The sequence below is a fragment of the Cucumis melo genome, chromosome 4 (genome assembly GCF_025177605.1).
Source record: "Cucumis melo cultivar AY chromosome 4, USDA_Cmelo_AY_1.0, whole genome shotgun sequence".
NCBI lineage: Eukaryota > Viridiplantae > Streptophyta > Magnoliopsida > Cucurbitales > Cucurbitaceae > Cucumis > Cucumis melo.
The window spans coordinates 22,559,898-22,631,986 of NC_066860.1; the positions used below are offsets into that span (position 1 = coordinate 22,559,898).

Here is a 72,089-nt window from a genome sequence, read left to right on the forward strand (position 1 = left end):
AATTATTCAATAAAATATATACAATGAGTATAGAAACAGACGTCTTTGTAGCAATAAATCGTGATAGATATAGATAGATCGAAATGAATATAGATCCAGACCTCTTTGTATGCGAGATAGAACGTGGTAGATATATATAGGTGATGAGGATAGATCAAAATGAATATAGATTCAAACCTCTTTGTATGCGAGACAGATCGTGATAGATCGAGACAATTCTGTTGAAGTAGTTGCGAGGATATAAACGATTGATGAGAAAGATGATGGACAAAAAAGTAGTGAAGAAGATAAAAGATTTTAAAGAAGATAAAAAGTCTGAGCAAGTTCTTTCACCTTTTTATAGCCCCTTGATTTTGATGGTATTTTTGTAATTTTGAGTTATTGAAGCTAGTTTCTCTAAATGATCGTTTATACTTACATATAGGATCGTTGAAGCTACTCTACGTGATCGTCTATATCTAAACTTTTTCGCCATATTTTTTTGTTTACTACTTTATTGTTTATATATGGGGTTATCTACAAGATCGTGTATGATGATCGTTTTCGATCGTTTATACTTTCATACTTGATCAGAAGCACATATGAGATAATCGTTAAAGATAATCTACACGATCGTTTATATCTAAAGTCTTTCGTTATTCTTTAGCATTTATTTTTTGATCGTTTATATATTTGTTAATTTATAAGATCGTGTATCAATTATAGATTATTTTACACGATGGTGTCTAATAATCATTTACTAACATTAATCGGGCGCACACGGACGAAATCACACGTTTATTAGGATATTTTTGGTATTTTGCATTGTAGGCCTGTGGGCTTTTTCGATTTCTGAAATTGTTCTATAGAGTGTAAATAATTTGTCGCTTTGTTCTATAGAGTGAAAATGACCCATTAATAATTAAAAAACCATAGATTTGAGTTAGGAAATTTTAAAAGATTGGATAATGTTGGAAATTTAAGATTTGAAAATGGGTAAAGAAGTCTAAAAATGATTTTTCAGCAAAATATTTACACAGTATAGAAAATACACGATGGTATAGGAAATGATGCACAATCCCGTACCAAGATCTAAACGATCATGTACTACATCTAAACGATCGTGTACCAAGATTTAAACGATTTTTGTTCAAGATCGTGTACCAAATATAAAAGATCTTGGTACACGATCCTGAACCAAGATCGTTTAGATCTTGGTACATAATTGTTTAGATCTAGAAGAGGAAATATATGAGAGGTGACGAAGATCGTCTAAATGGAAATTTGAAGAAGTGAAAAAAGAAAGAAAAAAAAATGACAAAGAAGGAAGAAATTCTAGAAGAGGAAATGAAGAAATTCTAGAATAGGAAATGAAGAAATCATGAACAAGAACAAGTGAAAATATGAAGAAGAAGAAGTAATGATATGAAAAAATTAATAATGAAGAGGAGATGAATATCACAAGGAAGAAGAAGAAAAAGAAAAAGAAGTGAAAAATCGTCTGCAATATTCAAGGGCAAACCTAGAATTTATGAAAATATCATGGGCTTTTCGATTTTGTTACACAGACAGTAAATATTTTAGTGTTTTGTTATATTTATGAAAATTAACTAAAAAGAAACGAATATATTATAATATCATTTTTTTTTACATGTCATCTTACCAGGTAAGCATCTATACTTTTTTTTTTTCTATTGAATTTAAATTTTTTGTTGAGAGAAGGGTCCTTTAAACCTATTTTTTAGAACTCAAACACCAAATAACACAATTTAAAACATCAAAAACTAAGTACACTTATTCTCATGATAAGGAAATAAGTGGCAGCTAACCAATGAAAAAGATAACAAGGTTCTACAAGATGATGAAATTGAGATTCAACAACCTCAAACCAACTCAAATGAAGTTTATAGGGAAATTGCCAAAAATAGGTTAAAAAAAGAGATTTAAATGAATTTTGGGACAAGTTTTCAAAAGAAAGACTTTTAGGACAATTTGGGTGTGAATAGACAAAAATGCCCTTCCTTTCCTTTCCCTCTTCCACGTTGCTTTCCCTTCTCTCCACCATCGATTCCTTCTCTTTCGCGTATAGTTCCCTTTCCCTTCTCTTTTCTTTCGTGTAGAACACCTGAACCTACTCCGGCCATCGTCACTTGCCCATCGTCACTTGCCCATCGTCGCTTGCCCATCGTCGTTTGCCCTTCGTCGCTTGCCCTTCGTCGCTTGCCCTTCGTCGCTTGCCCTTCGTCGGTCGTTGTCCAGTGCATTTCGTCGCTCCTATTCGGACCATTCAATCAACTTCGAGCGTCTTATTTAGGTGAGTTTCATGTCTAACCGATTTTCAATTTATCTGCTGTAAGTAAATGTTTGTTGGGGTATTTGGTGCTATTTTCATCCGTAATTGTCTGGTTTTTGGAATTGGACTTATTTGCCGTAAATTAGTTTAGTCAAATTTTGGTTTTAGGTTCTTAGAAAGTTCAATGGGTAGTGAAAAATGAATTGAACTAGAGGATGAGGATTTAGTTGGATCAAATAGAGGAGGAGTAAGCAATAGGAATAGAAGGAATGAAGGTTTTTTTTTATCTCGCACGTATTTTTTTTTATCTCGCACCTATCTCGCACGTATCTCGCACGTTCCAAACTTTCACTATTTATTTCAAAATCAACTTGGTACACCTCCTAATCCATTTAGAGCTATTCTTTGCATGTTTAGTAACTCTCTTAGGCCCTCATGCTTTACCTCGCACGTATCTCGCACACATCTCGCATGTATCTCGCACGTTCCGAACTTTCACTATTTATTTCAAAATCAACTTGGTACACCTCCTAATCCATTTAGAGCTATTCTTTGCATGTTTAGTAACTCTCTTAGGCCCTCATGCTTTATCTCGCACATATCTCGCACACATCTCGCACACATCTCGCACACATCTCGCACGTTCCAAACTTCCACTATTTATTTCAAAATCAAATTGGTACACCTCCTAATCCATTTCTTTACATCTTGCACGCATTTTGTAGGTTCTTAAGTTCAAATCAATTTTTGAAGATACAAAACTACTTAAGGTAGTTTAAGGATGGCACATGTTCGGATTTTAGTGCGTCACGGTGGTGAATGGGATGAGGGACGAAGAAAATATGAAGGAGGAGTGTTAAAAGGCATTGTTGTCCCTAAAGAAATAACACACAAAGATTTACAGTCTGAACTATATGACCTTGCAGAAGTTGACCCTACAAAGTTCGACATAAAGATAAGATGTATATATGAGATCAAAGGGGAAAAGGAAGCTCCTCCATTTGAGTTAAGCAATGACCGTGATTTGAAGTTTTATATTCTTAGTGAAAATCCATTGGAGGTCCCCCTATACCTATCTTTTGAGCCTACAAGCAATCGAAGCATGAAAGTGTTAAACAAAGATTACAATTCAGTATCTGGGAGCAACCAAGTTCAAAATTTAAACCCTCATCCTCCTCCAATTGGAATGGATACATTAGATGAGAATGAAGTTGATATTGGTGAAGTTGAGGGTGGCTTGTGTGATAACATGATAGGGACCAATTCGGCTATATGGGAATCATATGAGTCATATCATTCAATAGATGATACTTTTACATGGGAGTCAGTTGAGATGTACAATGAATTGTTTGACATCCCAGAACAAAGAGATGCTCCTACAAAAGATTGCAAAGGAAAAGGTAAAGTTGACTACAGGTCCTCTAGTCGGAAGTTGAAGACAAAAGGAAGTGGCTGGTCGGAAGAAAGCTCTACAAGTGAAGAGTTGGATGTAGGACAAATATTTTTTTGCAAGAGAGATTTGTCAATGAGATTAAGTGTGTTGGCAATGAAAAAAAAATTTCAGTTTGTAGTAAAAAAGTCTACAAAAGAGGTTCTTTTCGTTAGATGCATCGACAACAAGTGTGGTTGGAGATTGCGAGCGGTTAGACTGAAGGATTCAAATATATTCAAGATTAAAAAGTATGTGAAAGTTCATTCATGTTCTCTTGAGTTTTTGAATCGTGACCATAGGCAAGCAAAATCTTGGGTTGTTAGAGAATTAATAAAGTCCAAATTCAAGGGACCCGGTCGCATATACAAACCACGTGATATCATAGAAGACATGAGGCAAGACTATGGCATAAATATGAGTTATGAGAAAGCATGGCGTGCCAGAGAAAATGCATATGAACGAGTGCGAGGGTCTCCTGAAGAGTCATATAATCTTTTGCGTAGATATGGTGAAGCACTCAAATTTACAAATTCAGGTACAATATTTCACATGGAACTCGAAGATGATCGTTTCTTTAAATATCTTTTTATGGCTGTTGGTGCATGTGTTAGAGGATTCTTAAATTGCATTAGACCGGTCATAGTCATGGACGGAACATTTCTTAAGAACAAATATCGGGGTCAGTTGATAGTGGTCGTTTGTTTAGCTGGTAACAATCAGATCTATCCTCTAGCCTTTGGAGTAGTTGATAGAGAAACAGATGACTCAATACAGTGGTTCTTAGAAAAATTGAAAGGTGCAATAGGGGAGGTGCCTAATCTAGGCTTTGTGACAGATCGGAAAACATGCTTCGCCAAGGGTATTTCATCAGTTTTCCCCTCTGCATTCCACGGCCTTTGTGTCCAACATTTGAGTCAAAATTTGCATGATAAATATAAGAATGACACGGTTGCTACTTTGTTTTATAATGCATCGAGAACATATTGTGAATCAACGTTTGTAGAAGCGTGGAGACATCTTCTTGCATTTCCTAATGGTTCAGGAAAATATTTAAATGATGTTGGAATAGCACGATGGTCTCGTGTTCACTGCCCAGGAAGACGGTATAACATGATGACAACAAATATAGCGGAGTCCATGAATTCTATACTGAAAGAACCTAGAGATTTGCCTATTGCTTCATTCCTTGAAAATGTTCGAGCTTTGCTACAACGTTGGTTTTGGGAGCGTCGAGAAGAAGGCATTAAAGTGACGTCTACATTGACCAAATGGGCAGAGTTAGTTATTCAAAAGAAACAAGAAGGACCTTTGACAATGAAGGTCAACCCAATTGACTGTTACCAATTTCATGTCAAAGATTTAAATAAGGAGGAGGTCGTAAACCTTCAGACTAAAGAATGCACTTGCAAGGAGTTTCAAGCTGAGCAACTACCATGCTCACATGCCATTGCTGCAGCACGGGATCGTAATATAAATGTTTATAGTTTATGTGCTAATTATTACACTAATGAATGTTTGTTGGCTGCATATGCGGAGGCCATCTACCCAGTTGGGAATCAGTCAGATTGGAAGACAAGCGAAGACTACGTACATATGACTGTTTTACCTCCAAAAGTAGTCAAAAGAGTTGGTCGACCGAAGAAAAAGAGGATTCCAAGTGTTGGTGAAGCTCCGAAATTGCATAAGTGTGGTCGGTGTAAACAAATAGGTCACAACAGATTAACGTGTACCAATCCAATTTCATATACCGACAAGTCGAGCATACAAGATTAGAAATTTCCCTACCAATGTACTAAGTATTACACTAATTAATGAATGTTTGTTAATGATGTGTTTTCTTAATGATTTGTCCCAACATTCTTACTTTCTGTGCTTCCAAATGGATGAAGAAGACGAAAATAACGATTGACTTATTCATTTAAGAACACAAACACTGGTTTTATGATCATTTAAAAAAAACTAAATGTTCGTTTAAAAATATCTAAACGATCGTTTAAAAATAACTAAAAAATCGGTTAACAACAACCAAATGATCGTTTGAAAACAACTAAACGATAGGTTAAACAAAACTAAACGATCGATTGGTCGAACAAAACTAAACGATCGTTTAAAACAACCAATCGATCTTTTGAAAAAAACTAAACGATCAGTCAAACAAAACTAAACGATTGGTCAAACAAAACTAAACGATCGTTTAAAACAACCAATCAATACTTTGAAATTAACTAAACGATCAGTTAAACAAAACTAAACGATTGGTCGAACAAAACTAAACGATCGTTTAAAACAACCAATCGATCGTTTGAAATTAACTAAACGATCGATTATAAAAACCTAAACGATCGTTTACAGAAACTAAACGATCTTTTGAAACAACGAAAGACACCCGCGAATTGTTTACAACCGCGATTCAACATTTCAAAAAAAGTATGCGAATTTACAATATTGCCCCTTTGGTAAAAACGACCGATATATATATACGTTCCGCCTTCTGACTGTTCGTTTTTCGTCACTACGCAATACACAACCGCACTGATCACACCTTCGTTTTCTCTCAGTCCATTGTTCTCTCAGACCATTTTTGTCTCAGTCCATATTTTTCGTCAACGTTAAAAGGTATTTTCCCGAACTTTTCCTACTATAATGTTACACTTTTCCTTTCTTTATATTTCAAACGTTTCAACTTCTGTCTTCAAAAACTATCATTGTGTTCTTAAATTATTATTGTGAAGCGTTTAGGGTTTCGGATTCGACTTCTGTCTTCAATATATTATATTCATTTCAGGATGGCTGTACCTAGCGACAAGTATTTCTCTGCCACTGTGTCATGCCAAGTGCACAAGATTGGCAGTCTTATTAAGGATAAACTGACCAAGGACCAGCTGCAAATGTTCGAAAAAATAATTTTTGGTCCATTGCTGAATGTGAACATGGTCTTCAACGGCCAGTTGATCCATCATTTCTTGCTGAGGCAGATACCTGAAGACGGTAACGCAGATGGAATCTGTTTCTCAGTTTTAGGGAAGAACGTCCGTTTTACCCAAAAGGAATTCAACATCATAACTGGATTGTGGCCAACAAACAATCCATTGGAGAAAGATTGCGATAGCAAGCGACTACAAAGTCTTCTATTCGGATCAGAAAATAAGAAAGTAATAACATGCTTGGAAATTGAGGAAATTTTCAAGAATTTTGAGTTTACAAATGATGACGATGCTGTGAAGGTCGCCTTGGCCGTCTTTATAGAAACTGTGATGGTCGGGAAGAATAAGAAAACACAGTTTGACATGGATATTTTGGGAAGAGTTGATGATGAAGAAGCATTTAAAAGCTTCGATTGGTCAACTTTCTTCTACACTCGTCTGCTCAACAGTTTAAAGACAAGTCTCCAAGGCAAAAAAGAAGCATACGAGCTGAAGAAGACACGAAGTTCCAAAGCAGTGCCATACTACAACATCAAAGGCTACGTGCTTTCTTTTCAGGTGATTTTTATTTGTTCATACACTTTAAGTAAATGCCAATTGAACATCAAAGTTTAACATATTTGTTTAAATGTTGTAGGTGTGGGCTTATGAAGTACTCTCAACTGCAAATGAGCACCTGGCCACAAGAAACAGTAAGCGATTAATCCCTAGGATATTGAGATGGAATTGTACACAAGCTCCATCTTACAAAATGCTGCAGAATAACATATTCGACAACAAAAATGTAAGTAAAACCTGTCAGTCATCGTTTAATATAATTACACAATCCAATAATACAATTACATTGCAGACTGTTGTTCAACCTAAACTCAAGATGTCAACCCAAGAGAAGGCTTTCATGGAGAGTCGAATTCGAGGGGATGATAACATGCAAATGGAGGACGATGAATCCATTGGAGCAATGAACAACAAATCATTGGAGCAATCAGACTCATCTCCACAAAGAGAACAACTGTCACCCCAAAGGGAACAAAGTCAAACAGTGGCTGAGGAGTCTGAAATGCATCCAATCACCAAGAAGAAACATTTCAGATCAAAGAAGTCCAATGACAAAGAAGAACAAAGTCATTCAAAATCCTACAAGAAACTGAAGAAGGAAATAAAAGAAGTTCGTAAGGATTTATCCACACTGACTTCTATAGTCTGTAGGATGGATGACACAATCACAAAGCAGTCATTGGAGCTGTATGAAATGAAGCAGATGCTGGAGAGATTGGTCCAGGTAAAATTTGTTTTCATAATACATTAGTTACACGATCGTATAACTTTGATAGACGATCGTTTATCAAAGTTACTCGATCGTTTAACTTTGATAGACGATCGTTTATCAAAGTTACGCGATCGTTTACTTTTATATACACGATGGTTTAACAATACATTATTTTTTTAATTTTATGTTCGTTTTTATTTGTTTGTTAGAATCAAACTGAAAATAAAGGGAATGATCATACTGATCAGAATGACAATGAGTATGTTGTTCAAGAACAACATACTCAACAACAACCTACTGAAGAACAACATACTGAACATCAAGAGGAAACCCAAAGGTTAACATTTCATTCATTGTTTACTAGTTTATAAATACCTAACAATTGTATTTTTTTTTCTTATTCTCATGTTTTTTCTCATTTTGTTTAGGGAACATCAAGAGGAATGTGGTAGTGATATAAGCATAGACGGTAGGGATGCAGACTTGCTAATGACTATAAGAGATATATCAGATAGTCTAAGTCATCAAATTCAGAAAGAAACAGACCTGCCACAAATGATTACTACCCTTCCATTTGTGAGCCAACCTCTTGCACTTTGTGAATTGGCTCCATTGGATCAAACTGTACAAATTGTAAATGAAGAATCTCAACTGGTATGTATACACAACAAATTTGTAGTCGTTTGAATGAATAGTTTGTTACTTGTTTAATACGATTACATTGCAGGAAACAACAAAAAAACAGGTTGAGATTAAAAAAAATGATGAAGCAGTTACTTTGGTTGAAAAAGAACCAGTAACTGTGCCTGATAAATATGAACAAGAAAAACCAATAAAGAGAAGAAAGCTATGTAAAATAGCAAATAAAGAGGTGCAAGATGAAGATGAACAAGGTAATCCACCCACAACATCTGCTCAGATCATATCAGTATCTACAACACCTGTCCCAGATGTGAAAATCAGAGAAGTAGATCCATATAATCCGATGTGGAAAGTGGATCCAAAATTATGGAAGGAATACTTACAATGGAAAAGATCAAGAAAAACAACCCATGAACAAAGGAAAGTAGTCTCCACAACCAGAAAGAAAGACTTTTTCAGACAGCTTGAAGAAAACACATGGGTACATGGAGACGTAAGTACTCTTCCCAAACGATCGCTTATATTAACTAAACGATCGCTTCTATTAACTAAACGATCGCTTCTATTAACTAAACGATCGTTAAGTTAATATTACACGATCGCTTACTAAGTAAACGATCACATGTACATTTCTTAAGCGATCGCTTATCCTCTCCTGTCATTCACTAAACGATCGTTTATTTTTTTCTTTGTAGACATTGGATTTGCTATTATCCCACTTGCAGAATAAAATGTTGCATCTCAAGCACCATTGCAAGCGTTCTTTTAGAATATTACATGACTTTTCTAGTAAGTTGTTATTCTTTAATTTTTTTTTTGTATAGAAGTTAAACTGCATCATTATATTCTGACTAAATTTTTTGACTTGTTCTTGAAGCTTGGAATCAATAAACAAGACTGCATTGTTTGGAACCATATTTTCGATACTCATCTGGTGACACCAGATAATATGAAAGCTGAATGGACAGACCCAACAGCACACCTAAGTATATGGACAGGAAAAGATGTGGAATACTATTTCAACACTGCTGTTGGTGATTACAACAACATACCAGGGTGGGGAGATGTCAACTACGTGATTACCTGCATCAACATAAAAGAACACTGGTTGGCTATTGCAGCTGATATGAGAAAATGCAGGATCTACGTGTTCGACTCAATGCCAAATTATGTTGAGCAGAAACTTGTTGATGAAGCTCTTCAAATGCCTGCACGATGCATCCCCTCACTCGCGATTGCAATTGGAGTCAACCTCCATTCAGATCATTTCACATATGGCCCTTGGCCAATACGCAGATCGAAGGCCACATTACAGAAAGGGCGTTCATTGGATTGTGGAATTTTCTGTGCTAAATTTGTTGAATGCCTTGTAACTGCTAGTGACCTTGGTTGTCTAACTGTGCCAAACATGAAACTGTTTAGACAACAATATGTGCTGGAACTTTGGGCCAATAAATACTTTTGCTAAATAAAAAAATATATATTCGTTCTTGTACTTTTCAGTTAATATTTGTATTCGTTTATATAATTTTTTTATGTAATTTTTATAGAGAGAATAACATATTATAATTTTAAACTTTGTTATAAAATAAATACTTTGTGATATTTTCAATTAAACGCCAAAATTGAGAAAGAATATTTGAGTTAATATTTGTATTCGTTTAGATACATATCACAAAATATTTGTGTAGAGAAATACTCATCACGCACATATGTATAAACGATCTTCTTAATAAACGATGTCTAAACGATCTTCTTAATAAACGTCAAAATATTAAGCGATCGTTTAGTAAAGTCTAAACGATCGTTTGGTAAAGTTTAAACGATCTTCTTAATAAACGATGTCTAAACGATCTTCTTAATAAACGTCAAAATATTAAGCGATCGTTTAGTAAAGTCTAAATGATCGTTTGGTAAAGTCTAAACGATCTTCTTAAAATCATAAAAAAAATTAAGCGATCGTTTAGCTACAAGTAGTTTTGCAACATAGAGAATAATCGATACTACTAATTGAAATGTCAATTGATACTAATTGAAATGCAACATACACAATAATCGAACAACCAATTGATACTTGTGATTTATGTTAATATTTCAATACTTAATTGTGAATACGCCACAATCACTATTATTTCGTTGAAGTGGAATTGAGTCAACAATGACAACTGGCCAAGGTTCCTTGTATGTCGATGATCTACCTCTCCTATCAAAGAAGCCAGTACTATCTAACAACTTTGGCACCAACTGTCGAATGGGCAGTAATATGTTTGTCATCTCTTCGGCAGTTGTAAGTGACGGAAGCGAATCCCATACCTTCACTTGACAACTTACCAAATCCAAGCATAATAGAACCCAATGGTTGCCATGGACATTGAATGGAGAGTAAACGTAATCAACACTTGCCCAAGGATCTTGGAAGTCCTCTTTTGACCCGACAACATAGTCAACCAACCTATACTCTTCGTCCCAGTCAAACGGGCGATTCTCTTTAATACATTCTTTGTATAGGGGCCACTTCGAAACTAAAATGCGCTGCAAAGAAAAACATACAAACGCAAATATCAGACCGAAAGACAAATATCAAACGCAAATACATAAAGATTGTGTCTGCAGTTGTGAAGTTCTGAGAAGAAGGTATCCCGGCTGCCTTAATCTTGAAGCGAATGAAAAGAAAAAGTGCATCCAAATGCTAATAGAAACAAAAGTAAGCAGTAAATGTATAGAACCATAACAATGATAAAATTATAATTGCATAAATGATAAGATAATCTCATACCTCATCCGACAACCACCGGCGACACATAAACAAGTCTCTGAAAAAAGCCTTCGATTTTTTTCCATGAAAGGTTTCACGCAGCTCATCGTCTGTACGCTTGTCTGTAATCCAAGCTCGAAGTCTATCTAAATGGACGTCAAGTATTTTGTGCATAGGATCATAAACAATTGCTTCATACTCAAAGGTGCTGGTGGTTGATGTCAGAGACCGTTTAGGTAGAGTTGTGAATGGGGTTGATAGGTAAACACTTGCACGCTTCCTACGGGCGGGCCGAACGTGTGGTCATTGAGTGAGAAATGGTTCTATCTCTGTGACGTCCTCATCGTCAACGACATCTATTGGCTCCTCTAAACCAATATCAACCTTCTTCTCCAACACATCTTCGTCGCCCTATGGAAGCTCATAATGCATTAGTGTGGATAATGATAGAAATTAAACATCAATATTAGCATGAACATGGAACCAAACCTTCTTTTTAACTTCAATGTGTTCATCCTCCTTTGGCATCCTCAACCAATTAGGGGTACCGCCTGTGTCAACATCTTCGATCTTAGCATTATCCACATCTTTACTTTCTAATGTATGATCTACTAAGCCTTCGGACACCTTGTGGTCCCCTTCGTCACCCTATGGAACCTCAAAATGAATTAGCGAGAACATGCAACTTAACGTATGAGTAATTCCCAAATATGAAACAACTAACGTCAATACACTTAACAGTTTCATTCCTAACCTTTCTTTGAAGTCCAATGTGCTTCAATATGGTTGACATCATGCCCTTCAATTCGTCAATATCGGATTTTATACTATTAAGTTGCCCTTCAACAACCGCTACTCGATCTTGGAGATTTCGAATAGCCTTTTTCATCTTAATCTTGGACTTCTGTTTCTCACTCTTTTTGAAGTCATCTTCATCATTAACAACTTCTCGTACTCTTTTTGAACCACCATTCTTCGACTGAATAATGGTAGATGAGCGGAAGTTTTCAAAAAGTTCACCTGAAGCAATTTTCAACTGCTCCTCTTCAGGTGTCATCTCAATGACCGCCTTAATTATAAACTGCAAATAGAAAAAGGCAAATGTATTTAGGACAAAGAAATAAGCACAAAATCACGCGATCCTTAAGTAAGTTACTATTGCTTGCTACTTACCATTGGCGAGTCAAACACCTGGCTTATAGTTTGGGACTTTGGTGATTGTTGGCACACCCACCTCAGCATTCGTGGTATGGCATGATCGTTTACTTTATCTACACCACATCCAATGATGGTTGGTATAGACTCATATGCCCAAACCTATTCGACATTTGACAAACAAGTTTAGAAAGTGCCACAAGATATATATAGATATATAAACAAGTGGTTATACAATCGTTTGAAAACAACTATACGATCATTTAACATAACTAAACGATCGTTAAAAAACAACTATACGATCGTTTAACATAACTAAACGATCGTTAAAACAACAACTAAACGATCGTTTAAAAGAACTAAACGATCGTTTAAAACAACTAAACGATCGTTTAAAACAACTAAACGATCGTTTAAAACAACTAAACGATCGTTTAAAATAACTAAACGATCGTTTTAAAGTTTTGAAGTAAGAAGTCACATACCTGTAATGCATGCGGAAATCCATTGATAGTATATTTTTTTGTCTGTGTTGATTTCTTCTTTCCCTTGGCATATTGCTTGTCCAAGGCTCTTTTCAAGGCACTTAGCGTGCGTACAAAAACAATCCGACCCCAATCATAATTATTAAATGAATTCCAATCATCAGCAATCTTGAAAAAACCAATGTCCACTTTGGTTCGCCTATCTTTTCCCAACAAAGATATCTCTATAAAGTAGACTAAAGCTAATTTCACAATATCATCGTCATCACCCTCGTATTCCAAAAATATATCCTCTAAGTCGCTAACATAAACACACTCCTTGTCTTTGAAAAACTTCTCCAACAATCGACTATTCCCAACCAACTGAATATAGTCCTCTTTAGGACCCCATAGTCCAGTTATGATGTTAAACTCTCTCCTACCGAAAGTACAAACAACGCCCCCTAGTAAGAAACTTATAGAATCCTTTCCTTCATCTTCCACCTCCCTTAACAGTAAGTAGTGGATGAGTGGCCCATTAAAGACAATATTTAGGTCCAAAAAGTGCCCAAACTTTGTTTTCCTAAATAAGGCTAATTGATCGGGCTTGAGTTTGGCCTTAATATTATGTGTTGTCTTTTCCAAATGAGACAAACAGCTTACTAGGGAATAAAAATGATGGGAAGGATTAATCTTGTACAAGGGTCCGTCGGTCGATGTCGAAGTCGATGTCATGATTCAAGCCTGAAGAAAAAGGAACAAATTCCAGCAAATATATTGAAAATGGGTTACAGATAAAACTCACTGAAATAAGAGAACACGCTCAAAGTTGATTCTTAGGTTCGAAAAGGAGAAGCGACGAAATGCACTGGAGGACCGACGACAAACGAACAGTCGGAGTATCTTCGAAGAGCAGAGCGGGAAATTTCAAAAGCCAACGAAAGGAGATGTTTTTTTTTTACTTCATGTGTTCTATGCGAAAGAGAAGGGAAAGCGAACGTGGGTAGGCAAAAAAATCAATAGAGAGCGATAGAAATTTAATGAAGGGCATTTTTGTCCATTCACACCCAAATTGTCCTAAAAGTCTTTCTTTTGAAAACTTGTCCCAAAATTCATTTAAATCTCTTTTTTTAACCTATCTTTGGCAATTTCCCAAGTTTATATAGAAATTCACTGGACAACCACTTAAAGTCAACTCAATCATGAGGCAATCATTATGCAACAAGGTGGATAAGCGAGAGCTAGAAGCCTTCTTGAAACATTAAATGATTGCTTCTAAATAGACAAGGCAAAGCGGAGATTTGCAACTTCTCATGCATCAAAAGACACCTTTTCATCAATGAATCACGGTGGATATGGAATTTTGTATATTTACATGTATCAAAGTAAGTGAAAGGTGTTACATGAATTTAGACAATATGGATGAAAGGCTTGTATTCTTTCATAATTTCTTTTCATTTAGCGTACATAATGATTTTTCACAATTTGATGTGAAAGAAGAAAATTGAGAAACATAGAATCTTGGTTTTAAAAAAAAAAGTATAAAAAAAACTTGAAAGCTTTTAACCTTTATTTCTTGTGTGTTCTTATGATAGAATGCATGAAAACTTGGAATATTCAAGTGAGAATCAAGTGAAAATTAATATATCTTGCTTGTAGAATACTTTGAAGATCAAGAGTTGACGAGGGTTTCAAAACTTTGTCTCATCCTTGGTTTTATTAAATCATCCAAATAATTTGTTGTCCAATTAAATCATCCAAATAATTTGTTGTCCAATTTACTTAGGGGTTGAGATCAAATTGATTTTGAATTTTTTTCCTAACGATTTTAGTTTTCACAATATTTTCATAATTGCAAAATTTGAAAAAAAATCAATGACACCGTTCCTAATGTCTATATTTAATTTAATTTGTTATCCATTACAATGTTTTAAATTTGCAACAAAAGCAAAATTCAATTGCATCCGAATATATTAACCACCAAGTCTCTAATTGTTATATTAAAAATAATTAAAAAAAATCTTTTAAATATCTAATTATGCTATGTGGTCATAACATAATTTTGTTTGATAAGTTTTGGTGTCTAGACTCAACATCGACATTTTTAGAAACCGCCACTAGCGGCTAATGATTAAGTATAAATATTATCACATAGAGAGAGGAAAAAGGGATGTAGATAGATTAGTAATGAATGCAAAAACATATCCCTCCTATATATAATACAGATGTAAAGTTGCTGATAATTTCAGTCATACAAAACTAGTGTTACAATAACAATCGGCACCTATCAACAATCCTACTCCAACCATTTATACGAAAATTAAGGACCCCTTTAGAAACTATGCAATAATAATTACCAGAATCGAATGTGCGATTTTCTAAACTCGATACCGGACATTATAAATGAGAAACTAGCATTGGAAATGAAAAGCAAAATAAAATGATATGAGAAAAAAGGAATATCATTGTCCCAGTTAAGTCGGTCATCATCCTCCAACTTTGGCAACTTTTCTTTGCTGAATTTGGCCTGTTACTGGACACTGCATTTCTGTCCAACTTATGGGTACCATCTCTGCACCTAATATTACATTCAATCCATAACACACAGTTAAAACCCATATTGAACTTCAACTTCAGAGATCAATTAAACTCGAAAGTTTTATAGAGCTTAAGTGCAAGGTCTAACAGCATCATGAGCTTTTTTCTTTTTTCTTTTTGTAAGACAGTATACATACATATGTAAAGCAAAGAAAGTACAGTTGAAGTAGGATTATGGAATTAAAAATTAGAAGAAAAAAATCCCTAAATGCAAAGACGATTGATAATAATTAATCTTGCTAAATAATGAAAAGGTCCAAGGCCCAAACACTTCACAGCAGGTCCGCACATAATGTATGCCTAAGACCGAGCTAGGCACACGCGTGAAAGCACCTTTCAAAATAATTGTTACAACAAGTCCTCTCAAATGAGTAGCCAAGTACACAAGGCTAGTTCAGAGTCACATAATTCAAAAAGGCAGGAGCAGTAAAAACCAAGTAAACAGTACGTATTCAATGTAAAAAGAAATGGCATTTAGAATAAGGGGCATGCTTATGGAGATCAATATTCATTCATAGTCAAGTGATAACAGAAGATTCAAAGTTCTTAAATACCAGAAAGAATTTGCATGATGCTCTTACAATTTTTTTTTAAAGGAAACAATACTTTTTGATATAATGAAAAGTGGCAGATGCATTTGAGAAACAGAAAATTCGACAATAGCTAAAAACAGCTAAAATGAGAGCAAATACATCCAAATGACAATAATGTCAAATGTCTTTATTATATCAATGAAAAAAAGTATTGTTCAATTATTTCATGATGCTCCTAAAAATTTTAGTGCCAAATGTCTTTATTTCATAAAACTGAAACTTGAATGAATTTGAAGTGAATATTTCTTGTTGAACTTGAACATAGTGTTATATACATCTGTTCAAATAGTTGAACATGAACAATCAATGGCTCAAGCTGAACTCTACTTCAATGATTAATCTGTTGCCCTATTTGTTTGAATTTTCATTAGTAAGATAGGAATAGCAATTACTTAAAATGTCGTGAAAGGAAATAATAACTCTTTAGGCTTCGCAAAAGTGCTGTAGTCTTTACCTGCTGTACTTTCTGCAGAGACGACGCCAAGTTCGTTTTTTGCAGTTGACAGATGATAGGCCCTTGCATCTCCAAGAGAAAGCTTTCGGAGAGAACTTTGGTCAAGGAAATTTGAGATACCAAATAGATGCACTCTCAAATCAATACCTCCAAAGAAAATTTCTTTCTTTAGCATTAAAGACGATGAAATATAAGAATTGAGAGTAACATGAAGACACCTGGTAGCATTTCAGTTGTCAAAATACGTCTTTATTTTGCAATTTTTGGCCCCTCAATGGAATCGTTATTGTAATTTTACAAACAACTGATAGGCGCTGTTGGTTTTTATGATTCTAGATTATGGTGGAAAGAATGAGTTATGGCTTACAATTTTAGTTAAATTACAAGTTTAATCCCTAAACTCGTAGCATTTTAGCGGATAGATTCATGACTTATAAAACGATTAATAAGTCCTTACCTTTCAATTTTATGTCTAATAGTTTTTACTAAACTTTAAGGATGTCTAATATGTAAGGCTCTGATCGCATACCACCAATGCAATGAAGGCCCTGCAATGGGGATAATGTGAGAAGAAACTTCGGTTGGTAAGACACTTCGAAAAAAAGGTGTGTGGAAGTTCTCTCCGCTAGAAAGGTTACGCGGCGAATGGCAGAGCAGTCTAAACTACTTCATCGAGGAATAGTGATGTGACCCTAATGTCAATAGGCTGACGATTGATTGGACCCCACCACTCAATCAAAGTTCAAGATAAGGATTGGACAAAGGCACGTGGCGTTTTGAGGTTGGGCCACTTCCCGCAGTCGATAAGGGTAATCATTCCGTTATGGGAAAATCCACCGGGAATAAATAGCTGAGTTTGTTTAAGAAAGGATTGGGGAACTACTCGAGATTCCAAAGGTGCAGGACAAGCTTATTTCTGCCAAGAATTTCAAGGGGTGCAATGATACTCTTGGTTGTCCTCTAGGAGGAAGAGCAAGTCGATTGCGACAGTGAGTGGTTCTTCTTATAAAATGTTTCCAAAATAAAAAGATTTCTAAAATGTGTTTAAATCTTTAAATCCATTTCTGTCAAGTTCATGGTCCGTATGATTTACTTTATGCTTTCAAATCCTTAAAATGCATATAACTTATAAATAAAGTGGACTTTGTTGAAATGATGTATTCAAAAGAATACATGAAGTTTGATAAGGTTGAAAACGAGATGATCTTTTGTACCCTATGCAATGAGAATGTCTCATACTTGCTGTGTAATCTGGTAAAGGATGCTTTATTCTTATTGTGTGATCTTGAATAGAATGCTCTATTCATCCTGTGTGATCTAGTATGAGATGCCCTTTCGTTGTTGTGTGATCTAGCACTGAAGAAACATTATGCGTAATAAAATTTATGGAGCTTGCTAAACACGTTGAGTTTACTCCGCATAGCTGCAACTTGGCAAAAGAGCGTAGTAAACGCTTGAGTTGAGAAAAGGAGTACAAAGATGTAATTAACTATGTAGAATGATTCTACTTTATGACGAAATGATGAGTTGATCAAATGTGCTTAAGCGATATGAACTTTTATGCCTGATTTTCAAGGGCATGATTTAAAGGAAATGATTTCCATGCGAATTACGAATGTTTGATAATGAGATTTGACTTGTGTTGAATTGCCTAAGGCATTGAAATGATTGGTTCTAAACACATTATTTTACCATTGATACTCATACTATTTGTATCGCATGATTTGGTGAAATGACTTATAACGCATTAATGCGGAATTTGATATATTAAAGGCGTTGATCAAAGACCCCACTCACTAGACGTTTTGTCTAACCTTTCAAATGTTTCGTTTTACCCCCACCCAGGTAGTGAAGGACATCCAGCATTGAACCTGCAGTCTTGATCGCCTATTGTGCCTTGTGATCGTATCATTTTGGTAGTGGCCACTATTGGCTCGCATAGCCTGAAGAAGCTAGGCGAGACGAGTCTAAATGTTGTTAAGGTGTGTTTTGTTCTCTCTAGAGAAACTTTGTATTAAGTACCAAATGTAGTCACTTATTTTGAAAAAATCAATGAAGTCGTCTCATTCCATCCATGTTCGCTTTCGGCATTTAAAATTGTTGGTTGTATTTATTCCCGCTTACTAGATGTTCAACGTTTACCTCATAGAAGCTACGCATTGAGTAGATAGGCAACACACCTCCATTTTGTCACATAAAGTGACATTTGGGGTAGGGTGTGACAGTTGGTATCAGAGCATAAGTTCTTAGCAAATGTTTTGAGTAGAATCATGCATATAGAGTCGAATGATAGTACGAAAGTCTAACATATCGATGCGATATCGGAACTATGGCACCACGAAGAAGGCCAAGGCGAGTCAAGCAAGTGGCAACAGATGTTCCAGCTATGGCGCCAATAGAGTGCAAGCATTTGACGAAATGTATAGTAACCCACACAATTCAGTGCGAAGAAGAGCTGGGGAAGGCGCATTTGATCGCATCCCTCAGAAGTTAGACAAAAGATTTAGCCTAGAGAGGTTAAAGCGCTAGATGTCACGAGCATGCTTGTCTAAGGTGTTGTTTGCCCATGGCCACATGCCCGAACATCCTCAAACCACCTTATCTTTATATTTTGTACTTTAGCCTATTGCTTTCATTTTGTTGTCGCTGACCTAAGAAGTGACGTTTCGGCATTTTCATATACAAATCTGACAAAGCTAAAAATGTTTAATATGTACTATAGAGGAGACATAGTAGTTGAATCCCCAACCAAGCCTTGTTGTACTCTATGCAATTGAATCTTTCTTTGCAATTGACAGTCTTCAATGCTTTCTTTAACAATGTTTTCAATGCTTTTCTTCCTCTCTTATGTTTTATAAAACTATTTTCTCTCAAAACATGAAGGGAGGCTACATCGTACCACTAGTTTGTCCGCGACTTTCAAATTTCATACAAGTGACTTGCTCACCGAGTTAGAACAAGTGCCACACATCGCCCATCCCGTGTTTGAAAAGTTGCGATTGTGACCCTGGAGGCAACGACCTTTGCAGGGACCACTAATCCAACTGAAGCAAAAAAGTGGTTGAGTTTGATAGAAAAATGTTTTGGGGTAATGGACTGCTCCGAAGAGAGAAAAGTGAAATTAGTAATGTTTCTTTCGCACGATAGCATAGAAGACTGGTGGATTCTCCATGCGGTGAGGGTAGGTGGTGAAGACCTTGTTGGGTGGGAATAATTCAGAAAGGCGTTCAAGGACAAATTTTACCCTCGTTCCTTCTGTGACGCAAAGAGAAACAAATTTATGAATTTGGTTCAAGTCGGTATGACTGTCCTAGAATACAAAAAACGATTTACTGAGTTCGCTAAGTCCGTATTAGCCTTTGTGGTTGACGAGACGAACAAGTGCAAGCAGTTTGAAGAAGGCTTGCGAACTTAGATTGGAGCACGAGTCACAGCCAGCATTGATTGGTCCAACTTTTCTAGACTGGTTGAAGTTGCTATGAAGGTTGAAAGATGCATGACAGACAATAAGAAAAACAAAATTTTAAGGAGGGACCACTGCAAAAAAGGCTCTAGCGGCTCAAAGGGTGACGAACGACGTGGCGAAGATAGGCGCCAAGCACCAGACATCCAACAACGAGGAAATTTCAAAACTCGTTCTCTAAATCCCTCCAAGTTCAAGACCAGCTATGGTCGGTTTCAAAGACAGAATATAGGTCAAGAAAGGGGAGGTACCTCGGTATGGATAGAGAATGTGCCCCAACGAAGGCCAGCCAAGGGGCAGAATCCAAATTTTGAAGAAAGAAATGGCTTCCAAAAGAGTTTTTTTAGCTGCGGGCAACCAAGACACTTTTCCAAATACTGTCCAAATGTGGGAACCCAAGGTAGCCTACGAACCATATCACAATCAATCAACTAGCCTTACCGCCAAAACAAAATTGAAGTTGGGCCTTGCAGAGTCAGAGGACTTGGAAGGCCCAAATCGCAAGGAAAGGTTTGTACTATAACTCAGAACGAGTCAGAAATAGCCCTCACGTGATCACAGGTTCATTGATGATTTATAATTCCCCTACTTTTATGCTATTTGACTCTGGAGCTACACATTCTTTTATTTCTATATTGCATGCTAAGACTTTGAAACACAAGATAGAACCTTTAGAAAGTGAGTTGATGATTAGCACACCTTCAGGCAAGGTGTTTTTAGTAGAGCTAGTATGTAGAGATTGCAAAGTAAAGGTTGGGGGTGTCGTAATGAAAGTCGACTTGATTCTGTTTTAGCTCGACGAATTGGATGTGATCTTGGAAATGGATTTTCTTATCAAATACCATGTGGCGTTGGACTACTCCAATAAGGAGATAATATTGAGGAACCCTGGAAAGTTCGAAATCAAACTCGTAGGCAAGGAAGTTGATGAAGAAAGGACATATGCCTACCTGGCACGTACGGTAGTTACTCAGGCCCCACAAACTGAACCAAGTAAAGTGCCTATAATTTGCGAATACTTGGATGTATATCCAGAAGAATTGAGTGGATTGCCGTCAAAGAGAGAAATTAAGTTCACAATTGATGTGGCGCCTGGGACTACACCCATTTCTCAAACCCCCTATCGCATGGCACCGCCAAGCAAACTGAAGGAATCGAAAAACCAATTGGAGGAATTAATAGAGAAAGGGTACATTCGGCCTAGTACTTCACCATGGGGAGCCCATGTCCTATTCGTAAAGAAAAAGGATGGATCAATGAGATTGTGCATCGATTACCAACAATTAAACAAAGTAACAATTAAGAATGTGTATCCCTTGCTGCAAATTATAAACGATCTTTTCTATCAATTAAAAGGAGCCTCAGTATTCTCTAAAATAGAATTGTATTCAGGTTACCACCAATTAAGAATTAAGAAGTCAGACGTGCCTAAAACGACATTTAGAATGCGTTATGAACATTATGAGTTCTTGGTGATGTCTTTTGGATTAACCAACACCCAAGCAACTTTTATGGACCTAATCAATCAAGTGTTTCACCACTATTTAGATCAGTTTGTTATTGTCTTCATCAGCGACATTTTAGTTTACTCTCCAGATGCAAAGAGACACGTATAACATTTGAGAATTGTGTTGCAAACCTTGCGAGAAGAAAGACTATTTGCAAAGTTTAGTAAGTGTGAATTCTGGTTGAACCAAGTGGTGTTCCTCAAGCACATTATATCCTCAGAAGGGTTAAAGGTAAACTTACAAAAGGTAGAGGCGATTGAAACCTAAGAACGTCCCACAACAGTTCCTAAAGTTAGAGCTTTCTTGGCTTGGCAGGTTACTATAGGCGATTCGTGGAAGAACTTTCCAATTTAACCCTTCCTTTGACAACAATTACCAAGAAAGCAACAACGTTTGAATGGTCGTGAAACTACGAAAGGAGTTTTCGAGAATTAAAACACAAACTTACTGTTGCACCGCGTTTCGCATTACCCGCACCCGGAAAGGAATATGAAGTCTTGCGATGCGTCCCACCAAGGCCTAGGATGCGTTTTGATGTATAAAGGGAAAGTAATAGCCTACGCATCCACAAAACTGAAATCACATGAGTGCAATTACACCACACATGACTTAGAATTGGCGGTCATCGTCCATACATTGAAAATTTGGCGACACTACCTGATAGAAGAAAAGTGTAACATCTTCAGGGACCATAAGAACCTAAAATATATATTTGACCAAAAGGAGTTGAATTTAAGATGGAGGCATACGATGGAACTTATTAAAGATTACGACTGCACCATTGCATAACACCCCGGAAAAGCCAACGTAGTAGCCGACGCCTTGAGCAAAAAGAGCCCTAGCTCAACTAATGGAGGGAGAATAACCCTACTAAGAGAATTAAAAGGCTTCTAGACCATTCTAAACGTTGAATTAATTGGGAATTTGAGGGCATGTTTCCAGGTTAAAGCCCATACTTGAAGAGTAAATTCTTAGATTGCAACCTGAAGACCCTGAGTTAAGAAAGTTAGCCAAAGAAGTCAGATGCGAAAGGCAGTCGACTTCGCGTTCAGAAAGGATGACGTATTATTAAAAGACATGAGGCTATGCATCCCGCAAAATAAGGCGTTAAAGGCTAGTATCTTAGAGGAAGCTTATAGTTCAACCTATGCAATGCACACTGGGAGTACCAAGATGTACAGAATCTTGAAAGCTTATCACTGGTGGCCAGACATGCGCCAAATTTGTAGCCAAATGTTTGATTTGTCAACAAGTCAAACCTCTGCGACAAAAGACTAGTGGGTTGCTCTGTCCTTTGCCGAGTCCTGAATGGAAATGGGAACAAATAACTATGGACTTCTTGTTTGGGTTGCCAAGAAATCCAAACAGGTACAATGAAATTTGGGTGGTTGTGGATAGATTCACTAAGACGGCATATTTCATCCCTTTTAAGCAATTATGGACGAATTCACGAAAACGATACGTTTAAGCAAAACTTACCGCTAGACAAATTGGCCAAGTTATATATGGACAAAATTGTAAGCCAATATGGAATCCCCCTGTCCATAGTTTCTGACCGAGACTTGCGGTTCACTTTTAAGTTTTGGCCAAAACTGCAAGCAGCGTTAGGAACAAAGTTGCGTTTCAGTACCGCATTCCACTCACAGACGGATGGTCAATCTGAAAGAATCATTCAAACATTGGAAGATATGTTGAGGGTCTACGTTCTACAATTTAAAGGAAGTTGGGACGAGCGTTTGTCTTTTATTGAATTTGCTTACAACAACAATTACCACTCTAGCATTGAAATTGCCCCATTTGAGGCTTTATACAGAAGGCACTACAAGATGCCGATTTGTTGGGAAGAAGTCAGCGAGAGAAAATTGTATGGACCAGAGTTAATCCAGACAACGACAGAGAACATAAAGGTAATTAAGGAAAATTTGAAGATTGCTCGCGATAGACAAAAGAGTTACGCGAATAATCGTCGCAACGCACTAGAATTTAAGGTGGGATAAATGTTTTCCTGAAACTATCCCATGGAAGGGAGTAATCAGATTTGGGAGAAAAGGAAAACTAAATCCTCAATACATAGAACCTTATGAGGTTCTAGATCGCATAGGACCAGTGGCCTATAAGTTAAAACTATCCACGAAATTATCTAGAATACATAATGTTTTCCATGTCTCCATGTTAAGGAAGTATGTGTCTGACTCCTCACACATCCTCCAAGACCATCCCCTGGAAGTACAAGAAAACTTGACATATAAAGAAAGACCTCTACGAGTCTTAGACCGAAAAGAGCAAGAATTACAAACAAAAATGACTCCCATGGTCAAAATCTTATGGAACAATCATGGTGTTAAGGAAGTCACTTGGGAGAATGAAGAGCATATGAAATTCTAAGTACCCACAATTGTTCGCACTGGCTTACAAAATTTCAGAGACAAAATTCCAATAAGGAGGAAGTAGTTGTAAGGCCCTAAGCGCGTATCACCAACGCGATGAAAAGCCCTGCGATAGAGGTAATGCACGAAGAGACTATCGTCGGTAAGAAGCGCTACGAAAAAAGGAATGTGTGATGAAAGGTCTCTACGTGAAAAGGGTTACGCGGTGAATGGCAGAGCAGTCTGAGCTACTTCACCAAGGAACAATGATGTGACCCTAATGTCAGTAAATCGGCGATTGATTGGATCCCACCGCCCAATCAAAATTCAAGATAAGGGTTGGACAGAGACACGTGGCGTTTTGAGGTTAGGCCACTCGCCATCGGTAAGGGTAATCATTCCGTTATGGGAAAACCCACCGGGGAAGACCTATAAATAGAGAAAATTCAGGTAAATTTGAAGTTGCTTGTTCCCTAAGTTTGTTTAAGAAAGGATTGGGGAACTACTCGAGATTCCAAAGACGCAGGACAAGCTTATTTCCAGCAAGGAATTCAAGGAGTGCAATGAGACTCTTGCCTGAGGAAGCTAGGAGGAAGAGCAAGTCGATTGCAACAGTGAGTGGTTCTTCTTATAAAATGTTTCCGAAATAAAAAGATTTCTAAAATGTGTGTAAATCTTTAAATCCATTTCTGTCAAGTTAATGACGTATGATTTCCCTTTTGCTTTTGAATCCTTAAAATGCATATAACTTATAAATAAAGTGGACTTATGGTTAAAATGATGTATTTGGAAGAATATAAGAAGTTTGATAAAGTTGAAAACAATATGATCTTTTGTACCCTATGCGATGAGAATGTCTTATACTTGCTATGTAATCTGGTAAGGGATGCCTTATCATTGCTATGTGATCTGGGATAAAATGCTCTATTCTTACTATGTGATCTTGAATAGAATGCTCTCTTCATCCTATGCGATCTTGAATAGGATGTCTCATACATACTTGCTATGTGATCTAGCACTGGAAGACGCGTTGTACGTCATCAAATTTATGGGGCTTGCTAAACGCGTTGAGTTTACTCCGCATAGCTACAACTTGGCAAAAGAGTGTGGTAGACGCTTGAACTGAGAAAAGGGGTACAAAGATGTAATTAACTATGCAGAGTGATTCTACTTTATGACGAAATGATGAGCTGATCAAATGTGCTTAAGCGATATGAACTTTTGTGCCTAACTTTCAAGGGCATGATTTAAAGGAAATGATTTTCATGCAAATTACGGATGTTTGATTATGAGATTTGACTTGTGTTGAATTGTCCAAGGCATTGAAATGATTGATTTTAAACTCAATATTTTACCATTGATACTCATACTATTTGTATCGGATGATTTGGCGAAATGATTTATAACACGTTAATGCGGAATTCGACATATTAAAGGCGTTAATCAAAGACCCCACTCACTAGTTGTCTAATCTTTCAAATGTTTTGTTTTACTCCCACCCAGATAACGAAGGACATCCAACATTGAACTTGCAGTCTTGATTGCCTATCGTGCCTTGTGATCGCATCATTTTGGTAGTGGCCACTATCGGCTTGCATAGTCTGAAGAAGCTAGGCGAGACGAGTCTAAATGTTGTCAAGTTGTGTTTTGTTCTCCCCAGAGAAACTTTGTATTAAGTACCAAATGTACTCACTTATTTTGAAAAATCAATGAAGTCGTCTCATTCCATCCATGTTCGCTTTCGGCATTTAAAATTGTTGGTTGTATTTATTCTTGCTTACTAGATGTTCAGCGTTTACCTCATAAGAGCTACGCTTAGAGTGTCTAGGCAACACGCCTCTATTTCGTCGCATAAAGTGACATTTGGGATGGAGCGTGACATTATAAGTTTTTTTAACTTTCAATTCTATATCTACTAGACTCTATCTACTAGACTCACGAAATGGTTGACATTTCTTTAAAAAATTCATGAATAAGCAACAGGAACTGAAAACGCTAACCTTTCAATTTTGTGCTTAATAGGTTGTTGAATTTAAAAAACATCTAATAACTTGGGAATCTATTAAACACAAAATTGAAGGTTCGAAAATGTATAGGACCGTAAAGATCCAAGAGACTTATTAGACAACTAAAGAGAGGCAAAAAACATTTATAATTCTCGGACCTATTACACAATTCTAAAAGTTTAAGGTCGAAGCTTGTAATTTGACCTTACAAGATGATCCTTTGACCGTGTGACAACTAGGGAAGAATTTTGTGCTGACAATCTGCTAAAAAAATCTTTTGCATCCTTTATGAACATGCAGAGGTTATGAACATGCAGAGGAGTTTTAAGAAGAAAGGATACAACAAGAGCTTTGACAATGTCACCAGGACGAAATGACAGATGCATATCTACTTTATCGATCTCTGTTGCTCGAACATCTTGTTGCCTACAGAAGGGATTTTTAAGTGATTTAAGACTTAGCAAGAATGATCTTCAAAGTAATATTACTCAAACAGAATAAATTAAAAAAAATGACAAAAATAAAAGACAGATAATATGAAATTTATTTATACCACCTAATTGAAAAGGCAGTGTAATTTGTAAAGAAGGCTTTTATTGATAAAAATCGAGTAGATAAGCATGAGTCTTCCACTTCATTATAACAAGATGAAAAACAAAAACATTTCTTGTCTGCCACTTCCATCGTTACAAGTTTACGGCCTTATAGATAGATACAAGAATTTTTGGTCATGGACACCCACAAGGACACATCAAACCTAACCTAATAAAGAACCAAATCTCAATCAAAACCTTCCAAACCTTCTAAAAACTCTACTATCTTTTTTCGTTTTTTTTCTTTCTCTTTTCTCTCCAAAGCCCCCATAGAATAGCACCAATGCCGACTTGCCACTAAAACCTTCGTTTATAACGAAAAGAAGGATGGCAACAAGGAGCTCCTTAAAAGTCTCTCTACAGCCTCTATCCCAGCTATATTTATGGCAACCTCCTAAACAAATGACTCCATACAACATAAGCAAAGCACGCCCCAAAGAATATGATCAAGATTCTCCGCTTCTCTACTACAAAGGATACAACATACCGACTCATCAAATTGGGCACCCTTCTCAAAAGAATCTGAAGCTTTTCTTCTTACATGGAGAACATGCCAGACCAAGAATTTAACTTTCTTGGGAACTTTCACGTTCCACAATGAGGCAAAAATATCAAACCACTCGAAGGAGAAGAATTAATTAAACAAAGAAAAAAAGGATATACATGAGGACCCTTTTGAAGGATTAAGGTTTCCATATACAGACATTTCTTCTCCCAAGGCAATGCACAGACCAAAACTCTCCATGTTTCTGAAACAAGGGAATGGTTGTTGACTCTCTTGGCAATACTAGTTATGGATCGATCTTTGGCCCATTTGTCATTTGATGCCACAAAGAGAGGTTCTCCTTTCAAACATAAGGCAATACCTTTCAAATTTTTAGTCGTCTTCCATAACCTTTCTTCACCACAATCAATCCTTCTTTGTCCATGCCTAATACATTCCAACTACTTTACCACCATATTGGAACTCTTCTCAAATCTACCCCAACTCCTTAGTCTTATCCACCTCACCGAACCTTAATTCAATTTTTATAAACTACGTTCTAATACTGCACATTCGATAAAGAATCCACTTACAACGGCCAAACATACATCCTAAAGGAAATTTCAAGATCTCCATCGTAGGTAAAAGCACCTTGGAGAACCACATCTAAAAAACTAGTTATTGGGGTGGGAGAGTCAAGCCAATTAAGTACCATGTTGGTCATCCCATTCTAACCAATGTGGGATAAAGACAGCCCGTACTACCTTGGTTTTGTTGAGTTTTATGTCTACTCATGATTTGTGAATGTTAAAATATTTTATTATTCAATAAAGTTGTTTTTGAAGTATTGTTCAATAAGTTGTTATTGAATAAAGAGATTTGTTTTTGATAAAACTAAAAATCCAACAAACAAGGTTCCTTGACCATAGCTTGAGTACTTGAATTTTAGAGACGTAAACGAGGATCAAGTTCGACTAATAGTCTAAATGGTCTATAGTATAGATATAAGGTAGGCGCCTTATTATGGGGACACTATGGATGCAGCCCACTTTGTAGCTAGTACAAGCGAAGTGATCCCAAAATGCTCATGTATAGACACGTGGGTGGAGGCATCCAATGCAATAAGATTGTATAAGACCAAACCATGAAATAGTCACTTTCACATTATAACACCATTAACTGATTAAAACTGACTATTTCAATTATAAATGACCTAGATAACGCGACCTTAATCCTGAGCTAACTACGAACTTCTGTTTACACAAAATTATCCTTAGATCTACATAGGCAAGATTAGTTTATCAGCACTGGCCCATAGACATCTCATTTCAGGGGTAAAACCAGATGGATAGCTGAGAACATAAGGCGCAAGACGGAATTCACTCCTACCTATTTTTTGGGTTAGTAGATAAATTGTTCCCTTAAGTATTGACTCAAAATCTTGAACAGAAGGACCCTAGCCTCTCATTGGCCCGATGGGATTCGATTTATAGGTTGGACCTTAAACCAACTGTTCATTAGATGATCAACTGAGGCTTAAGGAACAAGATATAATCTCGAAGGTAAAACGGTAAATTGACCCAATCAAGATTATGAACAAACTGTGAATGGTTGACTTGCAAATCATGGTTATATCAAATAGACACAAATATATCTACAGTGAGGAGAACACAGCTACAGGCTATATAGTGGACAGTCTCGATTAGTTAACAAATGTTTATTAACTCGATTAAAAGAGTTTAGCCAATTCGTCTCGAACCATTAGAGCTCATGATTTTTAGGTCCATTAGGTCCCTCTACTAGCTCATAATAAAATTATACTTAGAACATTGTGATTAAGAAATTCAAATTGGTCAAATTATTATTGTGCTTGAACCATTGATATTATGCGAGATAATTAGCGATTCAACGTTAAGAAAAGACTAATATTTTAAATAGGATTTAAAATATCAAAATTTTGAATAGGGATTTGAGTAAGGTCAATAGGATTGATCGAGATGTTCACATAAAATAATAATTTAATATTAGATATTAAACTATATTTAATTAAATAGTAAATTAATTATTATTATTGAGTAGAGACAAAGAACAAATAAAAGTTTTACGAGGAAACCCTAGTTTAGGGAGAAAAATCACAGTGCAAATCTTTCTTATTATTTTCTTATATAATTGATAATACAAGAAGCATTAACTTATAGGTAATAGAAGTCTAGTTAAAATAATAAACGATAATTAGGAAAACATAAAAGACTAAAAAAACCCTTGGGCTTTCAACATACACCAAGCTCGCTAATTCTAACAATTATATTATATAATTATATTTTATAATCATAATTAATAAAAATTAATTATTTATAAAATAAATTAATTATAATATATATATATATATATATATATATATATATATATATATAAATGTTATTTTATTTGAAGTAGGAAAATCCCAAATTTGGTGAGTTTCCACCTTGTTGATGGTGGAATTCGAAGTGTGAACACCTTGATGTAGCGATCCATGCAATAGTTGCATGTGATTTGCTTAGAAATACATAGAAATCAATAAGATTTAGTTCTTAATGTTAATTTGAAACTTTGTTGATAAATTCCACTTCGATATTCTTCTCTCAAGAACTTAGCCAAATTAATCACTATTTAGTTCCCACCTAGAATTGGTTTGAGAATAGTAAAGAAGACTTTGTGGTGGTCCAAAGTAGTGTTCAAGATCAAAATCAACATTAATTTGATGTTATTATTTGAACTACAAAGGTAAAATTCTTATTACCCTTCTGTATGTTAAAACAAATGCATGCTTAATCCTTTGTTTTGCATGCAATTAGAATGTTATTAGATCCTTAATTTCACTGTGCATGTCCTCTTTTCTCCTTCAGATTCCTAACAATACCCTACCCCTAGAAAGCCAATGTCCCGATCGCTACTCTAGTAATACTTCATTTAGCCAACTCTAGTTATACTTCATTTAGCCACAACCGGTCAGAACCCTTTGCCAATTCCGCTCTGAAACATCAACAACCAGAGGTACCTAAGCATCTTGGATAACCATAGTCAAACGCAAGCTATCAGGTAGCAGAGTCAAGCCACTCAAATTCGAACCAATGTGAGACAAAAGCAACCCATACTACCTCAATTCCTAAAGTCCGTGTCTCCTTACTTCAAACTAACAACAGCTGAAAACATACCTAACACCAAATTTCAAGAGTTTTATACTCTCTAGATGTGCCCACTTCACCAATCACAACTTAGATACAAGGACCCATACTTACATCGCATTGTGCATAGAAATAGTCATAGTAGAAGAGATTTTTACAGTAAAGGATAAAATATATGCAAAAAAGAAAAAAAGAAAAAAAAGAACACCGAATAAACAAAAGCTTCACAACAGAACATTTAAAACCTTATAATTCCAGTAAACTTCTCCTTCACAGACTTTGGACCAACACACATGATATCAGCTGATGCCATTTTGGTCATTACTTTTGTGACCTACAATTATGATAAGAATAATAAGAAATGTTGTCCAAGACATCCATAGACTAATAATATAAACATCAATCAAGAAAGATACAAAGAGAGGAAAAAAAACCTACCGAGATGTTTAGAATTCATAGTCGAAAGAAAAATCATAGTGAGTAGATTAAAATCAAGAGCTTATTAAACTATCATTGAAAAGAAATCAACCCACACTAAAAGATAACCTACGTATATCTTTAATTGGACAATACAAAAAAGAATGTTGGTATCGGTGGCGGCAAAAAAAAACAATCCGGAGTCCAAAGACCACAAAAGGTAAGACATTTCTTTCTTGGTTTCTCTCTCCCGGTAATTTTCCCTCTTGTTCTTTTAATTTTCTTTAGTTTATTGGTTAGGTTTTCTCTGTTCTCTTTTGTTTGTTTAATCTGTACTATCATCCTCTTTAAGGAAAATTGTTTTTCTTTCTCCAGTTTTTTATCTATTGCAACGGCTGTAATCTCAAGAATCCTTTTTCCTCTTTTGATAGGTTAATGGATGTAATTTTGGCTATTGCTTTCTGTTGGTGCAAGGATAAACACCCCTTTAATTTTTGCAGTTTGTCTTATTTAGTCTCCAATTGGAAATGTCATTTGTAATTGCCTATTGGCTTTGGGGGTTTCCCCTATTTCATTGATCTTTGAAATATTTCTTATTCATGAAAAGAATATTTTTCACCTCTTTTTGGGCCTCAACCTTTTTTTATTAGTTTTTTCCTTCATGCATTTTCTTTTTCCCAAAGGAATAGGAGTCACAAAAAACCCAACCTAGCAACAATGCCATTTAGCAATTTAAAAATCCTCAAATGTTTTAAGTCGTCTGCAAAGAATTCTATTCGCTATGGAAAGGGCACTACATTATAAGATGCCCCCTGACTATTTTTCTTAATATTCTTCTTATATTGTTGAGAATACTCTGCATTCACTAGAAAAGAATATGTAAGACCTCTAGTTAGGGATATATTAGGATTATTAGTATGGTTATTAGAAGCATATTAGAAAATAACTAGGAAATTTGTTAGGAATTTAGTTATTCTTAAATCACGGATTGGCCCAAAAGCTTAAATTTATAGGTGAAGGTAGATTTAATTATATAATATTTAACACACTCCCTTTCACTTGTAGGCTCGAAATATGAAAAAATTCCAACAAGTGAAAGTGAATACTTAGGAGAGGAAACAACGTTACAAGGACTTGAACACAGAACATCTTGGACCACACTGCTCTCATACAGATTAATCACCCATTGACCCAAAGCTTATGGGTAAAGGTGAATTCGATTATATCTCATCTAACAGTTATAAATAGAGGGGACTGGATTGGACTAAAGGTGGATCATTTTGTACGGTGGAAATTTGGAAGAGAAATATCTCACTCACAGTGTTTTAAAAGGCGCGCTTCGCGCCTAGGCGCAAGGCGCACACCTTGCGCTTATTTGTGGAGAGACGAGGCGCAGATGAAGAGGCACGGCTGAGGCCCGCGCCTTCCTCCAGGCGCAGTAGGCACAAAAGCCCCAAAGGCGCGAGCTTTATTATTTGGGCTAGGCTGTAATTAAAAAAAAAAAACTATTATACCTACTACGTGTTTTACATATGGCTATAAGTCCAACGAAGAAGATACCGATGGCTATAAGTCCAACGAAAGAGTGAATGAAGATGAGGATCAATTTAGTGATGATGAGTTTGATCTTTAGGAATGAACTTTTATTTTGATTGTTGTTGAATTCTGACTAGTTTTCTATTGTGTTTTGTTTTTTGGGTAGAAAACTAATATTATAATATTTTATACATTAGAGTTAATTCTCATTTCCACATTGGTTATTTACTTATATTTTATACATTGTTGTTCCTTTCAATTTTGTATGTATATATATATATATATATATATATATATATATATATATTTTTTTTTTTTTTTTTTTTTTTTTTTTTTTTTATATATAGTGCGCCTCATGAAAAAAAGCATGCGCCTTTTTGTGCGCCTTGCGCCTAGGCCCCAGAGGACCATTGCGCCTTAGTGCACCTTGAGCCTTTAAAAACACTGCCCACTCAAAAGGGTATGTTATATTGTAACTTTTCTTTCATATTACAATATATTTCTATCTTTTAATGTTCTCGATCGTTCTTAGAGTTTTTTTGTTAGGTGGTGAGCTAACACATTTGAGTATGTTAGTTTCGGCCTAAGTAGTAGTTAATCAAGCTTGGAGAATGGAGACTTGGTGTCAAACTGCTCCCAACCCAAATCATTCCACCCAACGGGAGAGGATTGATAGAATCTTTTCTTCCTTCAAACAGTTCAACAGAAAACCTCCTGGTCCTACTCATAGCAACTGAACCTAAGATAGCCTTGTTGGGTGGTACTTTTTTTTCTGTTGTTCTTGGACGATGACAATGAATAAAAAAATAAAAAAATAAAGAAAATTGCCTTTACAACCTACAAGATAGCCACACAGCAATTCCTCAGCCAAGGTATGGGAATAGATAAAACAACCCAGTGGTAAATTCCTTGTCTATGCGAACATTCCTACCATTTTTTTTATATATCCGTAAGTGTCCGAGTCAGCTTACGTGCACCTCGACTAATCTCACAGGACAACCCGCTTAACTTACAACATTGGGTGTCCAAGAAATTTGTAGGAAATTAATTCCTAGCTAGGTGGTCATCATGGATTGAACTCATGACCTCCTAGTTAGTTAAACTTCCTACCACTATTATCACTATTATTATTCTATAACAAAAGAAAATAAAAACAACTTTTTGATGTAGAACTCACTGGATAAAATAAAAATAATAGCTGATGTTCCACATGAAGCATGCTGTAGAGAACTTACCAAAACAAAATTCCAACATTGATATAATGCATGCTAAATCCGCTAATGGAAAATGAGAGCAGTGGCGAACATCATGATTTTTTTATTAGCCTAGTAGGATAACAATACATCCTTCGCAAAAGAAGTTATCTAACAGGCAAGAAAAGAAAAGAATTGTCAAAAAGGCCAAATATTCAATTTGTGGTTCCTCCAATTCCAAAAAAGCATCCCCCTGATCGTAATTACAATTATTATGTAATTGGAAATAGAACTTGGTACATTTCAGTTACCTCAAATATGCTTTGTGTGTAAACACAGCAGGACTAAAGAAATACACAGTTGGGGCTAAAGACAATTAATTATTACAGCAAAGGAAGTTAGGGTCATTGATAACCAGCTAGGTCTAGCTACCTCCGATTAACTTCAATCCAATTAAAATGAGCAATCGTAAGAACTAAGAAGCAGACTGTAAACAATAGAAAAGAATTCGGAAACCAACTACCATAAAATACTCTAGGGTGTCTGGATATAAGGAGGTATGAAGTCTAGAGAGTTATGAACTCTAGGGGCCCATAGTGTAAGGAGATGATAAAGTATAAAATTGATGGTTTTTAGTAGTGGAGCACACCAACTCCTTGAGCCAAACAAGGAGTGAAGTTCACAACTCCAACCTTTCAACACCAACCTCCAAACTCCTTTGGCCAAATAAACCCTTTGTGACTGCTAAAGTACTCATTGTTTGACTAAGAACTTATCACATCAAAGATTCAAAACTACCACTTTGTTCAGAACAAGAAACAACACTTTTTTTATTTTATCCTCTTACTCTTTCATTTTTTTCTCAATAAAAGTCTGGCTATCATCTCTAAAAACAATTATTCCTTTATTTTTTTCTCAAAGTTTGCTTATTCATCTAAAAATGAAACAACACTTCTGAGAGAAAAAATGAAATGAGGTTAATGCTTCAAAGATACAAAATCAATTTTGCCAACGAGTCTACTGATAGCTACCAAGAAGTGCTATCTTATTCTACTTAATTGGGCTCGTTCTATAATTTTACATGTTTCTTCTATACTTTTATAGGTATCGAGCACTTGGAGGATAGAATTGACCAATTGTACTACCCAATAGTATAGTTAGTACCGATCCAGAGTTAATAAATATTATTTGATTGGTCATTTGCAGGCAATAGCAAAAGCCCCTTTCATCTCCCATATCAAAATTAAAAATGGATAAGGAAAGGGAAAAGAGGGTGGAAGCAACTATAGCCGTACATCAACAGGTGACAAAGTTAAAGAATGACGGGAATTTAAATATCATGTAAAAATGGAAGGGCAGTAAGGAACCTACACGAGCAATCACAATAGATCCAGGAGCTGGAACAGCACCATGGGCCTTATGACCAGTCACTTCCACAGTTGATCTCTAACAATGCAAATCAGCCATACCATCAGCATCAGAGGGAATAAAAATTACCGATGATGAAAAATATTGGTGATAAAAATAAAGTAACCATTATAACATGCTTCTATGACGAGTATTAAGTCTAAAGATTAAGCCCTCATCTAAGCATAGGGGAAGAAAACCAAATAATTTGGTTTAAGACACTCCCCTGTTTATTCAGTCCAAGTTATGAAAGAAAACAAGAGGTAAACTGATCCTGTCCCTAACATGATACAATAGTACACCAAGGTAATAGTTTCTTCAAACACCAAAATCTATGAAGCACGAATATAGATATAAGACATAGATACGATACGACATGACACGAACACGACAACATGTCATTTTTAAAAGTTCGTACACAACAAGAACACGTTTATTGCAACGTACATTTTTTAAAATATACATCATTGTTAAATCAAAAGGAAATTCGAAGTCTGTGGGTTTATTTATATTCTTAAAAACTTAGTTTGGTCTATTTTGCTCCCAAACAACGTTTAAGAGGCAAGACGTAAGCCTCAAATAATGAATTAACATTTTACAAAACCTAAATTGGTAAAGCCACATATTGCTAAAGATGATAGTCATATAAAAGTATAAAAGTATAAAAAGAAGCTTCACCCAACCCCTACATTTTCACTTAATAAAAATTTTTGAAAGGACATCTTCATCATCATTACTACTACTATTATGAGCGATAGGCTTGATTTATACTATATGTGTTTGCTTTGAGCATTCTTAAGTTCAAAATAGTTAAAATAGTCCTAGTTTTAATTGTCATAACTCAAACCTGAATATTTTTGAAGGATTAGGCAAATCATTATTATTTTTCTAATCACTATGCAAGGCATAGAGATTTTAAGCCTCGGTACATTTTCCCAAAGGTGCAAGCCTCATTTGGGAGAGATGTAAGCCTCCTATGTTTCAACAAAGGCGTAAGTCTCGAAGGTAAAACTTAGAGCTTTGCCCCGAGGCAAGCCTCAAGGTGTAATCCTCAACAGCTTTTAGAAACATTACTCTCAAATTTTATTATTTTGGCCATATATATGTTGACTTGGTGTATGTAACAAGTGTTTGTGCATGTCTACCAAATGTTTATTCTATTTTGACTTTATTCGACTAGTGTCTAACACATCTAATGCATGCAAGTGTCTTATACTTGTCATGGGTTCAATTCATGGTGGCCACCTACCTAGAAATCAATTTCCTACAAGTATACTTCACACCCAAATGTTGTAGGATCAACCGGATTATCCTAAGAGATTAGTCGAAGTGTGCAAGTAGCCCAGATACTCACGAATATTTACAAAGATTGTCTTATACTTGTCCAACAAAAGTCATAGTGTCCAAGTGTTGAATACGGGTCAAACTAAAATGTTGGTGCTTCTTAGACTACGCGTAATGATGTATACCAAATGAGAGAATTTCATTAATGTCTAAAAGTTGTGAATATAAGAAGGCAAGTACTCTATTTAAAATTGAAAAGCAAACTAATCCTAATTCTAATTAATAAAAGAAACTAATCCAGGTCCTAATAAATTAAGAATTTGACCATAATACCTTAATTCCTACTACATCATTCTATCCCTCCAAAAAAAACTCATCCTCGAGTTTTAAAACAAAAATGAAGGTAAAAATAAAAAAAATAAGCCAATCGTATAGAGGCATCTCGAAACATCCAACATCAACAATATTTCAATTCTATGATTCCCACCGATCGATCCTAGAACTAATATGGTAAAAGAGCTTTGTTGTCAAAGAATATGCAGATTTCTCATAAAATGAATAAAAGCTCATTTTGTAAGTGTGATGAAAGTCCAATTGTGGTTTGATTTTTATTTCTTCGGTAGGTTTAGGTATGCGCCAGAAGACAGATTGTAATAATATTGGATGGACTTCAAAATCGAGTTGGGCCCGGAGATGATTATGGGTCAAAATGTGTGGATCATAGCCTGAGAAGACCAAAAAAGTTTTTTTTGGAATGCATTGGGCCATCTGGGTTGGGTTAAGAGAATGAAATGGATGGATGAATTGTAAAAATAATTATGGAACCAGGTTTGGGAATGTGCCATTTGGGTTGGGTCAAAAAGAAAAATTTGGGAACAATATTCACGAAGTCGTTCATCTTACACTGCTGCTTCATCTTCTTCTACCTTGTGACGATTGTGAATGGGATGTCAGCTGTCTTCCACTTTTCCACTTATTTCCTTCGTCAGCCAAGTAATCTTCTTCATCTTCCTTCTTGGCCGAAATTTTCTATTCGGTCCCTTTTGCTTTGCCAATGAAGTACCCAAAAGTGTTTGATTCAATATATGGCATCTCCCTTATCGTTTGGTAGTCTACAGGAGTTTTCACTTTTCTGCAAATAATTTTGTCCGTAGGTATTTTCTTCTTCTACCACGAGCTCCTGTTCAATCTTTCTACCTTTCTTATTCAATTCATCTTCCATTGATTTTTTCTTTTCTTCTACTGCGTTAATTTTTTCCGCAATTTCACAACCCATTTGGATGAGTTATTGATCTTCTTGAGTGACTAAATGTGATTCTTGACGGTATTTTGAAAAAAAATTATTAAGATTATGTCATTCTTGATTTTGTCCAAAAGAATTCGAATTTCATTCACTCTCTTTGATAGTTCTCTTTATAAATGTTTTTTTTTGAATATTTTTGTTTTCTTGAAAATGTTTCCACCTCCAAATTTGTGTTGGAATGATTCATGGGTATTCTTCGACGTTGGTGAAAGGTTGAGTTCGACTTCAAGTGGAGGATCTCACTTGACTCTCATCAAGGAGACATCCTCTCACTTTTATCCGTTGGTTAGTGCAGATGGCCTAGCTTGTTAGGTAACTCTATCTTTGGTTTCTTATTCCCCTACTGGTCTTGCCGGTTGGTTGGGGAGGTGTCAGGCTTTTTTCTCCTTTGTCTTCATCTTGTTTTCCAAGAAGGGAAAGGGCACAAGTATTGTTTGAAAGTCATTTGCCTCCTCATGTCTTCTCTAACTTTGTTTCATTCTCAAGTGCACCTTACCTTTTTCGATTGTACTTTGGGAAAGAGGTGACCAGTGTTTGCTCCATTGGGTCCTTCGTAAAGGCATTTTGATTTTGTGGAAGACAAGTTCTTGTATAGCGCGTGAAGTGGTTAAAGTTTCTTTTTCCCTCACGATCACTTTCTATGATTCAGATGGAAAGGACTTTATAGTCATGAGGATCCATGAAACTGCAAGGATTCATGGGAGGAAAGAAGTTTGGGATGAATTGGGGGATCTCTTTTGTGTGTGGCCCTATTTGGTGTGAGGATCTTTTAATGTTGTTCGAATGGCAAAATAACTAGATTCATGAGATCTTTTATTGATGGGTAATTTCTTTGACCCCCAACTGTTAAAATGGGAAATTAACTTCTAACTGTAGGACCATTGCACAGATTGAAAGATCTAAGGGGTGTTAGGAGTAAAAGGTGGAATCATAAAAGTAAAAGGATTTATGAAGTCTAGGGAGTTGTGAACTCTTGAAGCCCAAAATGTACCGTTAATCACGCTCTAGCCACAAGGCAGCGATTCATCCACCAGGCTTTGGTTCTTGTCTCCTTAGAACTCAAGCACACAGATGTACAACCTATTGAACAGATCATGTTCAAGTAAGGTCGTCTTGGGGCCCACAATGTAGAAGTTGATACGGTACAAAATGAATGTTTTTTAGTGGTAGGACCCACAAACTCCTTGGTCCGAACTCCCACAAACTCCTTGGGCCGAATTACTTCAAAACGTTGGCCTATAGTCTTAACTTCGAGCTCTAAAAGATGCGGCCTTGGTTCCTACTATTTTGAAAATATTGATCACCCTTCCTTCGAGCTAACATTTCCTCTTGGTGGAATATTTGAGTCCTTGGTAAGAAAGGTTATCGTTTTATGTGATAGGAGACATAAGAACTACATAAGTCCTTTGGTTATGAGTAATGGGAAGAGAACAAATAGTGACAAGGAAGTGGAAGAGAAGGTTCTGTCGATGTTCTCTAATCTCCATAGTCACGTTGTCATGCCAAAACCATTTATTCAAGTTATTGATTGGTGTCCTATTTTTCCTGGGATGGTGAGGAGTTGGTAGCCCCATCCTCTTTGGAAGAAATTAGGAAACCAGTTTTTGGTAGGGGTAAGGTAAATCTTCAAGGCCTTTCTTCCAAGATAAGTGGAATCTTATAAAGAGGGAGTTGGAAAATGCTTTTAAAGAATTCTTTGGAAGAGCATATTAAATTATTCCCTCTCAGAAAACTTCGTATGCCTTATTCTCACAAATGAGCACGTAGTTAGGGTTAAAGATTTCAAACCTATCAATCTTATCGCCAGTGTCTACAAGATCCTTGCTAATTGTTTATGAAAAGTGCTTCCTTCAACCATTTATCTTTTATAGTCGAGATGAGACCAATTATTGATCGAGCCCTAGAGCTAAGAATACGGAGAGTATGATTTTTAGAGTCAACGAGAAAGTTTACGACCATGTAGCCAAGGACTTCCTGGATAAGGTGCTGGAGACAAAGGGTTTCCGATATAAATAGAGAATGTGGATGTGAGGATGTGTCAAGAATGTGATTATTTGATTCTAATTGGTGGCTATCTGAAGGCAGGTGTCAGATACATTTTTTAGACCAACTCAAAAATCCGGGTCGGCTATAAACCCAAACCCTACCGGTTCCATTTTGTAAGGTCAAACCAACCTAAAATTTTTAGGTTGGCTCATCAGGTTGTATTTTTCTCTTTTCTTTTCCTTCTCCAATACAATTTTCTTCTCCCATACACAAAATCATATAACCTAAAGAAGTTATGGAAATAAAGAAGGTGCATTTGATGCATTGAAAGAAGAATCTCAACATATAGTCATCCAAAAACAAAATAAGATAAAATAGAGTGGTCAATCCAAAAGATTTATGACCTAATAAACTTGTCTTAGCCTCAGATTTGCATACATTGGGTTCTAAAGTAACAAATAAATAGAAAAAAAAATATAAGCAAAAACTTAAGAAGCACCTAGACTGAGGAGGGAAGCCAAGAACTAAGATGTGAGATCGTGAGAACCGATAATTTGAGATGGAGATGGAGATCGTGAGAAGGAGAGCTGAGAACTATGAATCTAAGATGGAAACCGTGAGGCAAACTAAGAGAGACGGCAACGGCGAATTGAGGGAGAAGGCGGCAGCAACATCCAATTGAAGGAGGAGACAGCGAGAATGATGAACTAAGAGAGGAGGCAACTACGAACTCTGGGAGACAAAGACGCAACATAGTTTGTGAGGTGGGAGAAGGGAGGGAGATGCAACGATAGAGAAAAACGCGTGAATTGTGACATTATGTTTGTATATGTATAGTTGGGTCAACTTGACCGATAAATTTAGTAACTTGAGACCCAACCCAAAAATCAAAATTTAAGATTTTTCATCCTAACCCAACCCTTACAGTTTGGGTTGGGTAATCCAAGTTCATCGGGTTACCGGGTTTTTGAACACCCCTATCCGAAGGGCTCAATAAAGGTCTCTAGAAGTTTTGAGTCAGGGGATCCTTTATCTCCTTTTTTTATAACTCTTGGTTGTCAACAAGTGGTATCATTTAAATGGGGTGGCTAGAGGCATTCTTGAGCCCTTTAAGGTGGGTGCTAAGGAGGATACAATGTTGTTTTGCTTCGGTAAAGAGGATTCCTTTTTTATCCTTAATCACATTCTTGGGATTCTTGGAGGCAATGTGAGGCTTAAAATTAAAAGGAGTAAGTGTCAAATTTTGGGCATTAATTGAGTAGGAAAGGCTTATAATATGGGTGAATCCGGTTCGTTGCGAGGTTGGTTCCATTTCCTCTTCCTATCTCAACCTCCCTTTGAACTCCTAGGGATCCCCCATGGAGAAGAAAAAAAGAGGTTAGCTCATGGAAGAAAAGCTTCTTTTTCAAAGTTGGGAGATTGACGCTAATCCAATTGGTGCTAAGTGGTATTCTCATTTATTACTTTTCTCTTTTATGCAACTATCTCGGTTTGCAAAAGTATTGAGAAGCTCAAGAGAGACTTCGAGGTTGAGGAAGGGAAAGGGTCACATCTGGTTAGCTGGGAAGTTGTGGGGAAACTGGGGGGGGGGGGGGGGGGGTGTTAAAGTTCGAAAATTTAGGATTATGCAACAAAGCCTTGTTGGAATGCAACAAAGCCTTGTTGGAAAAATGATTGTGACATTTTCCCCTTGAGCCCAAATCCTTTTGGCAGAAGATTATTATTAGCAAACATGGTCCCATCTTTATGAGAGGGTAGCAAAAGGCACGTCTTGTTTTATGGGTTGAGGGAGATGGCAAGGAAACGTATTTTAGGAAGATCATTGGGTAGGGGATGAACCCCATCTTCTACATTTCCTCGATTATAACATTTGTCTTGTCCTTTGGTTTCCGTCCAATAGGGAAACAATGGGAGTAGCCTCTTTTCCTTACTTGATTGAGGGTTGGACTTTAGGATGGGGAGAAGGGATATTCGTCTTCGGAGTCCTAAACCTTTGAAGAGCTTTTCTTGCAAGTCGTTCTTTAGAATTTTAGTGAACATCTCTCCTATTCTTGAGTTGATCTTCGATGTTTCATGGATGATCAAGATTCCAACAAAAGTTAAGTTCTTTCCCTAGCAAGTTTTGCTTGGTCGTGCGAATACTATGGATAAGATGTTGAGAAAGATGCCACCATTGATGGGTTCTTTTTTTGTAACCTTTGTCAAAAGGCTAAAGGGGGAGGAAAATCTATATCACCTCTTCTCTGGGAGTGTCAGTTTGCAAGATTTGCGTGAAATGGTTTCTTTCAAGAGGTTGATATTATGCTTGCCCGATAAAGGGATGTTTGGTTGATGATTGGAGAGTTCCTCCTCCGTCCGGACGTCAAAGATAAAGGTCATTTTCTTTGGTTAGCAATGGTGTTTGTGTTATTGTGGAATCTTTGCAAATGTGTTTTCTTTGGTTTTCAAGTGGTGGTAGAATCACCATGGCTAAATGAGTCCGCACAAATATACCATTGTACTACTTTCAAATTTTTTTCTTGCCCTAGACAGGTTCTTAACTCTCGGAGGAGATGATTAGACAACTTTTTTTTAGAAGAAATAAAGAGAGGGTGTTGTCAATCTTATTAACTAGGAAACCACCTCTCTTCCAACAACGATGGGAGGCTTGGGCATTGATCATCTTGCCATTCAAAATTGATCTCTTAGCTAAATGAGGCTGAAAAAAAAAATTCATTGCTTATAAATACCAATGGGAAGAGAAACTGTGGTAAACTTCTATGAGAAGTGCTAGCTTGTTTAAAGGTCCTTGATCCCAAACCATGCAGACCATTCTTCTCCACAACGATTGAAACAAAATTAAGACAGGCATAGGGAACAGAAAACACTTTTGGAATGATGAGTGTCTGATTAATTGTCCGTGTATGTTGACTTCCCTTAACTGTACGAAATTGTTGACTTGAAGGATTTGATGGTGAGCCATTCCCAGACTACAACTCATAATAATTGAGGTTTGAAATTCAGAACAAATTTCAGTGACTTCGAGGTTGAACAGTGGGTCGTTCCCTCAAATAAGTTGTCTGGTACTAGCCTATATAACTGGGAAGATGTGAAACTGGGGATACTTGAAAGTGGAGAAGCTTTTTCAATTTCCTAAGCTTATCAAAAATCAAAAGGTTAAGGCCTTTTTTTGTGGATTTTCTCCTTTTGAGGGTTTGAGCACATGCTATAGAACAAATTTTGTTGACAATGAATGTTCTGGTATAAAAACAAAAATTAAAAAAAATAATTAATCAATTAAATTAAATTTTGAAAAACTAACTGAAGAGTTTTTAAGTGAGAAATTATAGTTAATCAGAACTCATTGATAGTATGATATTACGAAAAAGTAGAAATAGCCATGAGAGATTGCAAATAGAAAGTCCGTTGTGATATGAGGGAAGTAAAGTTGTAATCACAAAAATAGAGAGTAAATTTATAACGGGAAAGAGATGTACATACGTAATACATTACCATAGACATGATTATGAGCCTTGCCTAGTAGTTTCCATGGTTAAATCTAAGACGGCGACAGCATCAAATTAAACCGACCAAGTATCAATTACCCAAGAAACTATAACAGGGTTCGGAAGAAAGCACATTAGATGTTGAAATACATCGTATAATTATTTTCCTTTTCCAAAGAAAGCAAAAAACTCAAACGGGGTTTAAAGAAAGCAATTCCTTTCGTCCAAAGACCAAACATTGTCAAGTAAAACTAACAGGGATGCAAAATATACAACAGTAACAATAAACTCGAAACATAAAAAGATGAAGTAAAAGAGGGTACCAAATCCGAAGAGTCAGAGGGAGGAGGAATAATGCGGCGGAAACCAGAAAGAGAAGCATAAACAGTGTTGTCGGCGACATAGGCGCCTCTTCCAGGTTTGAAATCCGAAAAGTTACCGAGAATTTCACCTGGAGTGACGAACTCAGTCTCCTTCTCGCCTTCCTTCATTGTGATTCTTACAAACTCCGTCCAATCTACACTAAATGGTATCGAAAGTATAGGTTTTGAGATTGGAACACACTGGGTTTCAATTCAAACTGCCGCCCTGCCCTCTGCTTACACTTGGTTGCACCCAAATTTTCGAGCCAAGACCGAGCCGCCTACCAATATTTGAAAATTGAAACTAAAAAAACTTCGAAATTGCATAAGAAATTGGATGTGTTGTAAAGAATGATACAGAAAATATAATATTAAATGGTAAATTTAGGTTAATATAACAAAAGTGTTAAATATTTACTACCTATATAATTATTTAAGAAAAGTAGTTCAATTATTTTTTCATAAATTTTATATTTATTCTTATTGGTTTGGATTTTTGCACGACTATTTTTTAGTTCTTTTTCTTTTCTTTTCTTTTTTGATTTATTCATATCTTCTCGCATCATTACTTCTTCTTTCATATTTCTACTTTTTCTTATTTGTGATTCTTCATTTCCTCTTCTAGAATTTCTTCCATCTTCTTCATCTCTCATCTTCTTTTTTTCTTCTTGGTACAAAATCTAAACGATATTGGTGGATGTAATGCCCCAAAATTTCGAGGTAAATTTTATCTTATGTTAATTTTCAGGATTTAAAATTCTTTCGGTGTTAATTTTGGTCGGTTTAGAAGAGGAAAGAAAAAGAAATTGAAGGGTATGATTTTTTTTAATATAATATAGTATAAATTAATATAATAATAATATAATATAAATTATATTATTATTATTATTATTTAATTTAAATATATATATATATATTATTTTAAAAAAAAAAACCCTAAACGCGCGCTGCCCCCACCCCCTGTGTTCTTCAATCTTCTTCCACTTCTCCTTCTTCTTCAGATCGTTCACCGACGCCGCCACCCATGGTCTTCAAGTTTCTTCTCCTTTTTCCGTCAACGCCAACAAGCTGTCTCCGTCTCTGTACCTGTTCGCCTCGCAACGCCGCCGTCCGCAGCCGTCCCTGTTCTCCATCCGCACACGGCCAGCCACCGACCGGATCCCCAAATCGGTCATCCGACCGTGCGCAGCTGACGCTCTCTCCCTCCCTCTTCGTCTCTACCACCTCCGACGCTTCCTCTCTCCTCATCCCGTGTACCCAACGCAGCCCAGAACAACCGAGGTGAGCTGCTCACTTCTGTCGTCGTACGTTCCTCATTCAGCCGTCGTCGAGTGAAGCAGAGAAGGCCAGTCGTTCGCGTGTATGCCTGCTACTTTGAGCAAGCTGAGCCGTACCCGAGCCGCGAATCCAAGTCGAGCTGAGCCGAGGACTGAGCCGAGCTGCGAGCTGAGCCGAGGACTGAGCCGAGCCGCGAGCCGCGAGCTGAGTCAAGTCGCATTGAGCCGAACCGAGCCACCTTCTAAGCCAAGCCGAACTCCCTGTTCACCGAGCCATCTAAGCCATTTTCTTTCCACGTCGTGTCCCGGTGAGTCTTAGTAAGGTCAATGTGAGGAATTTCTAATGTTTTCAATATTCCGTGAGAGCCTAAATGTCGGATTAAAATGTTGAACTGATTGATTTGGGTTATCCGTTGATCCTCTGAAGGTGTTGGGGAAGTGACGTTCGAGTTTAGGAATTTTACGGCAAGCGTAGTAGGAGCCAACTCTCCTCTGCTTGGGTAAGTCAGTAGTTGTTGCTTTGGAGCGTTTTGTACTGTGGATTGTGGTGATGTCATCGTTAAACCTGTATGGTTGTGTTTAGCTGGATTCGTTTGGACGCGGACTTGCCGAGATTTTAGCTACATCTTAGGTAAGGGATTTCTTACTACTGGACCTCGGACCGAGACTGGAAACGTAGTAACCCACATGGGAATTATACAATAGTAACTGTATTGAATTGATTGACGCATGTTTGACTAGTACATATCACTTATATGCTCTTGACTGATTAAAGGTAACATGACCGTTTGTTGTAGCCTATGTACTATTATATATGTAATGAGTTGTTCTGTTGATGGGTACTGATGCCCAGATGTTCTGTGTATTGTAGTCATGTTGGTGGGCTACGTTGTGAACTGGAATAGTATGTCGATGGACTATAAAGTCTTAATGTTATGTAAGTTGAAGTTTGTTGTCGGGATATTGGTTATGGAATTATGTCGTGGAAGGATTAAGAGTCCGAGAACCTCTCGTGTACAGTGAGTATACGTCGTTGAGCTGTGCTATAAACTGAATATGATTGTGGACGTTACGCATAACATAGATTACCTGGGGATACACTAGAGTTTGAACTGAGTCGAAGTATCGTCAGGTAACTTTACAAAGTGAGGATTTGACTGGTTGACTGGATTTAAAGAAATGTCACAATGATGTGTGAATTGGATATGCATATAGCAATTGAGGAGATAGTTGTTTAAACCTATATTGTTTGACTGGCTAAGCCTATGACTAAACTGTTAGTTTGAATGTTATCGGGATGTGACTGTTGTAGATTATTTAGTATAGGCTGTGGGGTAACGGTTAGCTTCATCTATGGGGTAGTGTACCTTACTGATTTGTGTATCCTTCGGGATCGCTAGACTGATATGTGTATCCTTCGGGATCGCTAGACTGATATGTGTATCCTTCGAGATCGCTAGACTGATATGTGTATCCTTCGGGATCCCTAGACTGATACGTGCATCCTTCGGGATCGCGAGACTGATGTGTGTGTTCTACGGAACCACTAGACTGTTTATGTAGGGTACCCCTGAATAGGAAGTTAATTGTTATTCCCTAACGGGTCCAGTAGTGGGTCCCTTACTTGGTATATCTTATACTTACCCTTTTCTCTTTAACTTTTCAGGTAAGGGTACAGCGAGGGGCAAATCGATGAGGGGCAAGAAGGATGCATGAAGGCCATATGGACGCGTCTGGTTTTCTTTATGCTTTCGCTGATGTATTTTGTTACTCGTTATTTTCATTGTCGGATCGAGTCATGGTTAGAACTTTTGGTTTGTGGTTTTGTTTATAAACGATTTGAGCACTATATTTTGGAACTTTCGGGAATGTGATTTAAAATAGGGCCTGAATTGCTTTTGTGATATTTTAAACGTTCTTAATGAATCGTAACCAGTCTTTTATGAGTTTGTGTGTTTTAGTGTCGAGTCTTAGTATTATGTAGTGACCTCAGCTTAGTCCGAAAAGTTGGGTCGTTACAGTGGAAGATCTAAATGATTGTGTATCAATATCTGAATAATCAATTGTCTATCACAAATAGACCATTATCACTAATAGTGTACAATAAGGCAAAAAAAATATACATGATATAAGATAACCAATATTTATTTTACAGATGGATATACTTTAGACTATAGTAATCTACATCTCAAACATATACTATAATACTCTACACTCCAAGCACACATTATTTTATTATAACTCACAGACTATAATAATCTACTTTGCAACCCAAACGTCATCTAAGGGTTAGTATCTGCAGGACACATAATATGGATGGATGTGGAGAAAGTGATACATGGTATTTTGACAATAAACATAATGATATCTATTTAATAATGTTTATAACACTCTCCCATAGATGCTCATAATATTTATGAGAATGTGTCTCTGTTAAAACCTTACTAAGAAAAACCCCAATAAGAAACAAATTTATAGTGGAGGAAAAATAGTACATATTTCATATAATTTATCCACTTACAAATATATAATTTAATCCTCCTCAAGAAACATCACGTGAGATCTCTGAGTTGCTACAGTTCGATGTTTCGCATCAATTTTTCAAATTTTTTGTGGTAGATAATGATTTTGTAAATAAGTCTACCAGTTTATCCTTCGAAAAAATTTATTGTATCGTGATGTCGTTATTTTCTACAAGATCATGAGTGTAGAAAAGATTTGGTGAAATATGTTTTGTTTTATCTCGTTTAATGTAATGTCATTTGATTTGAGTTACACATGTCATCGTGTCTTCATATAGTATCGTCTGAAGATTTTTACTAGAAGACAAGTCGTGTGTTCCATGAATGTGTTGAGTCATTAATCTTAGCCATACGCTTTTTCAAATTGCCTAGTGCATTGCAAAAATTTTAGCATGATTCGAGGAAATGGTTGTTATGGTTTATTTTACTGATTGTCATGATATAGCAAATCCTCTACTTGAGATCTAGCTCTGTGTGGATTAGATAAACATCTAGAATTTGCAAAGCCAAATAAATCAAAACTTACTAAAAACAAACCAATATCTTTTTGTTGGAGATAAATTGTACCTAGCTATTGAAATTATTGAAAATGCAATATCTTATCTAATACAACAATGAACCAATTGCACTAAGTCATGATACTTATTGACCAAGAAGTTCTCCATTATCATCTCGAGGTCGAAATACATCTTTCTTCACATTTAGTCAACGAACTTGCATAGGAATGTTCAATGGATATGGTTTATACATATAATATTTTCAAAAAGAAATTGTATAAGTTGACAATAAACAACTATCTCATCTACTAAATGCTCAATTCACAAGCCAAGGTAATAATTATTTTTTTTTTTGAGATTTTCATCTTGAATTATTTCTTAATATATTTTATTGTCTTTGAAAGCTATTTAGAAATTCCAATTATATTTAAATCATTAATATATAGGGTTATAATAAAAAAGCAAGGTTGTCACACGGACATATTGGATTATTTTGATATCCTTCTTTCAAAGGCGATTGTATCACGTACGTTCTGGTTGTTTCAATCCATATAATGATCTTTGTAACTTTATTGAATATAGTTCTGAAGAACTTAATTTATATATGTTTTAGGTATCTTAAATTCTTTTGGGATTTTCATATAACTGTCATTATCAAGATATCAAAATAAATATGTTGTGACTATATTCATAAGATGCATGTCCAGATTTTCATATACAGCCAAAACAATGAAAAATCTTAATGTGATTGCATCCACCACTAGATAAGATGTCTCATCATAATAAATACCATGTCTTTGTGAAAAACTATGTGCAACTAATTTGCTTTAGATTTTGTGATCTCATTATTTTTCAATTTTTGTCTCGCAAATACTCATTTATATCTCACATGTTTGACACCTTCTGGTGTTTAGACTATAGGTCCAAAAATTAACGTTTTGAAACGAATTTAATTCTACCTTAAATGCTTCTTTCCACAAAGACCAATATTTTCTCTCACGACATTCTTCAATAGATCTTGGTTCAAGATTCTTATTTTCTAATATAATATCAAGAGCAACATTTATATGCAAAAATGTTATATCAACATCTATATTAGTTCGATTTCTTCTGGAATATCCATATCTTAGCCGAGTTATTGACTCCCTTTCTTTTTCAATGATTTTTATCTTTAGAATCCAATGGTCTACCATGTTTTTGGCGTGTTTCAGATTCATTAATGAAAACATGAGATGTTTGTTGAGTTTCATATGATGTGTGATGACATTATTGGTAACGTTGCTCTTGTTGAATCTGTGGGTAAAATCTTTATTGCTTCATTTAGTCAGTTGAGTGATTATTATGAGAATGTGTTAAAGGATGGCATTACTTATTATGATGTGTCTACTACTGCTGCTTCTGAAAATTGGCCTTGTGATTTTGGGTTGTTTAAGAAGCTGATTGTTGATAGTATTCTGGTTGGTAAAAATGTTGTCAGTAATAATATACAAGATGATGATGTGTGTGGAGATATCTTTGTGTTGAATGATTATGCCAATGTATCAAATGTAGAAAAGGATGATGTAACTGTTGGTCATGTTGATGTTAAATATGTTGTTAGGAAAAGAATCAATGCTAAGAAAGTGGTTGTTGCTCTATCTCATAAGATTGTTTTAAATATTGATCTTTCATGGTGCTGCATTAGAGAATTCAAGCTATTGATTGACTTTTTTTTTTTTTTTTTTGATGAGGGCTCAATTGTAGTTGATTTTGGTTGTTTTTATAAGTAAAAAGGGGAGAATGAATTTGGTTATGACTACTAATGTAGTTATGGCTATTGGCTCGTCTGCCAACTTGTGAGTTGCTCATGCTTGGTTTCACTACAAAAAATCGAAGCTCTGTCGATGCAAAAACAGTCGTTGAGAACATGGTCTATCTTAAGAAGATCTTTTTGCAATGCCATGAAGAAGGATCAATAATGTCGAGCTTTGCGACGTCGAATAGAAAACGTCGACAGAGGATGAGGTTTCCACAACACCAAGCGAAGAGACATCGTGAAAACTTTAATTTAAATAATAATATACACTTTTTGTGATGTCGTGCATGTACATATCGTCGCTGCCCCAATAACTGTCGACGTTGCATGCAAGACATCATAAGAGATCGATCTTTTGCCGATGTTGCTTTGATCGCATCGGTAAAGGTTGAACATTTAAAAATTTTGACAACCATTTCACGATGCCAGAATGCATCGTGTCATAGGAGGTCGAACATTTGCCGACGTAGGGTAGGCAACGTCACGAGATATGTGACGTTTTGATTGCTTTTGACAAGGTTCTCACGATGCCATAAGTGACTGTGTCGCGAGTGGGGCATCATATGCTGACGTCATAAGTAAAACGTCGAGAGTTCATCTATAAAAGACCAACTTTGTGTTCTGCATCTCTCCTTCTCCATATTCTCCGTCTGTTCTCTATATTCACCGTTGTTCTCTATTACTCGTCATTCTTCGTTCTTCTTCTTTATATTCTCCATCTATTCTCTATGGTTTTTCCTCTTTTTCCCGTCTTCTTCGTGCTTCTTCATCATTCTCTGCTTTGTCACCATTTGTGGTGATTTTGGGAGGTGGTTCGGTGTGTTGAGAGGTGGTTCTTCTTCCATTCATTCTTCACCATAAAATGCATTTTTTATTTTTTTTTTCATTTTTCACCCTTAATTTCAGGTAATATTCGAAACCCCCCTTTTCAATACTCTATTTTTTTTTATCGATTCATGTTTTGAAATTTCTTTTATGCAAGTGTAATTGTAGTTTTTTGAAATTTCTCGAAGTAATTGTAGTTTTTTGTTTCATTTTCTTTAATTGATTTGGAAGTAATTGTAGGGTAGGATGAGCTGTTTGTTTCATAAACAAACAATTTACTATTTTGTTCTTTTTCCATCTACCAAAACTTTAAATTATCGTTTTCATTTCTAATACTAATGATAACAAGATGTGAAGAAAGTTTCTATTTGTTTATTTATTTTTCTAAAATCTCCAAATGCATTTTCTTTGAATCAGACTAGTGTAAATCAAAGTAGGATAGGTAACAACAAATATGGACTAGCTAGAAACGTATAGGAATGTAAGATTAAGGGAAATCAAAGTCATTTACTGCTTCTCTCTTTCCAATCAATTTTCTGGAACCACCTGAGCAAGGCCCATTTCTATTTGAAGCAATCTCATATTTCCTTCAACGAATCTCATAATAATGTTCAACTTTCCTCTTTGCACATTCTATCCATGTCCTTATGATCATATTAGCTATAGTCATGATGAAGCAATGTGTAGAAGTTTGGGAAACTCGCAAACATCTCAAAAACATCTCGCTACTTTTAAATATTAAATGTTCAATCTCAAATTAATTATATACTTGTGTTTACGTGGTTTAGAGTGTTTCTACACCTATTTTAGGAAGCTTTTAGCTACTGTTTTTGCAGACATTTTGCAAACATCCTGCAACTTCCAAACTTTAAATGTTCGATCTCAAATCAACTATATATTTGTTTTATGTGACTTACGGTAATTTTACACTGGTTTGAGGAAGTTTTGTACTATTTTTTTGTATATCGTAAATATCTCGCAAACATCTTGCACCTATCTTGCAACTCCCAAAATTGAAATTTCTAACCTGAAATCAGTACATGTTTTAGGTGTTTTAAAGATATTTAAGAGTGATTTCAAACATATTTGAGAAAGTTTTTAGTTAGAACTTTTTATCTCACATATATTTTGCAAGCATCTCGTAACTTCAAAAATATAAATATCACTCTAAATCAATTCTATACTTTTGGTTAGATCTTCTCTGCATACAAAGAAGAAGCATAATTCAAAATTTTAACAAGAAAATCAATCTTAGAAGTTTATGGAGAGACGATTTAACCAACGAAAAAGATGATTTGTTTGAAAAAATTGTTGCAAACGAACGAAGAAGACGGCTAACGTACACAAAGACGATCTAACCAAGAAGAAGCACTCACTCTCATCATTGTCATCACAAACAGCGCCAACGGTGGGAATCAAGAAAGTGAAGAAAGTGAAATTTGCTAATACGGAATTGGTGATAATCGCCATTAGTACTAACATAGAGGAGAAGGAGAATGAAACAAAGAAGAAAGTAATGAGAACTGCAGTGTGTTGTTGCACTTCGATTTTAACTCACGGCTCGGTCAGTTTGGCAAACTGTTATGTAGGAATTAGAAAAGCAACAATAATGCAGATCAGTATTGGAACAGAAGCTGCAAAATAGAAATAAGGTTAATAGACGGCTGAGTCGCGGAACACGCTCTCTTTAAAACGTTTCGCGACTCTGCTCTGGATTGTGCAAATAGATAATTGTGTTTACCATGGAAAACGATCATGTTGATTATGGTAAAAGACTTCAAATTTTATCGTGTTAACCATGGCAAACGATCGTGTTGATTATGATAAACAATCATGTAATCTAATGTAAATGATCGTTAAAAACTTAAAATCTAATTATCGTGTTGACCATGCTAAATAATTGTGTTAACTATCGTAAGCGGTCGTTTAGATCATGTCAACACGATCGATTATATCATTTTAAATGATGGGAAAAAAGCTTCAAATTTAAACAATGATGTTAACCATAGTAAACGATCGGTTACCATCGTCAACACGATTGTTTGGATCATGTCAAAATGATATTTAAACAATTTTGATATTTTTGAATATAAAAAATATGAAGTAGCTCCAAAGAATCTTGTCGAAAACGATAAAGATGAAATAAGAGATTTAAATAGAAGAATGAATCATTTAAAAATAGAAAAAAGAAAATCCGGAAGAGAAGATGATGAAATTTTTAAGAGAAAATGAATAAATTACAAATAAGAAGAAGAAAGATAAGTGACGAATCGTCCTCAATATTCAAGGACAAATATGGAATTATGAAAATATTGTACAACTTTCTTACACCTTTGCCTTTTGTTATACGGGTCGTAAGTATTTGTGTGTTTTGTTATATTTATGAAAAATAACCTAAAAAAACTAAAAGTCATATTTTATAATTTCGTAAATTTTAAAAGAGCATAATGGACCAAAATATTTACAAAACATAACTTAATATATTTAAATTTGGTAAGAACATATTCAACATATATATAGATTTTTTGATTCAGCTCTATGATTTTTTGATTATTTTATTTTATATGTTTATGTGAAATTAGATAAGTCTGTACCCTAACCTTGATTTACTTATTTATTTATTTAATGATTTATTAAACTTATTCTTTCAAACTTACTTTTAATCTTTCTTGCCACTTTTGATCAAGTTGTCTGTGTTAATTTAGTTAGTTTTTTTCTTTTATACTGTTATATGCTACTGAATTTTTTTATGGAGAAATTCTTTAAAGTCAAATTTTTTTAATCGAACTTATGATTTCTTAACTAATATGGAAAAATAAGCATGATTTTACACATAAGGGGAGCTACTATTTTTTTTACCTCACAAATATCTCACGAGTTTTAAACTTGAAAATACCCAATTTCAAATCAATTCTATACTTATTTTAGGTGATTTTGTTTTAGAGTTTTTAGGTACTATTTTTTTATCTCACAAATATCGTACAACTTTCAAACTTCAAATGATTTTAATCCTAAACCAATTATAGGTGATTTAGGAAGATTTTACACATGGTTTAAAGAGCTTTTAGCCACTATTTGTAGCTTACAAACATCTCTCAAATATTTTGCAAACACTTCCCAACTTCGCAACTTCAAATATCTAACCCGATGATCAATTATATACTTGTTTTATGTAATTTAGGGTGGTTTTACACATTGATTAAATATGTGACTAATATTTATGATATGACTGACATGTGTGGATATCGTTATGGATCACTAGTAGTTGCTTCATATTTGTATCAATGTGTCATTTTGTAGTTGTGTCTCCTTTGGGATTCATTAGTTATATTATGTTTCTTTCAAGATTCACTGCCTTAAAGATTCACTAGTTACTGTGTTTCCTTTGGGATTCACAAGTTTAGAATGTGAAAGATGTGTGAGAGATGTGTGCGAGATGTATGCGAGATATGTACGAGATATGTGCTAGATAATACATATGTATGTAAAAGGCTTCCTAAACATGTGTAAAAGTGCTCCATAGAACTTAAGAGAGGTAGAAATTCTATTTTGGAACACATAGTAAAAATTTGAAATGTGCGAGATGTGTGCGAGATAATACATATGTACTTAAAAGACTTCCTAAACATACGTAAAAGCACTCCATAGGACTTAAGAGAGGTAGAAATTTAATTTTTTGAACGCATAGTAAAAGTTTGGAATGTACGAGATGTACGAGATAATACATATGTATCAAAAGACTTCCTAAACATGCGTAAAAGCACTCCATAAGACTTAAGAAAGGTAGAAATTCGATTTTGGAACACATAATAAAAATTTGGAATGTGCGAGATGTGTGCGAGATAATACATATGTACCTAAAAGACTTCCTAACACATGTGTAGCACTCCAAAGAACTTAAGAGATGTAGAAATTTGATTTTTATTCTCAAGATCGTATACCAAGATCTTTTATATTTAGTACACGATCTTGAACAAAAAACACTTTGAAAAAAAAATAATACAAGATTTATGATTAATTGTAAACAAAGATCATGATTTCAAAAAAAATATAAATGAAAAATTGTAGAAGAAAAGAAGAAAGAAGATGGAAAGAAAAAGAAATTAAAATTGCAGAAGAAGAGAATAAAGAATATTGAAAGGAAGAACAAATCTGAAATATTTTAAAAAAAATAGCAGACGTCATGAGTTTTTTGATTTTATTACACATGCGGTAAATATTTTGATATCTTATATTTATGAAAGTTAACCATAAAACTTTGAAAGAATAAGTTTAATAAATCATTAAGTAAGTAAATTAAGGTTCTTATACACACCTATTTAATTTCACATAAATATAATCTAAATCTTTTGTTCTAAAATTTAAACCAAAGAGTTGAAGTAAAATATATATATGTATACATATACATATGTATATATGTATATATAGATGCTAAATTATATAACAAATCATATCCAAATTCAACTATATAAGTTAAAGTAACATAGTTAAAAAAAATATATTGTGTAACTATAAAAAGTAAAAAAAAAAAATCTAACTTATTACTTGTTTAAATTGATGACATGTTTTAAAAAAAGAATCGAAATTCAGGAGAAAAAAGTTAATAGAAACTTAAAAAAAAATGTTGTAAGAGTAGAATAAATTTATTTTAAAAATATTTTATAATAATTAAAACAAACAAATTTTTAAGAGGAAGAGAATTCGAAAGAGATTTGAGAGAAGTTAGACGAAGAAGATAGAATAAACAAGTAGGTGAAGAGTTAGTTTGTTACATGGAAGAGAAGGAATTTGATTTAAGGGTAAATTGGACTTTTAACTCGTATTCTATCCTCTAATTCTATTTTCATCCGATCAATTATTAAACCCACGATCCCTTAAAAAATCGATTATATTTGACAATTTTCAGAAAATCTTTAACCCAAAATTTTATCCTACCTTTTATAATTTAGCCGATAATTTTTTCTAAAGGTATTGGATTAAATGCAAGACGGATTTAAACTTAAAGACTAAATACACAGCTCATGTTTGACAATTTCGCTACTATAAAAATGGTTAGTTCTCTTGAACATAAAAAAAAAAAAAAATATGGTTCAGTTAGTAGCAGATTTTACTGAAATTGCTTCACAAATCAACACGTAACTCGGAATGTATGTCGGTTTCTTCGCCGCTTCCTTAATCGGTGTGGCTTCTGTTCTGATCGTCCATGGGAAGAAACATTTGACCCACATCTTCGTTTTATCCCATTCTTCAATAGGTATCATTTTTCTTCTCTTTTTCTCCATTTTCCTCATTGCACATTCACACTTCACATTTCTTCTTCTTCACAATCTGTTGAAGCTTTCTCTCTCTCTCTATGTTGCACACCTAAATTGGCCATTTGGGTTTATTGAAAGTGTGTTTGATTATTTGGAATTGGGTTTTCGGTATATTATTTGATTGTGATTTCAATTGATTTATATAAGCTTTGCCATTTTCTTTCTTTAAGTTGTTGGTTGCTCTGCTTGTTGCAGATGAACTGTTTGATTTTGTTATTCAATGAAATGAAATTGGGTTTCCTTTCATTCTGAATTTGGATTATTTTGAACAGACTTCTTGTCCCTTGAAAATTTCCTTAGGCAAGATGACTGAGGTATGATATAGTTTAAGTTTCACTCCAATCTTTACTTGAAAGGGACTCTGGCTCTAGCTCCACACCCATTTCACTCTTAAATTGCTTTCACCGTTGTCAATATGTAAAGATTGAGTGATGTTTATTTTGTTTGTGTATGCAACTTCATAACGCAAGGAGGAGTCTCACAGGGTTGTATTGAATTTATACGACCTTAGCTGCGGATTGGCTCGACAGTTCTCCACAGCATTGATGGGGAAAGCCATTGAAGGCATATGGTAAGTCTTAGAGCTTTCTTAAGGTATTATGCCGTTTGGATAGCAGTATCTTTGTTTACATGTATACTTTGATGAGTTTATCTTATGAATCAAAATTTGTAAGCCCCGTTTATGAGAAGTTTGGGTTTTTGATATAATATCGTTTTCTTACCACTATAACAACTAACTAACTTAGAGGTTATAACAACTAACTAACTTAGAGGTCATAGGTTCAATCCATAGTGGCCACCAACCTAGGGATTAATTTTCTATAAGTTACCCAAATGTTGTAGGATACCTATCTATCTCGTGAGATTAGTCGAGGGGTGCGTAAGCTGGCCCGGATATTCACGGGTAAGCTTCGTAATTTGAATTGGTGTTGGAAAAGTGAGCACTATTTACCTCTATACTAATACGATGATCTCTTAGTTGACTTTGCAGCAGATGAATTTGCTTTCAGTTTATATTTAAAAGTCTGTGTAATATTCCTGTTTCTTAAATAATTTTGATCTCTTCTTGATCATTTTCAACTGGAAGTTGACCTAGCATATACCCTCAATCTAGAGGTCAGATGTTCTACCTTCCACATCACATTTTGAGTTCTATTAAACTCAAAATTAATTCTCACCACAAAGAAATTGAACCTCCCTTTCAATAGTCATCCATTTGCTAATCATCTTCTGCATTGATAGCTTCCTCTTATTTATGTTAATCCTCTACTTCATAACTTAAATTCACCAGAATTTCATTCTTGGATAATCGAAGCTAAATAAGGATTCATATACTGTTCAACATGGATTGAGTTGTCGGAGGATTTTGCCAAAGAAGATCTGTAGTACTTTGCCATGGTAGGGTTTGCAATCTCTTTACTAGCGATGGGTATTCAGCAAAGAAAGACCACATGGGAGAATGAAGTAGAGGATTTAAGGAAAACTCAACTTTTCAACTGATACCATATTACAACTTGGGAGAGTAAACAAAACTTGTGTGTGCATTGTATTCCAGCTATATAAATAGAAAAAGAAGAATACAAGTGGCAGTTACAGAAAAGTAAACTGACTGACTTAAACAATCACTTTATTCAGTATACTTTAATACTAACCAATTTTTGTTTGCAAAATCCTATATTTTAAAAGAAAAAAAAAATCTTTGAACCTCTCTTCAAACAAATAGGTAATGGACCATCCATTCAAAAGCAATCTATTGTGAATTATAATGGTACAATATTGTCCAAGTTTGTGAATAATAATAATCTGCGTTTCTGCTTGAATAATAATAATTTATTGTGAATTATAATGGTACAACATTGTCCAAATACAGTGGAGATCTTGGGCTACCATAACATATACTGACTTTGTGAGTTCTTGGTTCTTCAATGCATTTCAGGCACACTGGGATTGTAGTGTATGACAATGAATACTATTATGGTAGTGGAATCTATCACAGTCTTTCTGGAAATACACCTTTTGGAACACCAATCCATGTCATTGATTTGGGCATTACGCATGTCCCAAAAGATGTGTTTGAAACTTATTTGACTGAAATCAGCCCGCGTTATACAGCTGAGACTTACAGCTTGTTGGCTCATAATTGCAACAATTTCAGTAATGAGGTTGCTCAGTTTTTGGTTGGCTCGACCATCCCAGAGTATATTCTTCAGCTTCCCAACGAAGTTAGAAGTAGTCCCATGGGCAGACTCATGCGTAAGTCAGGATAGAGAGAACAACCATAGATTACTTTTAGTCATTATATCTGTTCTTTATGCTCGTTAATGTATGTTTGTGTTCTCAGTTCCGATGATTCAGAACCTCGAAACAACATTAAAATCTGGTTCAGTTCCAAAAGTTCCACATATTAGCCATCATCAACCCACGACAACATCAGCTCCGATATCAGCCTTGGATTCTAATGTTGAAGAATCACCAGACTCTGATGTCGAACCGTCTGGTGGCGATAGTAGCAATGTAACTAAAGCGCAGTCTGCCAAGCAAAACGCGTCCGAGGATTTGACACATCTGTCAATAGAGCCTGCTGCAGGGGTAGGGCAGCAGAAGTTCCCTGGGAAGACAATTGATGGAAGTTTGGTCAACAATGCTCGTGTCATGATAGAAGACAGGATTAAAGGTGAATTTGCATCGATCATGGCGACCGGGAAGCATCGTGCAAGTGAAGCTGCTGCACTTGCAGCCAAGAGAGTGATGAGCAAATGTAATAGACATATAAGTGCTGCAGCTTCACAGCACTAGAAGGTGTCATGCATCCTTCTTCCTCCAATGCGGTTTTCTAAGATAGTTCTAGAATACAAGTAGTTAATAGCTTTGCTTCATGTACGGTTGGGGAATACTCTTGAGATAACTGTTCATCTGCTGAGATAACATAGTAAGTTTATATAATATCAACTTTTTTTCTAGTTTTAAAAATGGAAACAAAAGTGTTACATGCATGCTCCATCTCATTTATTTCGACTTAACAAAAGTTTGTTTTCGAAATTCTACTAAAATATGAGCTATTTTACATGTCGGTGTAATATTCATTCTTCATTCACTCGATTGGAGTCTTTTTCTTGTAGTTTGCTCTCTTTTTATAGGGTTTTCATTTTAATATTGGTCTATTCTTTCATTTTTTCATTAATGAAAATTTTGATGAATTTTGATATTCATCAAAAGAAGGGAAAAAAAAAAAAATACACAAAATTCTCTCGCCTGACGTTCACACCAATACTTTTCAAAACTCTAGTTAAGTTCTCAAGCTATAAATAGTGATTTTGGTCCTTCAACTTTCATATTTGTTCTACTTTAATGTGAACTTTAACTATTTTAGTTTGCTCTTTTATTTTGCTTCTAAGCAGTTAAATGATTTATGATATGGTTTGGAGTATCATGCCCACTTGAATGATATACGAGTTATGTTTTATGCTCTGTTTCTAGTGTTTTTAATTCAAGTATTTGTTTTTTTAGAAATTAAATTATTATTGGTTTCTTAAAATTATCAATGAAAAGTGAATAAAAAAACAGGGCAAATAAGTAAAGTAAAATAAAATTAAAGGGAAATTATCAGATAAAGTTCATAATGAGAAAAAAGAATAACATTTCACAAAAATGGAAATAAAGAAAAAAAATAAAAGAAACTTTGGAACTTACATTGGATGCTTTTAATGTATGTCTTATCAAATATTTGGATTATGACTTATGAGTTCGCATGCAATATACCAAATGATGCGAAACTCACTTTCTTTCACAATTTCTTCTCAATAAAGCCATTTTCCTTTATATATATATATATATATTATTTGATAGAAAAAAGTAATTATTATACTAATTTGAGGAATTATTGGTGTCCAAGTTGCTAACGTATCTATTGTTCATGATGCATGTGTTTTCCACATATCAAATCAAAACCTTATTTGCATTTTACATGATACATCAATTTTATATATTTTGTAATTTTTTCTGGCTAATGCATGAATCCCTTTGAAACTTTTAGATTTTGATTTGTTATTGGTGTTTGTCTCATACTAATTATTTTGAATTTAATTGATTTGGACTATTAGCTACATAGTTTGTATTTATCATGTTTTTGCTCTTTTATGTTCAAGAGGTAGATTAGGTATGGTTTAAAACTTTCTAACTTAGAAAATAGGTTTTATGGTGATTGATTCATGGGTAATAGTAAATCAATCCTTGTTTGAAAGAAGAATTATTATAACCCCTCTTCACTCTTTCTCCTTTTTCTTAAACCATCTTTAACTTTCCGTAATCTTATCTTTTCCACTTCGCATAAATTTTACTATATCATTCATTTTTCAAATTTTACTCTTTTATTTATCGAATGTCATCTGTTTTTAACTAATTTAATGATCTTGAAAAGAATATTTTTTTAATTTATTTTATTTACAAAATTAATTTTAATTAAATATTAATTGTGATTGGTTTACGCATTTAGTTCTTATATTTATTTTTTTTTATTTTTTTAAATTTTATTATTTTGCACCTTTTCTTTTATTTGTTTTTCACATTTTCAAATATTTTATTTTAAAATTAAATTATCTATATCTAAAGGAAAACTTTCTTAAATTTACATGAAATATTTACGTAACAAAGCCCATAAATTTAGCTATTTTTAAATATTTCAGATTTACCCTTCTATCTTTTTCTCCTCTCTGCGATTTTCGTCTTCCTATGTACTCTTCATGCGTTTTCTTTCATTTTTTTTTTGTTTTTGGATTTGGGTAACCAAATATATTTCTTTCTATCTTCACGTGTATGTCTTTCTTCCTCTTTCTTTTTTTTCTTTTTTTTTTCATTCACTACATGCATCATATCGTCTTTCTTCTTTTCTTTTTTAGGCAGATGGTGTATAAAATTTTTTGAAAAAATTGGTTAGACATTTAAATTAGAGTAACCAAAACTAAAAGATTGTGCATAAAGAATATTGAAAAAAAAAATCATTTATACCAAATTTTGAAAAAAAAAATCGTTTAGATTTGGGGTAGCCAAATCTAAACGTAGCCAAATCTAAACGAATCTAGCCAAATCTATGTACGAAATTTTGATTTTTAGTTCCAAATCTAAATGATCGTGTACCAAATCTAAACGATAGTATAAACAAATCTAAATGATCGTGTAACCTAATTAATTAAACGATCGTGTACCAAATCGCGTTAACAAATATATTACGCGCATTGTTGACGAGACATCTTTGGTATTTTATACAATGGGCCTCTAGGCTTTTTCCATTTTCGGAATTGTTCTATACAGTGTAAATACTTTGTCGCTTTTTTATATTTTTGAAAAGACCCCATATTTAAACTATTTTCATAAATTTAAGTTAAATGAATTTCTAAATAAAGGAATTTTATTAAATTTATAAGAAATCAAAAGAAAATCAACCACGATTTAATATTAAATAAAATAATTTTTGAATCTTACAAATATTTTTAAAAAATATTTAAGCTTTGAATGTATAAGACTTTTCTTTAAAAAATTTAATTTAATGGCGAGATTTGATTTAAAATTTATTTCAATTAAATTTTGAATCTAAAATTTTTATCAAATTATGCTCAACTTTTTTAAAATGTAGTCTTTTTTTATTTCTTCTTTCTTATTTTTATATTTTTATTAATTTTTTGAAAACTTTCATAAATATAACAAACTACTAAAATATTTACGACTGTGTAACAAAATCCATAAAATTTGTCATTTTTTAAATGTTCTAGGTTTGTCCTTCCATATTTTTTTTTCTCTCTACGATCTTTTTATGGTCTTTCTCCTTTACAATTCTTTTTTAGCTGCAATTTTTTTCCATCTTTTTTCTTTTTCTCTTCTGTCGTTTAGATTTGAGTAACCAAATCTGATTTCTTCCTATCGTCTTTCTTGATTTTCTCTTTTTTTCTTTAGTTCGCCGCGTGCATTGTCTTTCTTCTTTTCTTTTTCTACGTTGGATTAGGGTAGCAAAATTCTTTTATTAGGTTGTTTAGATTTAGGTAACCAAATCTAAAATATGGTGTATCAAAAAATCTGGTAACAAAATCTAAAAGATTGTATATAAAAAATCTTGAAAAAAATCCTTTAGCAAAATCTAAATGATCGTGTACCAAATTTTGAAAAAAAATTGTTTAGATCTGGGGTAGCTAAATCTAAATGATCCTGTACTAAATTTTGAAAAAAAAAATCGTTTGGATTTAGGGTAGCCAAATTTAAACAATTGTGTGACTCAATTAATTAAACGATCATGTAACCAAATTAAACAATAAAAAACAAATCTAAACGGTCGTGTACCAAACAATAGCCAAATCTAAATGATATTACATGTGTTACCAAATATATTACACGTATTGTTGACGGGACATTTTTGGTATTTTCCATGGTAGACCTGTGGACTTTTTCCATTTTTTTCATTTATAGAATTGTTCTATACAGTGTAAATATTTTGCTGTTTGGTTATATTTTTGATTCATTATAATTTTTATTTTAAAAGGAAAATTATTAATTTATTCAACCGAAACGATTACTTTAAGAAAAGTTAAAAATTTTAGGTTGTATTTAAAGAAATTAAGATAAATTATTTTACAAAAATTAGGAAGATTTGTTAAATTAAATATATGAAATTCGTGTATTGGATTTAGAATATGAATTAAAAAAAAATTATTCCCACGTTACTTTAAAAAAGATTTGGCAAATTGTTTTACAAAAACTATAACGATTTCATAAATTAAATATACAAAAATTTGTGTATTGGAGTTAGAATATGAATTAAATACACAAACTTAATTTTCAAACAAAACATCTGACAGTTGTTTAGAAAGATTTTAAATTTCATGTCAATTCTCAAATTTGAAAGACTATATCATGAATGGAGATAGAAACTAGCACGTAGAACTTTGCAAATCAAAATTATTTTATTTGCACTTCTCTAGATAACTCTCTATTTTGTTTTTAATATGTTTTAGATCTTCATCAAGTACTATTATTTTAGACATAATCGTGTAAATATCAAAATAGTAAATTTTAGAAAATTTTTTATTTATAGCAAAACCGCGATAGACTTTTTTGACCATTTTATATTTGATTATACCCGTTTATATAGTAGGATAGTTCATTTCTTCCAGATACAGTGTATTTGTATAGGTCAAACAAATGAGGTAGAATATCATAAATCATGATACATTTGTAAACAACATTCAATTTTAGTAAATCTTAACTAAATATGATATTTTTTTGTTGGAGAAGATTGTACCAACATCTCCTAAAAATATTGACAATAATTTTTACCAAATTTTCAGATTCTTAAGATTTAAATAAATCAATGAACAATTTATATATAGTTCATAATAAATATGTTTAATAACGATTTGAATTCAAATTTCAGATAATACCCTAAAATAATGACAAATGTAAATTCAATAGGTTTGGATTCTTTATATTTTATAATATTTAGAAATTTTTTATTAAATAATACATAATACATACTTTTTTATAACAAATTTTAATAGTGTCATTGAATCATAATCACGGTTGTTTAACTAACCGAACTTTATAATAACCAATAAAATTAAGATTTCTCAAACATAGTATATATCGAGTATGAATGATATTATAAACAACAGATTTGGGACTCACAAAAAGGTAAAAAATTTGGTCATCAAAATATAGTATTATCATTGCCTTAGGTATAGGATAATATATATATTCCAAATACAGTGTATTCATAGCTTAAAAAATGAGACCAGGATATTGAAAATAACACGAAGACAGTGTAGTTTGCAAACAACATTCAAATTTGGTAAACTTTAACTAAATATGCTATTTTGTTGTGGACAAGATTGCAGCAACCTCTGTACAATAACGACAAATACATATACAAGATTTTTTGTTTTGTTATATTTTAAACAATTTATTAAATATTACATAATATATATTTTAAATAACATTTTGAATTTAAATTTTGGATCATCCCTTATAATGCCAAATATAAATACAATATTTTCAAATTTTTTATATTTTAAACAATTTATTAAATAATATATGATATACATTTTTAATAACAGTTTGAATTTAAATTTTAGAATTGTAATTATGCCTTAATGGCACTTTTGCGATCATTTGAATATTCTTCTTTTAGGTTTTATTTGAGAAAAGAAAAGAAGGAGATTGAAAGAGAGGGGACATCCGACGCAAGAGAAACACAATGAGAAGGAGAAAGTTTTTCTTGCAAATAAGAGAGGGGAAAAGTGCAGCCGACAGAGAGGAAGACTAATTCACGATTTCATAAACAAAATTAATAATATGAAACAAATATGCACTCAGCGGAAAACTTGAAAGAGATGAACGTAATAAAAAAGAATGGGCGAAGAGAGAGATTAAGTGGAGAGAGATCGAATGGAGGGAGAATATATTGGAAGAAATTTTTACTAAAATCAATAGAAGAAAAATAATGGGGGAGATTTTGATTAGTAACATAATTGAATTAATTATATACCATATTTACATATATATCTAATAAATGACAATCTTAAAATTAAATGACAATAAATATATTAAATAATTAATAGTCCACTTTTCTTATTTCATTTTTCTATTTCTTTAATATGTTATTAATAATAAATGTGGGTAGTTTGGTCATTTGGGTTTTACATTTGTATAAAATTGAAGTCTATTAAGACATTTATAAAAAATTTGACAACATTAGGTCCAATTTATAATAAAACACCCATATTTAGGCTATGGTACTTAAACCTCCTTAATATTTTTAATAATTTTTAAACTACAACAATTGTGGGCAGGTAATGGAGGATCAAACCTCTGACGTTCCGTCAGAACGTCATGTACAATAAACTTAGTTTAGCAATTTTTAACAATATAATCCCTATTGAATGTTAGTTTTTTATTTTTTTTATATTATGTAGGTAAGGATTTAGTGTTTATTGCTTATTAATCACACTTAATTCCTGATTCAATCAACTTAAGTTATAAATTTTATTAAATCGACCTTGATTCTCATTTTAGACTATCATTATAAAAATGATAGAAGTACACAGACTAAATGGTTGTTCACTAAAATTAAAAGGATTAATTCTGTGGTTACAAAATTAAAAATACAAACAAATGTTCCTCTCGAAAAATCATATTTGGTGAAGATTCATCTTAATATTGATATAATTAAGTTCCCAAAATTGAGAAGTTTCCATCTTTAATAAAATGAGCTTAAAGGCCCAAAAATCTCTTTAGGCATGAAAGCATTTAATATGATATCCACATTTCCAGAACCCCTAGCACAAGAGACAAAGGTAAGGATATGGAAAACTTTGACTTGTGACATTGTACATCTTTGGTATTTAGAAATTAATTAAAGAAGAAAGATAATAATTCAAATCACATGCCCCATATAATAAATGATCCATGCATATATCTCATAATTGGATTTATATTTATCTAGTTAGATATATCAATTTTCTATCATCCATTTACAATGTGGCGGGTACGTCAAATTTCCTTTATTTACAATATTTTATAAACAAAAACAATAGATCTACCATCCATATTTAAATTATGCATGTTCATACACATATATATTAATTTATATACATAACCCATACATGCATGTCAAACATACATTTAAAAAGACTTTGTCTTGAGCTCAAAGTTTTCTGTCTTCATGTGGGTGTGTATTTATATATGTATGGTACGGTGGTGGGAGAGATATCTTGTGTATATGAAATTATAGGTCTTAAAAATGCAATTGTAAGGGTATGGGTCCAAGAATAATGATCCATAAAGTGACCCCAATTAGGTGGACAATCATATTCTATATGCTTTTTTTAATAATTATATTGTTCTCTTTCTCATTTCTAACCCTAATCCACTTTTTCAATGGTAAGTATAGATTGAAAAATAATAATAATAAAAAAAAATAAAAATCAAATTAACTTGAACTAAGTTGAACTTTGGTAAACTTGATAATAAAAAATTAATTGATCAATATACTCTTAAAAGAGGGTATAGTTTTGATTAATTTAGAGTCGATTAAGTTGACTTTCAATTAAAAATATAATTAAATTTCAAGAATTTGATCCCAATGAATTTAACTACTTTATCTTTATTAAAAATAGATCGGTTTGATTTTAATAGTTTCGAGATTAAAAGTAAGAAGTAAACTAAATCGAATAATTTGATATATAGAAAAGGAACCATATCCAAATCCAATAAAGAATAAAACTAATGAAATTAATTTTATTTGGTTTGTATTGTATTGGTTCTCAATTTTAGGCTTCTTTTTTCCTTTCAATTTTTAATTTGTATTTATGATTTTCCTGTGAATGGGTCCTTTTACTCTCTTAAACTAACGATCGAGCATATTTCTTTTTGTAGATTCAAATGAATTTTTCTTTTATTTTTTTTCTTGGACTTTCTGTATAACAAACGTATGGTCGCAGTAATGAATCTTTTTCCTAAACAGCAATTATACACAAACCATAATAATTAAAGTTTTCTTAAATATATTAAACTATATCAAAATAGAAGAAAAATATCATAGTCTATGTGTAATTGCAATAAATATATAAAAAAGTAATTATGTTATTTAAAATAATTTTACTAATAATTATAATATTAAAAGAGACCAAGGATTGTATTTTAAAAGGGTATATACACTCTTGATTTGATTTGATTTTAATAGATATTTTTTAATAAACAAATCAAATCGGTTTTTAACTAATAATTATTAGTTTTTTCCAAACATAATCTAGATGTTCAATTTTGTATAAAAATTAAACCAAAATGTTAAATTAGGGTATGTTTGGATTATATTAAAGTGTTTAAATTAAAAAAGAATTATTTAAAAAAAATTGAGGTGTTTGATAACTTTTTAAAATGAGGTATTCGAAAACCTTTTAAAAATACATTTTAAAAAAATGAGATTGAAAAATAATACATTTTAAAGAAGACACTAAACATGCGTTTGGATTATTTATGAAAAAAATGTCTTTCAATAATACATTTTCTTTTAAGTTTAAAATTTAAACACTTACGTTGTAACGCCCCAATTTTTTTTTTTGAAACTTTATTTATCTTAAGTGTGGTTTTGAAATTTTTGGATGTGTCGGAGGAACTTGAGTAATTATATGTGATTATGTAATTCATTAAGTTTTGAGAGCAATTTAAGTATTTTTGGGATAATAAAAAGTTATTTGTTGACGATTGAGAATATTGGGTTGAGGAGAGAGAAAAAAAATTGGATTAATTGGTTAAGATATTGGTATGTTTTATTTGGAAAGAAAATTTCTATTAAATAAATAGATAAATAATTTTGACCAAGTTGGTGTTTAAAAAGCCCTTGGAACCCGTGCAAACTATCATCTTCTTCTTTGAGAAAAAAAAAAGAGAAAGAGAAAACCCTAATTGGAAACCATAGCCGCCGTCGGACCCGTCGCTGCCACAAGCAGCCGCCACTCGCCGCTCCTCCGTCGAACAGTCGTCCGCGACCCGAATGAAGCGTCAGTCGACCCGCGCCTCTCCAGCCGCCACTCTTCACGGACCGAAAACCCGATCCACGTCGCCGACTGCTCCCAAGCGAAGCGCCGATCGGACCCGCGTCGCCTCCGCCTGCAAGCCGTTGCCGAGCGGCCGCGTTCCGTCCCTGCCGTCGCCCAAGCCGAAAACGCAACCCACGCGCCCCTCCGCGTGAATCCGACCCAACCCGCATCTCCCCTTCTGCAACCTGAGCTGCGCCCGCACCTGTCCGTGCCGTAGCTGAGCCGCGCTTGCACCTGTCTGCACCGTAGCCGAGCCGCCCTGCACACGCGCGAGCTGATCTAAGCTCCCTAGCCGATTCCTGCTTTCTAGCCGAGCCGATTCGCCTGTCTTTGAGCCGTTAGCCTGCTCCGGTCCTTTGCACCTATTTTGGTAAGTTTATTGGGTTTTTGGCACATCCAGCAAGGACTTAAGATTTTTGAACCTAAATAAATTATTTGGATTAAACTAATTTATTTCTCTTAAAAGGACAACTTGGACCAATTAAATTGTAGAGTGTAAGATTTCTCCAGTTAAGGACCATCTCGTTGTAACCCCGACCTCGGGTGAGTATTCCAAATGAATTCTTGCGTCCTTGGTCATTTAATGCTCAAGTTATGAAGACTGGTGTTTTCTAACCATTTTGGACCCCGCGACTTGGAAGACGTGTTTTCTTGCTGTTAGAACTCGTTGAGCAAATCTCTAGGTAAGAGATTTCTACTACTAGCTCTACGACTAGAATCACGAGATCGCATACATTCTTAGTTATGCAGATTGAGGACTAGACTGTATAATGATATGTCAATTAATGAGGGTATGATGGGACTGATGATGTGATTTGATATGATGACATGGTTTAACGTGATGACGTGACTTGTTATAACATTATGTTTTGACATTTTGATGAGATGTATATGATGATTAGGCGTGATATGATTACATGATGATGCTATGTTATATGTATGCTGTGGTTAAGGTGCATGTTAGCTTACCCTATTAGAGTCATACCTGCATGGGTGTCCTTCGGGATCACCATCTATTTAGGACTGTGTAGTCCGATGGGACCGCCAGTCTAGCATTGATACAGATATGATTCGAGCGATTCGACGGGATCCTCGCAGCCCGATTGTCTTAGCGCTTTCTCCGGGTACGCTACATACCAGTTTGTCCTTGGTGTTCCTTTGGGTCTCCGAAGACCAGATTTTGTTCATACTCACATGTTGCACGTGTTCGGAAACGTGCCAGTTCTTGGGTACCATTTTCAGGACTCTAATAAGAAGTTAATAAGCACCTAGTGGGACTAGTAGTGGGTCCCTTACTGAGTATTTTATACTCACTCTTTCCATTTTATATTTTTCAGGTAGGGGCAGAGGTAACGACAAGGGCAAGCTGGCGTGGGACCAGAAGTGACCGTGGCGAGCCATAGGGATCTCTTCCGCTTTACATTCGAGTTTAAACCTTGAGTGTTTGAATTTTAATTATTCTTTATTTGTTATTTCATTTCTTTAAAATTAGATAGGGCCCAAGTTAGGATTTTAATATTTGTTTACATTTCGCACATTACTTTTGATTTGGTTTTTAAATAAATAAAAATTTGAGGTTTTGTTCGTTTTAGCCAAACTTTATAACTTTATTTGTGTTATTTACATTTAGTAATGGCTTTGACTTAGTATAAGGAGTTGGGTCGTTACAGTTGGTATCAGAGCCCAATGTTCTAGGTTCTGCAGACTGGCTTACGATGTAAGTTTTTGTTTTGTGTTGTTTTATTTACCCCTATGGCTATGCGGTCCTTCGTCACTCGCCAGGTATGTCTTAACGCCTTGCTAAATGTTATAGTTACAATATTGCCTGAATGAAATGAGTGTAGTTAGTATAAGTGTTGTGGTTGTTTTGTGAAAAGTTCTTCTGGTGAAACTTCAGGAAAAGATGCCGCCACGTAGAGGTGCACGCCGAGAAGGTGGTAGGGGAGGCAGAGGAGCTGGACGTACCCAGCCGGAGGAGTAACCTGCTGTGCAGGCAGCCAACCCTAACGCACCGGTCACCCAAGCGGATCTCGCCGCGATGGAGCAACGTTATCAGAACATGCTACAAGCTGCTTTAGCCCCTTTTCTCGCTGCCTAACAGACCTAGACCACCCCTGTTCAGGCCCAGACCGTCACTTCTCCAGCCCATGTGGAAGCTCAGCCCGCGCCGGTTCAACTGTCGGTTGAGGCCAAACACCTGAGAGACTTTAGGAAGTACAATCCTAAAACGTTTGATGGATCCATGGACAACCCCACCAAGGCCCAGATGTGGCTGACCTCTATTAGAGAAGATCTTCAGGTATATGAAGTGCCCTGAGGACCAGAAGGTTCAGTGTGCAATTTTCTTCCTGGAGGACAGAGGCACCGCGTGGTGGGAGACTGCTGAGAGGATGCTGGGCGGAGATGTCAACAAGATAACCTGGGAGCAGTTCAAGGAGAGCTTCTATGCTAAGTTCTTCTTTGCCAACGTAAAGTACGTGAAGCAGCAAAAGTTCCTGAATTTGGAACAAGGTGACATGTCTGTGGAGCAGTACGACGCCGAGTTTGACATGCTGTCTCGTTTCGCCCCTGATGTTGTGAAGGATGAGGAGACTAGGATCGAGAAGTTTGTCAGAGGTCTCAGACTAGACCTCCAGGGTATTGTCCGAGCCCTCAGACCAACCACTCATGCTGATGCTTTACGCCTGGCACTAGACTTGAGCCTGTATGAGAGAGCTGATTCGTCTAAGGCTGCTGGCAGAGGATCAACCCTTGGACAGAAGAGAAAGGTGGAGCTGCAGTCTGACACGACGCCGCAGCGAAATCTGAGGTCAAGAGGTGTTTTCTAACAGCATCGTCGAGAGCTTGCAGCAGCCGGGAGAACCTTGAGAGAGCTGCCCGTTTGTCCCAACTGTGGGAGAGTTCATGGAGGTTGTTGCTTGGCCGGGAGCAGAGTCTGCTTCAGGTGCAGACAACCAGGGCACACAACTGACGCTTGTCCTTGGAAACCCATTGAGACTACTCCGCACCAGCTTCCCACTTCCCAGCAGGGAAGAGTTTTCGTCACTACTCGAGGAGGTCGAGCGAGCTGGTACAATGGTGACAGGTACGCTCCCAATCTTGGGGCTTTACGCACTTGTACTGTTTGACTTTGGGTCATCCCATTCTTTCATATCTTCAGTTTTTGTTCAAGAAATGAGTTTAGAAGTGGAACCGTTGGGTAGTGTACTATCGGTTTCTACCCCATCGGGAGAGGTCATGTTGTCCAAAGATAAAATAAAGGCATGTCAGGTAGAGATAGCGAACCATGTGTTAGATGTGACCCTGCTAGTGTTGGACATGCGTGATTTTGATGTGATTTTAGGCATGGATTAGTTGCCTACCAACCATGCGAGCATAGACTGTTCCCGCAAAGAGGTAGTTTTTAACCCTCATTCAGTGGCTAGTTTCAAGTTCAAGGGGGCAGGAACTGTGGTCTTACCCAAGGTCATCTCAGCTATGAAGACTAGCAAACTACTCAGCCAGGGTACCTGGAGCATCTTGGCAAGCGTGGTAGATACCAGAGAACCAGAAGTTTCCCTGTCCTCCGAACCAGTGGTAAGGGAGTACCCCGACGTTTTCCCCAATGAGCTTCCAGGACTTCCACCTCCCAGGGAGATAGACTTCGCCATCGAGTTAGAGCCAGACACTGCTCCTATCTCGAGGGCCCCTTACAGAATGGCTCCAGCCGAACTGAAGGAGCTGATCGTTATATACGTATTTGGTTAGATCTTTTTGTAAGTGTTTATTTGCATAATTTTATTTGGTTTGTCATATAATAAAAATGTTTATACTTAAGTCAAATTACCATAAAGCACTGTTAAACACTATGACCTAATTTCATAAAAAATACATATGTTTTGATTTTTTTAGAATGAAATATATTTTAAAATTAATTGCACGATATCTTGAACTATTGATTATTTTATAAAATTGAAATTATTAAAGTTAAACTAAGCATTAATTTTTTTCGTATTAAATCTTTTTAGACAATTTTATTTTAAGAAATATTTTGATATTTAAATCCATAATCATAAAAATTATAATTGATCTCCAACAACAAAACATAATAATAATAAAAAACTTTAAATAATATAATATCAACTAGACACGAGAAGTTGTGCAATTCGATCACATTCTCATTCATCTCCACTTTACAAATTGAATCTCTATGTAAAGACCCAACTCTTTATACTAAGTTAAGGTCATTACTACTATAATAACTAAAGACTTCAACATTTAAAATGAAAAGAACTCTAAATTTTCAATGAAAATTTCAAGTATTCATTTATAAATCATAATTAAAAGTATTTAGAAATAAAAGCTAGAAAAAAAAAATTCTAGTTTGGACCCTATCTAACTTTTAAAGAAAAATAATCATAGAATTAAATCATGGGTTCGATAAATTCACTAATACAAAAATACTAAAAATCCAAACCATAAAAGTAAAAGTAAAAGCGGAAGCAACAAAAAGTTTCCCTATGATAAGTTGTGATTACTTCTTTCATTCACCAGCTTTCCTCTACCTCTACCTTTGGTTGAAAAATTAAACATAGAAACTAGAAAGAGTGAGTATAAACATATACTCAGTAATTAAGGACTCACTACTAGTCCTCTAGGTGTTTGTTAACTTCCTATTAGGGTCCCGTAAGGGAGTACCCCCAAAACTATTGTGCTCCCGAACACATGCAATCTAGTGATATAGGAACACATCTGATCTTTGGTGAACTCAAAGGAACACCAAAGAGAATCGGGCTGTAAGTGACTCTACAGATCATTCATAAAAAATATCATGTCAGACAGATGGTTTCGTCGAACTCACACAGTCATAAATCTGTGAAAAAGATGGTGATCCTAAGGGACACTCATATGGGTACGTATGACCCTAATAGACAAAGTTAACAGAACATCCATCCATAACATCTAGCATATCATAAACATCATAACATGACATGAATATTAATCTTAAAGTCTTTAATCATGTGATTAATAACATGTATCATCACATATCAGCTATCCATATCAATCATCAATATCAGTCATCAATATCAGTCATCAACATAAGTCATCAACATCAACACATTATGCATCTTAGCTACATCAATGCATAATGGGAAATTCTTGCAAGCTCTTAAATTCAATTCG

General features: G+C 34.8%; 2 protein-coding genes across 7 annotated transcripts; one reads left to right on the forward strand and one right to left on the reverse strand.

The window, feature by feature from the left end:
- Positions 1-15,102: 15,102 nt before the first annotated feature.
- On the reverse strand, positions 15,103-43,471 carry LOC103502755 (uncharacterized). 3 transcript variants are annotated; one of them, XM_008466826.3, is made up of 6 exons: positions 43,078-43,466; positions 34,661-34,735; positions 30,389-30,477; positions 26,244-26,328; positions 16,560-16,641; positions 15,103-15,492 (listed from the first exon to the last, which is right to left on the reverse strand). In XM_008466826.3, exons 1-6 carry the CDS (start codon positions 43,243-43,245, stop codon positions 15,401-15,403), a joined length of 591 nt encoding a protein of 196 aa, XP_008465048.2. In that variant the 5' UTR covers positions 43,246-43,466; the 3' UTR covers positions 15,103-15,400. The 3 variants fall into 3 exon arrangements, with proteins under 3 accessions (XP_008465048.2, XP_050940260.1, XP_050940261.1); XM_051084303.1 differs by lacking the exon at positions 34,661-34,735 and having other exon boundaries at positions 43,078-43,469; XM_051084304.1 differs by lacking the exons at positions 16,560-16,641; positions 26,244-26,328 and having other exon boundaries at positions 43,078-43,471.
- An 11,466-nt stretch (positions 43,472-54,937) lies between these two features.
- On the forward strand, positions 54,938-58,317 carry LOC103502756 (uncharacterized). Of its 4 annotated transcripts, none has more exons than XM_008466827.3 (5): positions 54,938-55,286; positions 55,620-55,661; positions 55,818-55,918; positions 57,284-57,600; positions 57,689-58,317. In XM_008466827.3, exons 2-5 carry the CDS (start codon positions 55,653-55,655, stop codon positions 58,141-58,143), a joined length of 882 nt encoding a protein of 293 aa, XP_008465049.2. In that variant the 5' UTR covers positions 54,938-55,286; positions 55,620-55,652; the 3' UTR covers positions 58,144-58,317. The 4 variants fall into 4 exon arrangements, with proteins under 4 accessions (XP_008465049.2, XP_008465050.2, XP_008465051.2 ...); XM_008466828.3 differs by having other exon boundaries at positions 55,016-55,286; positions 55,543-55,661; XM_051083177.1 differs by lacking the exon at positions 54,938-55,286 and adding an exon at positions 55,318-55,455 and having other exon boundaries at positions 55,543-55,661.
- Positions 58,318-72,089: the final 13,772 nt, after the last annotated feature.

What these genes read in the sequence shown, in the direction of transcription:
- LOC103502755 (XM_008466826.3), bottom strand. Translation starts at nt 43,245, where the DNA reads ATGAAGGAAGGCGAGAAGGAGACTGAGTTCGTCACTCCAGGTGAAATT. An exon ending in CCTCTGACTCTTCGGATTTG is followed by an intron (nt 34,736 to 43,077) that starts GTACCCTCTTTT and finishes TTGCATTGTTAG; the next exon opens with AGATCAACTGTGGAAGTGAC. An exon ending in AAGTTTACTGGAATTATAAG is followed by an intron (nt 26,329 to 30,388) that starts GTTTTAAATGTT and finishes TCCCTTCTGTAG; the next exon opens with GCAACAAGATGTTCGAGCAA.
- LOC103502756 (XM_008466827.3), top strand. An exon ending in AAAGCCATTGAAGGCATATG is followed by an intron (nt 55,919 to 57,283) that starts GTAAGTCTTAGA and finishes AATGCATTTCAG; the next exon opens with GCACACTGGGATTGTAGTGT. An exon ending in TCCCATGGGCAGACTCATGC is followed by an intron (nt 57,601 to 57,688) that starts GTAAGTCAGGAT and finishes TTGTGTTCTCAG; the next exon opens with TTCCGATGATTCAGAACCTC.